The sequence below is a fragment of the Salmo trutta genome, chromosome 32, assembly GCF_901001165.1.
Source record: "Salmo trutta chromosome 32, fSalTru1.1, whole genome shotgun sequence".
NCBI lineage: Eukaryota > Metazoa > Chordata > Actinopteri > Salmoniformes > Salmonidae > Salmo > Salmo trutta.
This window is the reverse complement of record NC_042988.1, coordinates 9,802,377-9,862,092: the sequence shown is the minus strand read 5'-3', so window position 1 is coordinate 9,862,092 and position 59,716 is coordinate 9,802,377. Positions and strand designations below refer to the sequence as shown.

The following is a 59,716-nucleotide window of genomic DNA, read 5'->3' as shown; positions in this document are numbered from 1 at the left end:
CCCTCAGAATAGCCAACATTTCAACATTGCTCCAGTAGTCCCTTATCTCACATGATGGGAATGCTCTTATTTTAGTCAAGTCACATGTAGCATAGATGAATGTAATTCCTGTGTATTGATATACACAGTGAAGTTAAAGAGAGGCACAACTTTGGTTTTAGAAGTTATTTTATCCAGTCGGATAAACACTCCGAACAGCATACCCGACCGCTTTTCTATCTCATTCCAATTATAACACTGGGGGGACAAAATTATTGGCACCCTTAATAAAGATTAACAAACAAGACTGCATAAAATAAATAATACAAATACTGAGCTACTGTATTTTGTAAGCCCAAATTGTTATTTTATTTTATACTAATACAATTGCTCAGATAAAGAGATGTTTAACAAGTAATACTTTTTTTCTGTCAAAAAGATAGGATCAAAAAGATTGGCACCCATGTTTTCAGTACCTTTCAATACCTCACCTTGCAAGGATAACGGCACTGAACCTTTAAAAAAAATGGAGAACACATTAGGAGGGACCTTAGACCATTCTTCCATACAGAATCTGTCCAGGTCATCGAATATCTGCTTACGGACTGCCCTGTTCAGCTAAAACCACAAGTTTTCAATGGTGTTCAAGTCCTGAGACTAAGATGGCCATTGCACAATTAAGATTTTGTTATCAATTAACAATTTCTTTGTGGATTTTGTTGTGTCCTTGGGGTTATTGTGTTGCTGGAAGATCCATGTGCGGCCAAGTGTCAGCCTTCTGGTAGAGGCAACCAGGTTTTTAGCTAAAATGTCCTGGTACTGGGTAAAGTTCATGATGCCGTTGACTAAACAAGGGCCCCAGGACCAGTGGAGACAAAATAGCCTCAAAATATGAAAGATTCATCACCATATTTTACAGTAGGTATAGGGTTATTTTCTGCTAATGCATCCTTATTGACGCCAAACTCACCACTGGTGTGCGTGCAGAGTGCGAACTATACCGTGACATTCGGGGATCTCAATTTTTTTCACAGTACTACCTCCTACATTTGACCCAATCCCTCTGAATCAGAGAGGTGTGGGGGGGGGGGGATTCCTTAATCGACATCCACGTCATCGGCGCCTGGGTAGCATTTGTTGTTGGGGGTTAACTGCCTTGGTCAAGGGCAGAACGGCAGAATCTTCCACCTTGCCGGCTCGGGGATTTGAACCAGAAACCTTTTTATTTGGAATGAACACAACCAATCTTACTGTCAAACAAAAAGTGTAATGACATTCAGCAATTGTCATTGGGTCTTCACTCTTGCAGCCTGAATTAATTGATTTGTCATGCTGACAGAAGGACCTTTTTTGTAAAAGGAAAAGTTGGGACACCTGAAAAGGGGCAGAGACCTCCCCAAAGTTTGACCGTTGCATTTAGGGGGACTCATGTCTCATTCAGTGGGTCTGATAGTTTGCTAAATGGCATTGGCACTTGGATTGGAACCGGTCAGATGACATGAGAAAGAAGCTCTTTGGCCACCGACACCAGTGGTGGGTTTGGTGTCGAAATGCATAAGCAGAAAAGAACCACATACCTACTGTAAAATATGGTGGTGGATCTTTGATGTTATGGGGCTATTTTGCTTTCACTGATCCTGGTGCTCTTGTTATGGTCAACTGCATGGTGAACTTTACCCAGTATCAGGACATTTTAGCCAAAAACCTGGTTGCTTCTTGCTTGACGACTCAAAGTGAATTCTTCCGCTGCTCAATGATCGCGAAACGTTTGTGGGCGTGGCTAGGTGTTTGCCCAGAGCAATGTGGTTGGGTAGCCAGGCAAGGTTGCTGAAACTTGGCCTCAAGTGGATCTTCCAGCAAAGACAATAACCCCAAGCACACATCGAAATCCACAAAGAAATTGTTAATTGACCACAAAAAAAAAATCAACATTTGCAATGGCTTTCTCAATATCTGGAGGGCAGTGCATAAGCGCAGATGAAAGATTCTGTATAAGATCCCTCCAATCTCATAAAACATTTTAGAAAAAGGCTCAATGACGTTATCCTCGCAAGGTGAGTTATTGAAAAGTATTGAAAACAATGTTTTTGATATTACTTGTTCAACAAAATCTCTTCATCTGAAAATTTGTATCAATATAAAATATAATTTCACTTAAAAAAAGAAGATATAAATCAGTATTGGTATTATGTATTTTATACAGTCTTTTTGCTATTCTTTATCAAGGGTGCCAATAATTTCGGAACTGACTACATATGGGGCTTATGGGACTTGTAGTCCTCCTTGGCATTACCGACACAATAGTGGCTGGGCTGAAGCCCTCAACTGAATGCCTGTAAAATTGTCATTATTAAAAATATAACACTTGCACTGAAACAGAATGCCACAGATCAAAATAGCCATTCGTATATTTTATTAGTCTTTTTTTTTTTACATATACAATATAATGAAAACAGAAATTAAATCAGATGTAAAGTCTTGCATAAACTTGGCAGTCAAAGTTTTGGGACTAATGCCTTGGCCTGGAACGTTGAGTCAAGGCCTAAAATGGGTCCCACATCTTGTCAACTCAAAAATGTAAACCATTCACTTACCATTGACTGAGACAGAATGAATGGCCATTAGAGTGTTGAACGCCCCTGTGGGAATGTACTGTAGAGCAGGATTTCCCAGACTCGGTCCTGGGGGCCACCCCCTGGGGGCCACCCCCTGGGGGCCACCCCCTGGGTGCACGTTTAGTTTTTTGCCATAGCAATACACAGCTGATTCAAATAATCAAAGCTTGATGATGAGTTGGTTATTTGAATCAGCTGTGTAGTGCTGGGGCAATAACAAAAATGTGCACCACGAGGGGGGGGCTAGACCGAGTTCGGGAAACCCTGTCGTAGAGCAGCAGCTCTGTGGCAGCTAGTTTTAGCAGCCCTGTACATTGCTGGTAGCCATCTAAGAAGCAATGTGGTCTACTCTACACCATCCCAAGTCCTAAATTCAGTCTTGGGGAAAAGGTGCAGTATATTATAGTGTCACACTCATCTCATAAGAAATTACATAGATTGAAGGTCAGGACATACTATGAGACAACTAACGCAATGGGACTCAATACAAATGTTACTTATCTCATTGAGATGGCTGACAGATAAGGTCTCCCCATTTGTAATTATTCTATTTTTTTACTATGTCATGGCCAACATTTATTCTAGAAGTTTCTACGCTTTACATACATCACTTCCTGAAAACACCTACATGGAAATCCATATCATTATGGATTGAAGATGCCTTAATAAAAGCGATTCAGTTTGATTCTCTGGGTTTGGGGCACAAACCCAGAATAAAGCATCAGATAAGCGACACACTAGACGGGTCACATCAGAATGCTACAGGAATATACACACCAAACCATAATAAGGCTTCAAACTGACTGGTCGCTACATTGAGCATCTCAAACCTAATCCTCTGCAGTGGAGCTGGCCAGTACTATCTTCGCTTTAATAGTTTCATTTGAAGTAGAATCAGACATTTTAAACATTTTTTTTCCAAACTTTGCAAACAAAGTTAGCAGTACTATCTCAAACATGAGATCTATTAAATCCAACAAAAATGTTCCTGTGAGAGGAAGTCCCAGTCCCTGTCGACTGAGAGAAGTGAGCAGAAATGCACCCAGATGGGAGGGAATAGAAAAACATGTCCATGAGAAGGAAAAGAAGGGTGTGGTCCGGTCCTGTTTGGGTGCCAATCTGCATTGGAGCTGGCCTCCTTAATTAGACAGATTGTGGTCCAGACAGGCAATTACAAAGCAAGAGGTTTTGTTGTATCCTGAGTGGGTAGTTTCAAACTGCAATAAAGACTGAAGACAGTATAATTCTTTGTTGCATCTTGCTAGACAGGACTACAAACCAAGTGACACGGTAGAGGTGTTTAGCCCCCTATCCGCTGAACAGTCGCTGAGGCCTCACTAGAGGTTATTGGTGAGCTGCCCAGGCTGATAGGCAATGTTTTGTGACACTTTGAAGGGGGACAACTCAAGAGACTCAAAACAATTGTGGCTCGGGCAGAAGTCTCGATAAGGCTTAATGTCTTTCAAAGCGAGAATAACAACTCCACATCAATATGAAAAAATAAGATCGACCCCTTACAGCAGACAAGACCACTGGTTAGAACGGGTCATACGGTTTCTCATACTTTTTTTTTTAATCCTCCTTGATCACTTGAAGTCCGTGTTGTCAGTGTTACTGCCAGGTTAGGTTTATATTGAACTTGTACCTTAAGACCGTCAACCTGTGGAACGCACCGCTGACACCAGATATGTAAGCCAATGTAGAACATTTAGCGCTTAAATACAGCCAAACCAACAAAAAATCATTCTACAAACCAATCTACAGAAATCCATCGCAGGCGAAAACTCTCAATGAAAGAAAGTTGTCACGGCATCGAAGCAGGTGTCAGGTATTTATGTTACCATCATAAAACATTTCCCGTGGCTCGTTTGAAAATCCTGGTGGTGGCTTTCAGATGACTGAAAAGGTGACACCATGGAGATCTAACACGTCTGTGCCTGTTTGGTACCGGCTGACTCCGCTATATAGAGCTGAAGAGGCACCAGTCCACTGCCTTCCAATAAAAAATGCAATGGAAAACGTGGCATTGGTTTAATGGGACAGGTCAAATGACAAATCCGGCTTTCTAAACGTTTTGTAGTGTCCCCAAACCTAATGTCCATAGACTCCACCATTTAGCTTGAATGGAGATATTAGGATCCCTATTAGACTCTACCAGCATTTTTGCATCAGAGAAGAAAAACATCTCTTGACGGTGAAATCCACAACACTACAGTTCAATGATAATCATGAACATCAAACATTGAGATTTGTTTTCATGCCGAAAGAGAGAAAAAATAAAAAAAGTAAAAACTTTCCATGCAGGCTTTAGCAGTCAGTCAATGGAAAATTATTTGAAGACACTGCCCATAGACCACAATAAAATCTCTCGCTGTGCATATATACATTATATATATTGGCACCCTTGAACGATTCACTATTTCTTCTCAAATAAGTAGAAAAAAAAATTCACACGTAATTGTATCTGCAAAGGACCGAGAAATGTTATGAAAACTGAAATTTAGATTTTTTTAAAGTCAAAATATGGCCTGGACTGCATTATTGAAATGTTAATACATTTGGTTAGAGGCAAGTGATTGTGTAATTCTTCCTCACTTGTCATAAGTTGCAAGTGCCTACAGGGTAAAAATAGCTATCCAACCAGTTTTGAAAATAATATTACAAACTGTTCCACTGTAAAAGTGCAAAGGTGCCAATATATTTGGGCACAACTGTACATATGTTGTACTAGGCATTAATGGAGGTGTTTGTTTTATTTTTACTAATGCAATTCATTATGAATTCATAATGTAATTATGACTCGGTTCATAATTTTATTAAGTACTGTTCAGATTAAGGAAAGAACATGAGAGACAATGGGACGTGGATAGTGGATAGTCTGAGGTGTGTGTACCAATGTATGAATGAATAGACGTTTGGTGATCTGATTAAGATGACTGATGTGGTTGTACTGACTGTGAATATTGAGAATGGTCAATCTCAGATTTCACCGCTTCTTCCTAATCCAATCGTGCATGGGAAAACAAAGACAAAAGGCAGAATCTATGACAAATTGCTTTCAAAGAAACAGTGTCCATTTCTACAAGCCAAACTCCCAACACCATCTAAGTGTAGACGGGCATTGTTTACTTCCAACAGTTGGGGAAAAAAATAAAAAGGCAGTCATTGGGGGGGATGGATATGGAAAAAGAACCAATCAAAACAGACATTAAGCTATCCCCTGCCTTTGTATCATAAGTGCTCCCTGAAATCAGGCCTTTCCCTTCAACATCTTGCTTGTGCCAAAACCATCTTGCAAAAACAGAAAGGGGGAGACAGAAAAATAAAGGTAGTGTGGCGCCATCTGGTGGCTAAGGCTGGGAGCTGCCCTGGCTATCTGGGTCCGTGCCTGAGGAGCTGGTGTCAGAGTCCGAGTGGTCATCGTTGTCCTCCGGTGGGCACTTCTCCCGTATGCGCCTCTGGGTGGCGCTCAGGCGTGCCAGTAGGCCCTGGTAGTCGAAGCGACCCCTCTTCTCCCCAAAAGGGTCCTGGAGGTGTGTAGGGAGAGAAAGAGTGTGTGGGATGTACATCTCATATTTCAAATGTGAAATGTTCCACTGTTGTGGTGCAGGTTTAAAGCATGTGGGAGCAGTGTATACTGTGTCTTTTATTTATCTACAAATCATTTATTTAAACATGTATAGAGAGCATTTCTTTATATGTGTATAGAGAACCTTCTGTATATAAAACAGCAACAAATTATTTTGGCAGTGAAGAGTCAGATGAACGTGGACAGTGGCATGTATTTATGGATGCCAAGGGAAGTCAGGCTTCCCAAAATAATTCACCAAGAAAAAAAATACATATTTTGTCTCTGTGTTCCATAAAATTTCTTTCAAATCTAATTTTATTTGTTATATGCACCAAATACAACAGGTGTAGACCTTACAGTGAAATGCTTACTTACAAGCCCTTAACCAACAATGCAGTTAAAAATAGAATTAAGAACATATTTACTAAATAAACTAAAGTAAAAAAATAAAAATAAAAAGTTACAAGAATGAGGCTATATACAGGAACCACCGGTAGCGAGTCAATGTGCGGAGAGGTACAGGATAGTTGAGATAAATTTCTACATTTAGGTAGGTGGGGTGGGGGTGTCAATGCAAATAGTCCGTGTGGCCATTTGATTAATTGTTCAGCAGTCTTATGGCTTGGGGGCAGAAACTTTTAAGGAGCCTTTTGGACCTAGACTTGGCACTCCAGTACTGTTTGCCGTGCGGAAGCAGAGAGAACAGTCTATGACTTGGGTGACTGGGATCTGACAATTTTTTGGGCCTTCCTTTGACACCGCATAGTATATACAGTTGAAGTCGGAAGTTGGAGTCATTAAAACTCATTTTTCAAGTACTTCACAAATTTCTTGTTAAACTATAGTTTTGTCAAGTCGGTAAGGACATTTACTTTACACATGACACAAGAAATTTTTCCAACAATTTTGTAGACAGATTATTTCACTTATAATTCACTGTATCACAATTCCAGTGGGTCAGAAGTTTACATACACTAAGTTGACTGTGCCTTTAAACAGCTTGGAAAATTCCAGAAAATGATGTCAATTAGCCTATCAGAAGCTTCTAAAGCCATGACATCATTTGAGTCAATTGGAGGTGTACCTGTGGATCGATTTCAAGGCCTACCTTGACATCATGGGAAAATCAAAAGAAATCAGCCAAGACCTCAGAAAAAAATTCAAAGTATTGGAGTGGCCATCACAAAGCACTGACCTCAATCCTATAGAAAATTTGTGGGCAGAACTGAAAAAGCTTGTGCGATCAAGGAGGCCTACAAATCTGACTCAGTTACACCAGCTCTGTCAGGAGGAATGGGCCAAAATTCACCCAACTTATTGTGGGAAACTTGTGGAAGGCTACCCAAAACGTTTGATTCATGATAAACAATTTAAAGGCAATGCTACCAAATACTAATTGAGTGTATGTAAACTTCTGAACCCACTGGGAATGTGATGTAATAAATAAAAGCTGAAATAAATAATTCTACTATTATTCTGACATTTCACATTCTTAAAATAAAGTGGTGATCCTAACTGACCTAAGACAGGGAATTGTTACTCTGATTAAATGTCAGGAATTGTGAAAAACTGAGTTTAAATGTATTTGGCTAAGGTGTATGTAAACTTCCGACTTCAACTGTAGGTCCTGGATGGCAGGAAGCTTGGCCCCAGTGATGTACTGGGCCGTACGCACTACCCTCTGTAGCAACTTACGGTCGGATGCCAAGCAGTTGCCATACCAGGCAGTGATGCAACAGGTCAGGATGCTCTCAATGGTGCAGCTGAAGAAATTTGAGGATCTGGGGACCGATGCCAAATCTTTTCAGTCTCCTGAGGGGGAAAATGTGTTGTCGTTCCCTCTTCACAACTGTCTTGGTGTGCTTGGACCATGATAGTTTGTTGGTGATGTGGACACCAAGGAACTTGAAGCTCTCAACTTGCTCCACTACAGCCCCGTCGATGTGAATGGGGTCGTGTTCGGCCCTCCTTATTCTGTAGTCCACGATCATCTCTTTTGTCTTACTCACGTTGACCTCCTCCCTATAGGCTGTCTCATCGTTGGTGATCAGGCTTACCACCGTTATGTCGTCAGCAAACTTGGTGTTGGCGTCGTGGGTGAACAGGGAGTACAGGTGGGAACTAAGCACGCACCCCGTCAGGAAGTCCAGGATCCAGTTGCAGAGGGAGGTGTTTAGTCCCAGGGTTCTTAGCTTAATGATGAGCTTCGTGAGCACTATTGTGTTGAACGTGAGCTGTAGTTAACGAATAGCATTCTCACCTAGGTGTTCCTTTTGTCCAGGTAGGAAAGGGCAGTGTGGAGTGCGATTGCGTCATCAGCAAAATTTGCAAGAGACTGAATGTACCTCACCGGAGAAGCATCTGAGAGAGCAAAACCGCACCCCTCTGTCTCCATGTGTAAGTCCTACCTGATGCCGCCTGGTCCAAAATATTATGACATTGTTGCCGCCCAAAGCATGGAATGCAAGGGAAGCCAGTGAGCATTTGGCCTCCCTTGATAAAAAAAAGTATAAAATAATAGCCAATCAGCGTTGAGCTAAACTGAGTTTGCTCAACTGTGACAGGTCCTGGCACAGTTGGCAAAAAGTTATGGCAAAAAGTGTCATGTTTGAAGTTGGCGTCACTTCTATCAAATCGCATGAAAAGCATACATCATTGACAGAAACAACTTGAATTGTTGCATTTGGTTGTGTTCCTCCGCAAGCTAGCTAAAATTGTGTTTTTCCTAAATTAGTCATGGATGGAGATAGGGATTTACTTGTGGTTTTACTTCATTCTCCTTACTGGCCAATGATTATGACAGCGATGATAATCCAACAATACATTTTTTATTTGACCTTTATTTAACTCAGCAAGTCAGTTAAGAACAAATTCTTATTTTCAATGACGGCCTAGGAACAGTTGGTTATCTGACTTGTTCAGGGGCAGAACGACATTTTTACCTTGTCAGCTCGGGGATTTGATCTTGCAACCTTTCGGTTACTAGTCCAACGCTCTAACCACTAGGCTACCTGCCGCCCCAATTAACCATACATTGCTGTGCCCCTGGCCTGAGTATTCAATACGTAGAAGGCTAATGTTAACTAGCTAAAGTTGCCCACAAAAGAAAGTTAGGCTAGCAAGCAAGCATTTTAGCCAGGTAGCCTAGGACAACAAAAAATAAAAGCGTGTACTGTATGACAGAGTGATAGACCGTTTCGTCAACATGAAAGAGGATGGCATTGGCGTTTCTCTACAAGTTGGGTGAGTCAACATGCTTATTTTTTGAAACATTTTTTAACTTGCACGAACACACACACACACCAGAACCATGGACAGCCACATAATTTTTCGACTCATTTGTTTTTGCTAGCTTTTAGTTGTCACTGTATTAGACTAAGCATGGGTGATTTGATGATGTTGAAATGGTGCTAGAATAGTGGAGGCAGCTCCTGTTTTCTTTGCGACTTGTGGTAACTCTGTGATTCTAAATCAGTTGTTTTAGCAGTCTGAAAATGTTGGAAACATTAACTTGCATGACCATGCTGTAGGTCATGTAACTGTCTGTTACATGCAATATGCTTTGTGGACTCCACCGGACAGAGGTTGTTCTCCAGTTTTGTGATGAAACAAAAGGTGTGGTTAAATTTATTCTGCCACCCTTCTTATTGTCTCAGCCTTAGGCCTATCTATCACTGTCGCAAGGCATATGAACTAACAGGTTATACAGCAAACAACGCAATTATCACAACACATAATATGGCTTTCCCCCCTGGCTTCCCCAGTGATTTTACCCACACACTGCTACTGCTTGTGGATGTCATTATGTTTCTGTGTACAGTTTGAAGGAAGTTGCTAACCAGCATTAGCACAATGACAAAGCGTCTATGGTAATCGCTAGCATGCTAGCTGTTACCACAGACGCCCAGTCATTGCTAGCTGTTACCACAGACGCCCAGTCATTGTGCTAATGTTAGTCAGCATTGGCTCGCGAAACTACCTCCAACTTCCTTCATAATGAACGCAGAAACATAGAAATGGTATCCACAAGTTCATCTGAGTCCAGGGAAGTAGATACAAGGTTTAATTGCCAAATCCTGAAGTACCCCTTTAACGGTTTGGGCATGTACATCCCTCAGTCGTCCTCTAACCCAGAGTTTCACAAACTCGGTCCTCGAAACCCCACTGGGTGCACGTTTTGTTTTTTGCCCTAACACTACACAGCTGATAATTAAAGCTTGATGATTATTTGAATCAGCTGTATAGTGCTTGGGCAAAAACCAAAACGTGCACCCCTTGAGGTCCCAAGAACCCAGTTTGGGAAACCCTGCTAGAACCCCAGGGAAGGTGCAGTGTGTTAGTTATCAGGATGTGTGATGCATTATAACCTGTGTGTTCTGCTTCTCCAAGGTGCATAAAGAAACATGTGTACACACACACAGTGAATGAGGGGGAGAATGAGGTCTCTGGCAATACCTGCATGTTCTGTCCCTGTTGGTGTAGTCTCTCTTTGCAGACCCCCTCGTAGAAGTCATAGTACTCCAGGAATGATTTCTCCATCACACTCCTGCAACACAGGAACAGGTTAACTACCCACAAAAACAAATGCTAAACAGCTACAAATGAAATGACTCACCATTGAAAGCTGTGTGTTCTAAATGTATTGTGGGTCAGTGGCTTTGAACATGTCTCTTGCAATCCGTGAAGGTTCAACTATATGCCTCATATACAATAAGGACATTAGACGTGGCCTGTAGCCTTAATTTGGAGTTCAGGCATATACAGTCCCTTCAGAAAGTTCACACACCCCTTGACTTTTTCCACATTGTGTTACAAAAAAGTGGGATTAAAATGGATTACATTTATTTTTGACAACGATCTACACAAAATACTAACTTTTATTATTAATGGAAAATAAAACACTATATTTTGATTAGATAAGTATTCAATCCCCTGAGTCAACACGTTAGTCACCTTTGGGAGCGATTACAGCTGTGGGTCTTTCTGGGTAAGTCTAAGAGCTTGGAAAACCTGGATTGTACAATATTTCCCATTACTTTTTTAAAATTCTTCAAGCTCTGTCAAGTTGGTTGTTGATCATTGCTAGACAGCCATTTTCAAGTCTTGCCATAGATTTTCAAGAAGATTTAAGTCAAAACTGCAACTAGGCCACTCAGGAACATGCAGTATCGTCTTGGTAAGTAACTCCAGTGTACATTTGGCCTGGGATTTTAGGTTATTATCCTGCAGAAAGGTCTATTTGTCTCCCAGTGTCTATTGGAAAGCAGAATTAACCAGGTTTTCCCTCTAGGATTTTGCCTGCGTTTAGCTTTAGTCCTTTTCTTTTTATCCTAAAAAACTCCAGTCCCTGCAGATGGCAAGCATACCCATATCATGATGCAGCCACCACCATGCTTGAAAATATGGTGAGTAGTACTCAATGATGTGTTGGATTTGCCCCAAGCATAACGCTTTGTATTCAGGACAAAAAGTACATTTTTGTTGCTGCATTTTGTTTTGCAGTATTACTTTAGTGCCTTATTGCAAACAGGATGCATGTTTGGGAATAATTTTATTCTGTACAGGCTTCCTTGTTTTCACTTTGTCATTTATGTTAGTAACTACAATGTTGTTGATCTATCTTCAGTTTTTTAATCTCACAGCCATTTAACTCCAACTGCTTTAAAATCACTATTGGCCTCATGGTGAACTCCCAAAGCGGTTTCTTTCCTCTCAGTCAAGAGAGTTAGGAAGGACGCCTGTATCATTGTAGTGCCTGGTGTATCGATACACCATCCAAAGTGTAATTAATAACTACACCATTCTCAAAGGGATATTCAATGTCTTTGCGAGGCATTGGAAAACATCCCTGGTGTTTGTCGTTGAATCTATGCTTGAAATACACTGCACGACTGAGGGACCTTACAGATAATTGTATAGGGTACAGACATGAGGTAGTCATTCAAAACTCATCTAAAAATTATAAAAAAATTATTTGTCACATGCGCCAAATACAACAGGTGCAGACCTCACAGTGAAATGCTTACTTACAAGCCCTTAACTCTTATTTTCTTAACTACATTGTTGGATAAGAAAGTATTAAATACATTTTATTTAAAAAAATTAAAAAAACATTAAAATAGAAAAACAAAATAACAGTAGAGGCGATATACAGGGGGTACCGGTAAAGAGTCAATGTGCGGGGACACAGGTTAGTTGAGGTAATATGTAGGTAGAGGTAAAGTGGCTATGCATGGATAATAAATAGAGTAGCAGTAGCGTAAAAATGATGGTATGGGACAACACAAATAGTCCAGGTAGCCATTTGATAAGCTGTTCAGGAGTTATGGCTTGGGGGTAGTAGCTGTTAAGAAGCCTTTTGGACCTAGACTTGGCACTCTGGTACCGCTTTCCGAGAGAGAACAGTCTGACTAGGGTGACTGGAATCTAACATTTTTTTGGCCTTCCTCTGAAACTGCCTGGTATAGAGGTCCTGGGTGGCAGGATGCTTGGCGCCAGTGATGTACGTACGCACGACCCTCTGTAGTGCCCTGTGGTCGGAGGCCAAGCAGTTGCCATATCAGGCAGTGATGCAACCAGTCCGGATGCTCTCGATGGTCCAGCTGTAGAACCTTTTGAGGATCTGAGGACCCATGCCAAATATTTTCAGTCTCCTGAGGGGGAATAGGTTTTGTTGTGCCCTCTTCACAACTGTCTTGGTGTGCTTGGACCATATTAGTTTGTTGGTGATGTGGACACCAAGGAACGAAGCTCTTAACCTGCTCCACTAGAGCCCCTTCGATGAGAATGGGGGCATGCTCAGTCCTCCTTTTCCTGTAGTCCACAATCATCTCCTTTGTCTTGATCACGTTGAGGGAGAGGTTGTTATCCTGGCACCACACTGCCAGGTCTTTGACCTCCTCCCTATAGGCTGGCTCATTGTCGGTGATCAGACCTACCACGGTTGTGTCGTCTGCAAACTTGATGGTGTTGGAGTCGTGCTTGGCCATGCAGTCATGGATGAATAGGGAGTACAGGAGGGGACTGAGCATGCACTCATGAGGGGCCCCCGTATTGAGGATCAGCATGGCCGATGTGTTGTTACCTACCCTTACCACCTGGGGGCGGCCCACAAGGAAGTCCAGGATCCAGTTGCAGAGGGAGGTGTATAGTCCCAGGGTCCTTAGCTAAGTGATGTTTTGAGGGCACTATGGTGTTGAACGCTGAGCTGTAGTCAATGAATAGCATTCTCACATAGGTGTTCCTTTTGTCCAGGTGGGAAAGGGCAGTGTGGAGTGCAACAGAGATCGCATCATCTGTTGATCTGTTGGGGTGGTATGCAAATTGGAGTGGGTCTAGGGTTTCTGGGATAATGGTGTTGATGTGAGCCATGACCAGCCTTTCAAAGCACTTCATGGCTACAGTCGTGAGTGCTACGGGTCGGTAGTTATTTAGGCAGGTCACCTTGGTGTTCTTGAGCATAGGGTCAATGGTGGTCTGCTTGAAACATGTTGGTATTACAGACTGTCAGGGACAGGTTGAAAATATCAGTGAAGACATTTGCCAGTTGGTCAGCGCATGCTCGGAGTACATGTCCTGGTAATCCGTCTGGCCCAGTGGCCATGTGAATGTTGACCTGTTTAAAGGTCTTACTCACATCGGCTACGGAGAGCGTGATCACACAGTCGTCCGGAACATGCATGTGTCAGTGTTGCTTGCCTCGAAGTGAGCATTGAAGTTATTTAGCTCGTCTGGTAGGCTAGTGTCACTGGGCAGCTCGCGGCTGTGCTTCCCTTTGTAGTCCGTAATAGTTTACAAGCCCTGCCACATCCAACGAGCCGGTGTAGTACGATTCAATCTTAGTCCTGTATTGGCGCTTTGCCTGTTTGATGGTTTGTCAAAGGATTTCTTCTAAGCGTCCGGGTTAGAGTCCCCGCTCCTTGAAAGCGGCAGCTCTACCCTTTAGCTCAGTGCGGATGTTGCCTGTAATCCATGGCTTCTGGTTGGGGTACGTACTTACGGTCACTGTGGGGACGACGTTGTCGATGCACTTATTGATGAAGCCAGTGATGTGGTGTACTCCTCAATGCCATCGGAAGAATCCCGGAACATATTCCAGTCTGTGCTAGCAAAACAGTCCTGTAGCTTAGCATCTGCATCATCAATCATGCCAAACACAATTATTACACACAGAGTAAGTCCATTCAACTTATTATCCAACTTGTTAAACAAATTATTACTCCTGAAGTTTAGGCTTGCCATAACAATGGGGTTGAATACTTATTGACGCAAGACATTACATTTCAGCTTTTCATTTGTTATTAATTTCTAAAAACATAATTCCACTGACATTACGTGTGTAGATCAGTGACACAAAATCAAAATGTAATCCATTTTAAAAACTCTGTAACAACAGAGTAACAACAAAATGTGGAAAGCGTCAAGGTGTGTGAATACTTTCTGGAGGAATTGTAGCTGGATCTAGACAATAGATGCCGTGGAACATTGACTCATCTCGACATAAGTCCACTTTTGAGGTTTCAAGTCTCAAACTTTTATTTTGGAGTCAACAATCCAAGACTAACTCACCACAGGGCTTCTGGACAGGGCACCTTCCCATCCAACATGTCACATACAGCCACGCGCATGGTCTCATGGCGGATGCACTCGTTGTAGTTCTTGCTGTCCCCCGGGTGTCTCTCCTGGCAAAGGGAGTGTCAGAGGGAGCAGGTGTAAGGGGGACATTCAAGACACAAAAAGTGACACATCCCACACTGATATGGTCAGTCTGTAGCTTTTCACACACACGTTTGCACAAACGTCTACGGAATGGGGAAGAAACGGCAAACAACGAACTAAATAGAAACATAGAACAACAGCTGAAGACTTCTGTAAGTCAGACAACACAATCAGGCATATTACATCACAATAGCATATGCCAAAAACAGTAGCTTTGTTGATCAAAATGGCAGCATTTCTTCAGGGAACCACATTCCCCATAAGGCAGTGGGATTTAACTGCATTCTGGGGATTATGGCTTGGCAGCCAAATTAGATGCTAACTTGCCAGTGGGCTATAGGCTTACCTGTTCAAAGCCTGGCTCGTTGTGGTAGGGGTTCTCAGTCATCAGGGACTGGATGGAGATCAGAACGGAGGAGATGCTTTGGGCCGGGCTCCAAGCTGGCCCTGTCCAAGTCCTAGACAACAACCCAGAACAAAGAGGTTAAAGCACAAAAGATTCAGGTCAGGAGCCCTCGTACCAAGCAAAATAAAAAAATGTAAGTTGTATATGAGCTACGGTGCTTCACCCCAAAAAAGTATGGTAGACTGAATAGTAGATCAATTTTGCACTCCCTGTAGGTTCCCAAGACTGACCAACACTACTATAAAGGGAAAGAGAGGAAGTACTTCAAATCTGTTTCAAGGAGCCATAGGTGCAAAATAGCATTACGATACATGGGCACGTTATTCCAATATATATCTTTTTTTGTGTACTATTGAAAGCAGGAGAATGATGGCATCGCATCTTCTGGGCCAAAGTCACCCACACATCGACAGTGAGGGGGAGCTCTGGGAGGAAGTGCTGAAATGCAAGAAATGATCTGCGTCTCTATATAGAGAGTTGCCATAAATAGCCATGTTCCGCCAAATAATGACCCCTTACAGTTGTGGTCAGACCAGGTAGGCTTGAGTAATACAGACGGACTTGCAACTATTGAGCAGTACAGTCTGCTGTTTTTCATTCTGTGTGTTTATTAGGTGGAATCCTGATATTGATTGCTGGTCACATTTTTTTTTTTTAATCTATTTTAACTAGGCAAGTCAGTTAAAAACAAATTTTTATTTACAATGACGGCCTAGGAACAGTGGGTTAACTGCCTTGTTCAGGGACAGAACAGATTTGTACCTTGTCAGCTCGAGGATTCGATCTAGCAACCCTTTGGTTACTGGCCCAATGCTCTAACCACTAGGCTACCTGCCGCCCCACATCCCACTGTGTCCCATGTAGATCATTTGTAAGAGCTACTATTCTATGGGCCTGGGTTTAAAAGGTAGACTGATGAATGCCTTGTCCCATTTCGACCCCTAGTCACCCCCTCCCCTAGTTAGAAAGGGAACTGGGCATAGATGTATGGGTTGCTCAGGTGCAGCAGGTTTCCCCTGAGCTGCAGGACCCTGGCTTACCCGAGGATGCTGAGGCATACTTTGCCGTTACGGTAAAAGTTGGGGTTGAAGCGCACAGTGTTTTGGCCGGTGGTGATGAGCTTGACCCGTGGGGGGTGGATGGGGTAGTCCGGGGGGCAGCGGAACAGAAAGAGGAAGAAGCCTCCCTCGTAGGGCGTGTCGAAGGGTCCTGTGATGAGGGCATGGATCTGAGGGAAGGAAGACTAGAGTCAGGACTAATATTTAGTGAGGGTGTTGATGCATTGAATTTCTCCATAATTCTCATGGTTGCCATAATCCTTATAATAGTAGTGCAGAAGACTAATTCCAAGATGGCTGCTGTTCCTCTTGCCACAGCAAATGTTCTTCAATGGCTGTATTGTTTGTTTAGTATGTCCAATTTCATGCATTTTTTTGTTGTTGACTTAGTACAAACATTGAGTCTGTGGGTTAAAGTAAATTGGGGCCTGACAAAAGAAAGTTAGCATAATTGATTTAAAGAAGGATCCCCCCCTCAACTTGAGCCTGGGATAAGAGTTGCTTTAACTAACTCTGCATCAACATTTGAAGGACAGCCCCTGTCTTTCAAGTCCCATTTTGGATTGTTTCATACACCAGTCAAATACTTTACAGTCTGGCTAGCTAAATGTACCACAGTAAGGTCTAAGGCTCATATTTCAACATCATAGCCAAATGACAATGGCCATTGATGAAACTCACAATGCTGTCTGACTTGGTACAGTTGTGCCAGAACAGACCCTGTGGACCTAGGGAGTGGTGGTGGAAGTCTGAGCTTTACCTTAGTCATGTCGTGAGGGTCAGGAACCACAAACATACCCGGGGGAGGCTCCTTATAGATGGACATTATATCCCTGAGGAGAGAGTAAGAAGACAAACTTAAGAAAATATGCTAATACACAATGATAGTAGCCTGATCCCAGATCTGTTTGTGCTCTTGCCTACTTGGCATGATAGCACAAGCAGACTGGCACTAGGGGCAAAACATTTTAAGAGACAAGTGGCACCTTTTATGTCAACAATGTAATGTTGACAATGTTGTGTTTATACATTTCATAATATAAGGTCAATATATTAATTACAGAGTCACATGATAGTAAGCAAATGGATTGACACGTTATGACATCAGTAACTCTGACCAATTAATACTAACTATTGGCCTAACTACTAGCGTAAGTAACCATTTTCTTACAGGATTTACCCCAGTGTTTCACCCAAAAGGCTTAGACTTTTCTGTTCCCATTTATACGGGCCAGTACCAGTGTCTCACTGGGTCATACTCTAATGGACCTGCGCTCACTTGGGACCAAAGGCAGGCCTCTGGTACTTTTCAGCTGGAATTTACATAATTAACACCTTCCCACAAAGCAACTGTTTTGATTTTGGAGAGGTTGTTGATTCTGCTCTTCACAAATCCTCACTGTCAGTCCTAGCGCTCGAAAACTAAGCGGCATTCTGCCTTCTCCCTAGTTTTCAGCCGTTAGAGTCGCCCAAAATGACCTCTTTGGAACTTCAATCTTGACTCTGTTTTAAAGTTAAGCGTCGTTAATCATTGCTTGCGACAGAGCTTTCGAAACATTTCCCTTATCTTTCATCAGTGGGAAAGAATCCTTTAAATAAATAAAAAAAATACACTTACTGTAGAGGTATTCTACAGATCCACACAGCCATCCAACGAAACTAAACTTCGAGTTATGCTTAGACACAAGTGTTCAGAGCATGCTAGATAGCTAATTAAACAAGCGCTGTAACATGGAGATATGGCTGTGTGGGAACACTAACCCTATGAACATGTGTATCAATTTAACCTATTGTTTTAAAATGTATTTCCTCAAATGTTGTATTTTTACCTATATTTTAATAGGCAAGTCAGTTAAGAACCAATTCTTATTTAAAATGACGGCCTACCTCGGACAAACCCTCCTCTAACCCGGACGACGCTGGGCCAATTGTGCCCAGCCCGATCGGTTGTGACACAGCCCGGGATCGAACCAGGGTCTGTAGTGACGCCTCTAGCACTGAGATGCAGTGCCTTAGACCGCTGCGCCACTCCAGAGCCCCTGATATGAAAGGTGCCAAAACCGTACTGCAAGCAACACGTGTCAGGGCTCTTATCAAAACTCCCCAATACAGAAGACGCCTTCTTCCAATGACTCATGTTTAATGTCATGGAACGGAGTCATGATCATAGACATAAAAAAAATAAACCAGGCAAGTCAGTTAGGAACAAATTATTATTTACAATGACCCCTACCGGGGAACAGTGGGTTAACTGCCTTGTTCAGGGGCAGAACTACAGATTTTTAACTTGTCAGATCAGGTATTCGATCCAGCAACCTTTCAGTTACTTACCCAACGCTCTACCACTAGACTACCTGCCGTATGTAACACTGGTGTTCGAAAAAAGTAACATTTATTGTCACAACAATACACATGTGGTGTGGTTCTTTCGTTTTCAGACAGCATGGAAACACATTCCATATGTTGTAACAGGCAAGCCCACCAGTGTATATCTGGATACTCAAATGTTTACCTTTTGATTCGGAGAATGCATTGCTGGGACGTCTTCTCGTTGTCCCAGTCGGTACTTAGTGTTGGGTCCCAGGACGTTGCATGAATTTGGGACAAGAGGCCTGCTCCGGCCACCCCCAAACCGATACCGCCTGGCAGAGCATTGGTGGCCGAGTAAGGGGGTATTGGAATGGCAGAGCCCACTACAGTGCTAAGAACACCTGCACCTCCAAACCCGCTCCCAGTCCCCACGGTTGAGGTGGTCGTGGCTCCAGGGGACATGACGGCTAGGCCAGTCTCTGCGGCCGCTGCAGGAGGTGGTGAGGCCAGGTTAGCTCCACTCGTCGAGTGGCCCGGCAGAGAATTAACCAAACTCGGTAACAACGGAGCTCCATTTCCCTGACTACCAACACCTAACCCAATTTCACCATTAGCAACCTCTCCTACGCCATCCGCCATTGTAAATTAGCACTTGTTCAGGTTATAGCTAGCTAGCTTGCTAGCTACAGTTATTGACAGTTGTCGATACAGCAGTTTCTTGTTTGAGTCCGTCCTCACGCAGTCGGTAAATGAGGAAGACCAGCAAGGAGAGGCGAAGATGAGAAAAAGCGCTCCCACGGCATTGTATGCCTTTCCTCTCGCCTCCAAAAGTAGCTAATCGTGTTTAGCAATGTCTTATAAAAGTACAAACAGTCAGTCGAAAAGTTAACGCTATAATATATTACCCGTCACAAATTCTCAGTTTGCCAGTCATCAACGCAGTTTGCGGTTTCAGCCTGTTTATCGGTTAGCTTTTTCTTCTGTTTTCCATAACCACTTCCTCCCCACAGCACAGAATACCTATACTGCCACCTGGCGGCGATCATCGGAATTGTAGTTGGCCTCTGCGACCATGTTATGAGGCTGTCAGGGACAGTAGCAACATACAGCAGTAGGCCTACACCAGTGGAGGCTGCTGAGGGGAGAACAGCTCATAATAATGGCTGGAATGGAGTCAATGGAATGGTAACACAAACAAAGAAACCACATCTTTGATGTGTTCAATGCCATTTCATGGACTCCATTCCAGCCCTTACTATGAGCTGTCCTCCCCTCAGCAGCCTCCACTGGCCTACACAGTCAGTATTTTACAGTTTCTTTACAACACCATACAGTTGAAGTCGGAAATTTACATACACTTAGGTTGGAGTCATTAAAACTTGTTTTACAACCACCACAAATTTCTTGTTAACAAACTATAGTTTTGGCAAGTCGGTTAGGACATCTACATTGTGCATGACACAAGTCATTTTTCCAACAATTATTTAGACAGATTATTTCACTTATAATTCACTGTATCACAATTACAGTGGGTCAGAAGTTTACATACACTAAGATGACTGTGTCTTTAAACAGCTTGGACAATCCCAGAAAATGATGTCATGGCTTTTGAAGCATCTGATAGGCTAATTGACTTAATTTGAGTCAATTGGAAGTGTCCCTGTGGATGTATTTCAAGGCCTACCTTCAAACTCAGTGCCTCTTTGCTTGACATCATGGGAAAATCTAAATAAATCAGCCAAGACCTCTGAAAAAAAAATAAAAAATTGTAGACCTCCACAAGTCTGGTTCATACTTGGGAGCAATTTCCAAACACCTGAAGGTACCACATTCATCTATACAAACAATAGTACGCAAGAATAAACACCATGGGACCACGCAGCCGTCATAACGCTCAGGAAGGAGACGCGTTCTGTCTCCTAGAGATGAACGTACTTTGGTGCAAAAAGTGCAAATCAATCCCAGAACAACAGCAAAGGACCTTGTGAAGATGCTGGAGGAAACAGGTACAAAAGTATCTATATCCACAGTAAAACGAGACCTATCGACATAACCTGAAAGGCCTCTCAGCAAGGAAGAAGCCACTGCTCCAAAACCGGCATAAAAAAGCCAGACTATGGTTTGCAACTGCACATGGAGACAAAGATCGTACTTTTTGGAGAATATAGAACAGTTTGGCCATAATGACCATTATGTTTGGAGGAAAAGGGGGATGCTTTTAAGCCGAAGAACACCATCCCAACCGTGAAGCATGGGGGTGGCAGCATCATGTTGTGGGGGTGCTTTGCTGCAGCAGGGACTGGTGCAATTCACAAAATAGATGGCATCATAAGGGAGGAAAATTATGTGGATATATTGAAGCAATGTCTCAAGACAGAAGTTAAAGCTTGGTCGCAATTGGGTCTTCCAAATGGACAATGACCCCAAGCATACTTCCGAAGTTGTGGCAAAATGGCTTAAGGACAACAAAGTCAAGGTATTGGAGTGGCCATCACCAAGCCCTGACCTCAATCCTATGGGCAGAACTGAAAAAGCGTGTGCGAGCAAGGAGGCCTCCAAACCTGACTCAGTTACACCAGCTCTATCAGGAGGAATGGGACAAAATTCACCTAACTTATAGTGGGAAGCTTGTAGAAGGCTACATGAAACGTTTGACCCAAGTTGAACAATTTAAAGGCAATGCTACCAAATACTAATTGAGTGTATGTAAACTTCTGACCCACTAAGAATGTGATGAAATAAATAAAAGCTGAAAGAAATCATTATCTACTATTATTCTGACATTTCACATTCTTAAAATAAAGTGGTGATCCTAACTGACCTAAGACAGGGAATTTTTACTAGGCTTAAATGTCAGGAATTGTGAAAAACTGAGTTTAAATGTATTTGGCTAAAGTGTATGTAAACTTCTGACTTCAACTGTACCTTGACATGGATTATAACCTAAATGAGTTGGCAGTAAAATAAATAAAAAAATTGACTTGTAACTTAAAGACTGCTTTAGTTTAACTCAGGGTTATAGAACATCCTGGGTGACCTCTTAACTGTCTCCTACCAGAAAATATTTAAGTTAAATTCTTCCATTCAGTCAGTCACTTTTTCCATTAGTGATTGAAGTTGTAATATCACCAGTACATGGAATGCACATAGCATTTTGACTTGGGAGCACTAGTGCAGTTCAGATAATACATTAAATGGCACATGGTTACATATGTATCGTTGTTACATTCTGTATTTGAGGTGCGGACACCACGAGCAAAGACATTTGTATAATTTTAAATCGGCAAGTCTGATCAGGTTTAGTCAGAGAAATATTTCTTAATATACGACTGGGCTAAGCTATAGAACAGCGTCTGTCATAGAAACAAACGGAGCATTGCTTTGTGTCGGTGGTTGTGCCTTTAAAATACAGAAAACCGCTCCTCTGTAGCCCAAACCGTTCAAAACTAAAGACCTACTTCACCTGAGCTAAATAATTTAATTGATCTGGCCCAGATTGGCAGGATACACTTGAAGGGACACACAAATCAACCATAATGAGTAAGGAACTATCAGAACTATGACAATATTCATAATATACCCTATTTAATATATATATATATATATATATATATAAACATTTGTCACAAAAGAGATACTTTGCAGTTTCGTTCAGATGAAATGGAGGTCATTACCACTAAATACATTTATAGGGACCTTAAGTGTGTCACAGAATTATATATTTTTTGAGTTGGGAACTACTGCCCTAGAGAATAAAACCACACTCTGCTTCATATTTATATAGACGGTGACGCTACAACTTTTAACTTGGCCCTATACTCCAGCATTCTGGATTTGAGCTCAAATGTTTTATATAAACAGTAGAGAGCATCACCTTTCATTTGAGGGTATCTTCATGCATGTGTTTTACCGTTAAGAAATGAAAGCACTTTATGCATCCATTTCCCCCAATCAAAAGGTGACAAATACCAAATACCCTGAAATTAAAAGGTGACATTCAGGATTGTTGCGGCATATGAAACATTTGATCTTAAATCCAAAATAGAGCCAAATGAAACATTTCAGCTTCACCGTCTAAATTAATGAGGAAAGTGTACAGTATAGCCAATTTAAACATGTACTTCATTTCAAGAGCTCAAATATGTGGTTATCCTCTTGTAACACTGGCCCACCCACCCAAATAACTGTAAAATTGTTGTCCAGAAACACCTAGGCACTCATGTCTGTGCAGAAGTCATATTCCCCCCCCAAAGTGTGCCCATTGGCTCCCCCGCTTGCATTCAAAAGCAATGGACAGGGCAGGTGTAGGAAATGCAGACAGTACCTAGACCCTGTGGCTACACCAAGGGTGAATCAGAGGTCCTTCTCCAACTCAAAATGTCAGAGGAAAGCATGGTTTACTGCTAGACTGCGTAAAGTTAAACTCCACTTAGGAAAACAGATCATTTCCCAATTCAGCTTTTGAATCAAGTCAACAGTAAATTGCAGCAAGCAAGCCTGTATATCAACATTTTGTGCAGACCAAAAATTGTATTACATATACAAAACGTACCAAGCATGCTCTTTCTATGACAGACTGACCAGATGATGGCTATGATCCCTTGTTGTCCTGTTAAATCCACTTCAGTGTAGACAAAGGGGAGGAGACTGGTTAAATAGATTTAAGCCTCAAGACATTGTGTGTGCCATTGAGGGTGAATGAACAGGACAACATTTTTAAGTGCCTTTGAACAGGGTATGGTAGGTGACAGGTGCACCGGTTTGAGTGCATCTGCAACGCTACTAATTTTTTTTTTTTTTTTTTCACACTGTTTCCCGTGTATCAATTAGGGTCCACCACCCAAAGATCATCCAGCCAACATGGGCCAGCATCCCTGTGGAACGCATGACACCTAGTCGATGCACTGACAAATTGAGGCCGTTCGAGGGCAAACCTCAATATCAGGAAGGTGTTCCTAATGTTTCGTACACTGTATAAACTAGTAGAGGGATGGAAACTAATTGGGGTAGGGGAGACAAAGAAAATAAAAAATACAAATGCCCACCACAAGGGGCAGCAGTGGCTCTGCGTACCCACATCCATACCCACCCCGCGAGCAAAACATTATCAGCCCCCCTCGTGACAGCGAAGACCCCAAAAATAGTGTTTCAAAGTTTCCTGAAATTATACACATTGCCATAGGGGAGGCAAATGCTTGCCGTTTTTAATATAACTGATGATCAAATGGGCCCCACCCCAGTTGGTAATTCAACCGTACTTACTACAAGTTTACATAGCTGGTTGCTAGCTGGTTGCTACACTAATTTACCAATCTAAAAATGCCTTGCTTGACATGGGCTAATTGAGTGACTGCTGATGCACAACTACATTTTATTGAAATTGCACCTTATGTATTCTATTATTCTAACACCATGAAGTTGAGACCACATCCCTGTACTAGTACATTTAGCTTATATTGTATTCAATGTGATAATTTAACTAGTACTTTTATGTGTCTTTAAGTCCAGCACCCAAACACCACTGAAAATAAGGACTGACAAGTTTATAGTTATCCCAACCATTTATTCAGACAGACAGTCTAAATCAAATTGAGCTCTTACGTAAAACTTTGAAAAAGAGGGGAACATAAAAAGGCAGGATTTGTAATCGTAGATTTTGATTGGAATGGCGGTGCCACAGCCTCATGAGCGTCACATCAAGAGTTCCAATTCCCTGGGAGAAGGGAGGTGACAGGGATGGGAGAGACTAAATTACATCGCGAACAGGATGAGGAACGCCACCATGAGACAGAAGAGCCCCATTGCCTCAGACAGGGCAAAGCCCAGGATGGCGTAGGAGAAGAGCTGCTGCTTCAGGGAGGGGTTCCTGTCAGAGAGACAGAGGAGAGGACCGGAAGTTATGATTTAGGCTGGACGACAGCACCAGCAGCAATTTGGTCATTAATGATATGAACCCAAATTAATAGGCTTCATCAATACTCTTGTGCCAAAATGTTAGCATTTCCCTGCCACTCACATAATCAATGATCACAACTATTCTTCTGCCTCAGATTTTGCGTTTAAATCTGCCCAATTCCACAAACAGAGGCTTGATGAACGAGAAGGATTCAGTTACCTGGCATAGCCGATGATCAAGCTGCCGAACACGGTTCCAATTCCAGCCCCTGATCCCGCCACACCCACTGTGGCGGCTCCAGCACCGATGAACTTGGCGGCAGTGTCGATGTCCCTGGAGATAGCGCTGGTCTGGAACCCCCGGGTTAGAAGAGAGGCCTCACCGACAGGCAACAGGGCCTGGGGAAGATGCAGGGTGCAGCACAGTCAAAATCAGAACATAGTTCCATTTCAGTCTCTAGCTCCTCTGAGGCCACCTGACAGGTGTAGATCTCATAATAGCCCACCACTCCAAAACAATGGAAGCTCTTAGCTCCCTTTTGCTTTCACCTTGACCCTTCTGGTAGTCTGAACTAACAAGAAATAACAGATAAGGGCTAGGAGGGACACATCTGGAACTGGGGTTTGTTTAGGAGTGGAATGTTATGGAACAGAAGGAAATGTATGGCGTAATACATTTCTGTACTATTACAGTGTAGGAGTACATTGACCCCACAGAATAAAGGCCCAGAACAGAACCTATCAAGAAGAACAGAGAATAGTGCAGAGGTTGAAAGTACTGCTCAAGATAACAGTCAAGAATGGGCAATACAAGTGCAGGGTGCGCCAGTGCCTTGTTTAATTCATCTTATTTTTACAACGAGCATGTGTGCACCTACATTTAAAAAAATAAATAAAATTAAGGCACAAAATTTAGGAGCACTATGAAAAATATTTAATATACTAAAGCTAAAATCCTTAATTTCTCTAAGCACACTGGTGCTCTTAAATTTAAATTCCAGGTTGGACAGCAAAATATTAAGGCGGATATGCGAGTAAAAAGGTCGCACTGAGAGTCCTGAAGGGATCTGTGGAAAAGGGCACAAGGATGCAGCCAGGATACCAGTCTTATTTAAGCACTGGTTATGTTAGTATTTCACCATAAAGGGATTTAAAGTAGTCTGGTGTTCAGGATAAATACAACTGAAGAGGCAATAAGGGTCACTGATGAGTTAAAAATAAACTTTAGGAATATAAAAATGGCCTAATTAATGGTTTCAGGTTATCACAAAAAGGGGCAATTGGCAAAAGGTTTACACACACACCTAAGCACAGAATTGTGAGCAGCGCTACTGTCACAGGGTTTACTTTTGGTTTGCAGAGAGGCTTACCTGCTGCTCACTTCTGGCTTCAGGTCTGTTGAAGACTGAGACCGAGACCGGCCGGGCGAGGACTCTGGACCCCCCACGCAGCTGCAAGACAACTACACATCAGACTCCCAGACAGACTTAGAAGCTTGTAACAAGCTCTACTTACAATCATTACTAAGACTGCCAAATGTAGATTACCCTGAGGTGAGTTCTGGAGCCAGCCAAGATTATGACCCTACAGAGGTGCATCTAATAGTCTAACGTCTAGGAGGATTAGACGCATGAAGACCGGTAGAACGGCAATGTCAAACCAAGTTTTATTTGTCACATGAGCCGAATACAACAGGTGTAGACCTTACAGTGAAATGCTTACTCGCAAGCCCTTAACCAACAATGCAGTTAAGAAAATACCTAAAAAAAGTAAGAGCTAAGAATAACAAATAATTAAAGAGCAGCAGTAAATAACAATAGCGGGGCTATATACAGGGGGTGCTGGTACAGAGTCGGAGGCACCGGTGTCACGTCATGATCAATCCAAATCGTGTCCTTAGTAAAGACTGAGTACTATTGAGTACTATAGGGTTAGATTAGCCTACAAGGTGATGTTTTCCCAATTTAATCCCCAGCTGACCACTGGTCACGCATATAGGTAACACTGCCATAGACTTTTTTTTTTTTATTATTTTTTAAAGGTTGATTGAAAGAATAAAGGTTCTCATCTCATGTGCTGGTCATAGTTCACAGCAAACACCATTATCCCAGAAACCCTAGACCTACACCAATTTGTATACCACCCCAACAGATCCACAGACGATGCAATCTCTATTGCACTCCGCTGCCCTTTCCCACCTGGAAAAAAGGAGCACCTATGTGAGAATGCTATTAATTGACGACAGTTCATCAGTCAACACCATAGTGCTCTCAAAGAGCATCACTAAGCTAAGGACCCTGGGACTAAACACCTCCCTCTGCAACTGGATCCTGGAATTCCTGACGGGCCGCCCCCAGGTGGTAAGGGTAGGTAACACATCTGCCATGCTGATCCTCAATACGGGGGCCCCTCAGGGGTGCGTACTCAGTCCTCCTGTACTCCCTATTCACCCATGACTGCACGACTTCAACACCATCATTAAGTTTGTAAACGGAACAGTGGTAGGCCTGATCACTGACACCGATGAGACAGCCTATAGGGAGGAGGTCAGAGACCTGGCAGTGTGGTGCCAGGATAACAACCTCTCCATCAACGTGATCAAGACAAAGGAGATGATTGTGGACTACAGGAAAAGGAGGACCGAGCACGCCCCCATTCTCATTGATGGGGCTGTAGTGGAGCAGGTTGAGATCGTCAAGTTCCTTGGTGTCCACATCACCAGCAAAAGATCACCAGGGATGCAAGCTGGTGAGGGCCCAAAAAGGAAACACTTTTTTTTTTTTACACTGAAACATGCAAAAAATATATAATGTGTTCCTTTCACCTCTATAGAGGCATCCAGCTTAAGCCAGGCCCAGCTCCTGCTACACTTGATCCCTGAATCCACTTGTTTAACAAGCAACACCTCTTTGTCACCCAATTCTCTCATTCTGAAAATTAACCACATACTGTAGAGGGAAAACATTAGTTAACAGATAGTGGTTAGCATGTTAGCTAGTTAACATTTCAAAAACAGATTACCAGGGTCCAGTAAGCAACGTTAGCACATTTTAACTTGAGGAACGGCAAGGAGTCGTGAACCAGTTAAGACTATAGCGAATTGGTTAGGTTACTAACATAAGCTAGCAAATTTTTACACCATGAACTCAATTATTTGATCAGTTAAGTTGGCCAAGTTGGCCAATGTTGCTCAACATTTCTCTGGCCTTGGATCTCAACTGGTCGTCCAAAGCCAACACCTACTTTGGCCGCCTTTCCTTCCAGTTCTCTGCTGCCAATGACTGGAACGAATTGCAAAATTAAAAAAAAAAAAAGATTAAAATATATATAAAACCGCTGAAGTTGGAGACATATATCCCTCACTAACTTTAAGCATCAGCTACCTGAGCAGCTAACTGATCGCTGCAGCTGTACACAGCCCATCCAATCTACCTACCTCATCCCCATAGTTTTTATTTACTTTTTTGCACACCAGTATTTCTGCTTGCACATCTATCACTCCAGTGTTGATTTGCTAAATTGTAATTACTTCGCTACTATGGCCTATGTATTGCCTTACTCCATTTGCACACTGTATATAGACTATTTTTCTATTGTACATTTGTTTATTCCATGTGTAACTGTCACACTGCTTTGCTTTATCTTGGCCAGGTTGCAGTTGTAAATGAGAACTTGTTCTCAACTGGCCTACCTGGTTAAATAAAAAATAAAAAACTTTTGCAGAATTCGATCCAGCTAGCAACATACTCAACAATGCGAACAATACTTGTTCCACCCCACTTTCTCCCTCACCTCAAACTTTCCAAATGCCAGTTGTTCAGTTACAGCTCATGAAGTACGCTTCATCACCTTCTCACCCCCGTCTCTATGGTCAGACTTCTCACCTACCTCTTCGTTATCGTTCAGGGGACACGCTGCTGTAACTGGCAAGCTGCCTTTCCACTCTCTGCTGTCTTTCCAGAGAGCGCGCTGATGATGTAATTAGCAAATTGGTTGTCTCCCTCTTCAGTCGCGTGCTGCATTCTGTTGTGTGAACGATTGGCTGAGCCTTGGATACGGCCAATGTTAATGCTTCAAACGCGTGTCAGTCGTTCACTTACAGCTCATCGGACCAACACGGATCACATAGGTTACCAATTTTGGATTCAAAACGGCGAATTTAGCCGAAAAGGTGACTAGTTTGCATCCCTGTATCATGGTCCAAACACATCAAGACAGTCGTGAAGAGGGCACGACAAAACCTATTCCCCCTCAGGAGACTGAAAAGACTTGGCATGGGTCCTCGGATCCTCAGAAGGTTCTACAGCTGCACCATCGAGAGCATCCTGACACCTGTTGTATTCGTTGCATGTTACATAAAATGTGATATTCCTTACCAAGGACACTCATTTGCTGCGCATCTTATAGCTAAGCAGGATTGCGTGTACATGCTAGATCTAGACTGATAAGGTACGACTGGTAGAGGATCAAACAGTGACATTGTAGTTTCAACAAATACATACCACAGCAGGTGAGGTGACAAACTTAGCGCAGGCGTACATGGCTGGTGCCTGTGGAGAGAGATGAGAATTACATTTAACTGCTCATTTGCGCCACCATGAAATGTCCTACCAATTCAACAGGCATCTTTAAGCACAGTCGTTTGGACCCACCAAAAAAAAGTTAAAGGCATGCACAACTCTTAACTACAGCCCTACACCAGCTCTACACTGCTAAAGGTACAGTAAAGGTGACCTGAGCTGTAGGTGTAACCAGTCAAGCATTTGACCATGTGCATCTGGGAAGAGGATGCACAAAAGGCAGACTAAGGTTCTGTAGTAAAATCTGAATGTAGAATCTCTAGAGGTTACAACTCGGTGCAAATAAGGATCAAGTTACAATCTTTATGCCCATGTCATAAGATCAGTTAAGTGAAAATAGCAAGGCGTGATTGAATGTGGCAAGAGCCCAAAGCAAATGACAGTGAAGCATTAAACAAGATCCTTTCAAAACACTAAGTGGGGAGTTAAACTATGATCAACTTCGACTCCAGAGATGTCTAGTGCTAATTAATCCAATTGTGTTAATTACTAATACACTACCTAATTGTGTAGCGAGGTAGTGTATTAGTACCAGTGCATATATGGCCCAGACAGGCAAGCTAGCCTTTAGCTCTGCTTGAATGAGTGTAAAAAAAATAAAAAATTAACTAGCTAAATTCATTGTAAAAAAAAAAAAATTAAAAACGCCACATTCTTTAGTACAGTAGACCCCCCCCCCCCTCCTTCCCTGTCGCCATTCCGCCCCTGGGCAGGTAACGTTAACATTAGCACGAATGACAACCGAAGGAATCATCACGGGGGAAACTTAAACTAAAATGTCCATGCTTGAATGTGGCTTATTAAACCCATTTCACATGCAATGAGGGTAGCATCGATTTGCAAAAAGATGACAGCATGAAACGTTAGTTGGATTACCCGGGAAGCTTGTTAGCCATAGCTAGCTAAATGTAATATACTTCAGACGGACACTGCTAACGTTATTAGATAGGTGGGAGGATTTGGCTAGCCAGCTCGAGACGTGAAGGTCAAAAATGACCCACAACACCAATACAGGATTTAAATACAAGGACGCTGCATTTGGTACAGGACTAGAAATTGATAAAAATTGTTAAACGTCCTTCTCAATCCTCAGGGACATGAATCCATAATGACCGAAAACATGCACTGGTTCACTAGGCCCAGATATGGACGAGCAAGTCAGACATTTTGCATAAGCTTCACCGCAGCTTAGAATCGGTTGTACACCAAAATGCATGGTTTAACAAGTTAACATTTGCATGTTTATTTCCCAACAGTATTCGCGGCTGCCCATGTAGACACTTCTCTGGTAAGAATTCTACAGTACGAATACATTCCCTGTAAAATGTCATTCTTGGGAAGAAATCATTGAATGGCCGTCAACTTCACCTACATTGCATGGCTAGCTAGCATGCTAACAATTTATATTCGCCCCCGCAATGCTGACAGAACATTTCAAAATATTCACAATGCGATTATAACCATACCGAAATCACAAAATAATGCGTCACACTGAAACCCTAAATTATTAACTCACCTTAATGTTACAGTACACACGGGGTCCTAGATTACTAATTCTCGCTCACAGCAGCAGTCAATGTGCACTCTGACAGCTGTCACCTTGTCATTTATAATCTTAGTTACTACGTCCTAAACGTCCATTGGACAAAAGGAAACCTCCTTCGACTGTGATTTCCTGTTTAGCTTGTCACTACTTTTAACCTAGCCTATAATGGAGCTTTCAATGTACTACAATGCTTGCAATTGGTTGACAGTATTTAGGGCGGCTGGGTGACTCAAACGCTGACGAATGGTAAGAATGGACTCGAATCCTATTTCCTTTCCCCATTGGACCATATTCCCGTTAACCTTTCAAACTACATCCAGTGTCCTTGATTTCTATTGGACAGTGTATAGGACGTCCCGCCTACTTCCAACATTTTAGGAGTAAAGGAATTGGTATGCTTTAAATGACGTGCAGTTTATAAAGGCTTCATACAAATAATCTATAACCGTATGTCATGCTTTATAAAGGGTTCATAAATGTGGCATTAATGTGTGACATAACCCACTATGTCAAATATGACATAAACCGCTTAATAATGGCCTTATAAATAATTAAATTGAGGCTTCACAACATATACATTTTTTACATCTTAGTCATTTAGCAGACGCTCTTATCCAGAGCGACTTACAGAAGTGAACGCATACATTTTTTTCTTTTTTCGTACTGGTCTCCCGTGGGAATCGAACCCACAACCCTGGCATTGCAAATACCATGCGCTACCAACTGAGCCACACAGGACCGTGCACAAAGCATTTATCTTGGATATTGGGTTCAATTCCTGATCCATAAAACTTTCCCAAACTTTCCCGATCATAAAACAATTCCCGATCCATAAAACTTCAAAACCCATCCATAAAACTTTATTCATGCATGACTGAAAGAAGCTTTTGAAAAAAGTGTTCGCTAAACTTGATATATTATATTATATTTCACTAAAACATTTCTAGGATGGCCGAACCTCTTTCCCTCTTGGGTGTGTAGTCAATATCGGACCTAACCTCAACTTCCCCAAAAATGCTGTGCTGCAGGATGACACACACTTTAAGGTGCAGTCATGCAAAGCCAAAAATGTCGGTCGGGCATTCTAAAAACCATAAAAATGTTTTACCTACTTATGTTTTTCCCAAATTCTGTTTTCTTGGTTTTGTTTTTCCAGTTTTCAGATTTCGCTTTTTTTTCCTGATTCCCCCCAGTTTTCCACATTTTTTAAAATAGAAAAACAACATTTTTTGATTTTCTGTGTTCACAACAATGCTTAAACTACATCAGGGGATGACTTTTGACTTCTGGGAAAAATTGAAGAAACTTAGATTTTTTAGTGTAGTTGCCATTTAATTCAGTGAGCATGACCTGCACTGTTGTTTGGTTAGTGATTTTCTTTAATGCAGTAAGCGCACATGTAATGTGATTCGGCCGTCAACGGAATGGGTGGAGTAAAAAGGCCAGCAACACTCCACATTATTCAGAGCCCCAAATGACACCATATACAGTGCCTTCAGAAAGTATTCAGAACCCTTGACTTTTACACATTTTGTTACGTTACAGCCTTATTCTAAAATTGATTAAATAAAAACAATTCCTAAGCAATCTACACACAATACCCCATAATGAAAAAGCTGAAACAGGGTTTAAGAAATTTGTGCAAATTTTTATAAAAAATAAATAAATTAAATACCTAATTTACATAAGCATTCAGACCCGAAATTGAGACTCGAAATTGAGCTCAGGTGCATCCTGTTTCCATTGATTATCCTTGACGTTTCTACAACTTGAGTCCACCAGTGGTAAATTCAATTGATTGGACATGATTTGGAAAGGCACACACCTGCCTATAAAAGGTCCCACAGTTGACAGTGCATGTCAGAGCAAAAACCAAGCCATGAGGTCAAAAGAATTGTCCGTAGCGCGCCGAGACAGGATTGTGTTGAGGCACAGATCTGGGGAAGGGGACCAAAAAATGTCAGCAGCATTGAAGATCCCCAAGAACACAGTGGATTCCATCATTCTTAAATGGAAGAAGTTTAGAACCACCAAGACTCTTCCTAGAGCTGGCCGCCTGGCCAAACTGAGCAATCGGGGGAGAAGGGCCTTGGTCAGGGAGGTGACCAAGAACCCGATGGTCAGTCTGACAGATCTCTAGAGTTCCTCTGTAGAGATGGGAGAACCTTCCAGAAGGACAACAATCTCTGCAGCATTCCAGACGAAAGCCACATGACAGTCTGCTTGCAGTTTGCCAAAAGGCACCTAAAGACTCTCAGACCACGAGAAACAAGATTCTCAGGTCTGATGAAACCAAGATTGAACTACTTGGCCTGACTGCCAAGTGTCACATCTGGAGGAAACCTGGCACCATCCCTACTGTGAAGCATGGTGGTGTCAGCATGATGCTGTGGGGATGTTTTTCAGCGGCAGGGACTTGGAGACTAGTCAGGATCGAGGCAAAGATGAACAGAGCAAAGTACATTGATCCTTCATGAAAACTTGCTCCAAAGTGCTCAGGACCTCAGACTGGGGTCAAAGTTCACCTTCCAACAGGACAACGACGCTAAGCACACAGCCAAGACAACACAGGAGAGGCTTTGCGAAAAAATTCTAAAAACCTATTTTCGCTTTGTCATTATGAAGTGCTGTATGTAGATTGATGAGGAAAACTATTTAAGAAATTTTAGAATAAGGCTGTAACGTAACATAATGTATAAAAAGGGAAGGGGTCTGAATACTTTCCGAATGCACTGTATAAGCCTGGGATATCACATTTTATTGGTCACATACACATGGTTAGCAGATGTTAATGCGAGTGTAGCGAAATACTTGTGCTTCTAGTTCCAACTATGCAGTAAAATTGAACAAGTAATATAACAAATTCACAACTACCTTCTACACACAAATGTAAAGGGATGAATATGTACATATAAATATATGGATGAGCGATGGCGTGTAGCATAGACAAGATGCAGTAGATGGTGTAGAATACAGTATATACATATGAGATGAGTAATGTAGGATATGAAAACATTCTGGCATTATTTAAAGTGACTAGTGATACCTTTAAGTCTGTTTATTAAAGTCTATGTTGGCAGCAGCCTCTCTATGTTAGTGATGGCTGTTTAACAGTCTGATGGCCTTGAGATAGAAGCAGTTTTTCAGTTTCTCGGTCCCAGCTTTGATGCACCTGTACTGACCTCGCCTTCTGGATTATAGCGGGGTGAACAGGCAGTGGCTCGGGTGGTTGTTGTCCTTGATGATCTTTTTGGCCTTCCTGTTACATCGGGTGCTGTAGGTGTCCTGGAGGGCAGGTAGTTTGCCCCCGATGATGCGTTGTGCAGACCGCACTACCCTCTGGAGAGCCTTGCGGTTGAGGGCGGTGCAATTGCCGTACCAGGCGGTGATACAGCCTGACAGGATGCTCTTTAGATGACAAGCCAAATTTCTCTAGCCTCCTGAGGTTGAAGAGGCTCTGTTGCGCCTCCTTCACCACGCTGTCTGTGTGGGTGGACCATTTCAGTTTGTCCGTGATGTGTACGCCGAGGAACTTAACTTTCCACCTTCTCCACTACTGTCCCGTCGATGTGGGTGGGTACTCCCTCTGCTGTTTCCTGAAGTCCACGATCATCTCCTTTGCTTTGCTGACGTTAAGTGAGAGGTCATTTTCCTGACACCACACTCCGAGGGCCCTCACCTCCTCCCTGTAGGCTGTCTCGCCATTGTTGTTAATCAGACCTACCACTGTTGTGTCATCTGCAAACTTGATGTTTGAGTTGGAAGCGTGCATGGTCACACAGTAATGGGTGAACAGGGAGCATAGGAGAGGGCTGAGAACGCACCCTTGTGGGGCCCCAGTGTTGAGGATCAGCGGGGTGGAGATGTTGTTTCCTACCTTCACCACCTGGGGGCGGCCCATCAGAAAGTCCAGGACCCAGTTGCACAGGGCGGGGTCGAGACACATGGTCTCAAGCTTAATGACGAGTTTGGAGGGTACTATGGCATTAAATGCTGAGCTGTAGGTACAGCATTCCTACATAGGTATTCCTCTTGTTCAGATGTGATAGGGCTGTGTGCAGTGTGATGGCGATTGCATCGTCATTAGACCTATTGGGGCGGTAAGCAAATTGGAGTGGGTTTAGGGTATCAGGTAGGGTGGAGGTGATATGATCCTTGACTAGTCTCTCAAAGCACTTCATGATGACAGAAGTGAGTGCAATGGGGCGATAGTCATTTAGTTCAGTTACCTTAGATTTCTTGGTAACAGGAACCATGGTGGCCATCTTGAAGCATGAGGGGACAACAGACTGTGATAGGGATATGATCCGTAAACACACCAGCCAGCTGGTCTGCGCATGCTCTGACTGAGGATGTGGCTAGGGATGCCGCCTGGGCCGGCAGCCTTGCGAGGGTTAACACGTTTAAATGTTTTACTCACGTTGGCCACGGAGAAGGAGAGCCCACAGGCTTTGGTAGCGGGCCATGTCAGTGGCACTGTATTGTCCTCAAAGCGTGCAAGAAGTTGTTTAATTTGTCTGGGAGCAAGACGTCAGTGTCCGTGACGGCCTGGTATTCTTTTTGTAATCCGTGATTGACTGTAGACCCTGCCACATACGTCTCGTGTTTGAGCCATTGAATTGCGACTCTACTTTGTCTCTATACTGACCCTTTGCTTGTTTGATTGTCTTGCGGAGGGAATAGCTGCACTGTTTGTATTCAGTCATGTTTGCGGTCCCCTTGCCATGATTAACAGTGGTGGTTCGCGCTTTCAGTTTCGCGCGAATGCTGCCATCAATCCACGGTTTCTGGTTAGGGAAGGTTTTAATGGTCACAGAGGGAACGACATCTCCGATGCACTTGCTAATAAACTCGCTCACCAAGTCAGCGTATACGTCAATGTTATTGTCTTAGTCTGTACGGAACATATCTCAGTCCACGTGATCGAAGCAATCTTGAAGCATTGAATCCGATTGGCCAGACCAGTGTTGTATTGACCTGAGCATGAGCATTTCCTGTTTTAGTTTCTTTCTATAGGCTGGGATCAACAAAATGGAGTCATGGTGAGATTTGGCGGGGGAGGGCTTTGTATGCATCGCAGAAGATCGAGTAGCAATGATCCAGAAAGCTACCAGCTCTTGTCGCGGATTCGGTATGCTCATGGAATTTAAGAAGTATTGTTCTTAGGTTAGCTTTGTTAAAATCCCCAGCTACAATTAATGCTGCCTCAGGATGTATGGTTTTGTCAAGTGTCAGTTGTGTGGAGGTAAGGATGGAGTCAGGCACAGGACACAGAACTGAGTAAAATAACGTACTTTACTCTGAAAAAATAATTATCCAAAAATCCATGCAGGGATAACAACCCTAACACAAAAGACTAACACAAAAACCATGAAACAATCATGCACAAAACATAATGAGAACCAGAGGGTTAAATAGGGAAATAATAATAACGTAATGGGAACCAGGTGTGAACAATCAAGACATAACAAATGGAAAAAGAAACGTGGATCGGTGGCAGCTAGAAAGCCGGTGACGACGACCGCCGAACGCCGCCCGAACAAGGAGAGGCAGCAACTTCGACGGAAGTCGTGACAGGTTTCCAGTTTTCATAGAGTCCAGTGAAGTTCTTTCAGGGCCGACAAGGGATCTGCTTGGGGATATACACGGCTGTGACTCTAATCGAAGAGAATTCTCTTGGAAGATAATGCGGTCGGCATCTGATTGTAAGGAATTCTAGGTCGGGTGAACAAAAGGACTTGAGTTCCTGTACGTTGTTTTGATTACACCATGAGTCGTTAATCATAAGGTATACACTCCCGCCCTTCTTCTTACTAGAGAGATGTTTGTTTTTGTCAGTGCGATGCGTGAAGAAACCGGGTGGCTGTACCGACTCTGACAACATATCCCGAGTGACCCATGTTTCCGAGAAACAGAGAATGTTACAATCTCTGATGTCTTTCTGGAAGGCAACTCATGCCCTAATTTCGTCCACCTTGTCATCTAGAGATTGGACACCGGCAAGTAATGTGCTTGGAAGCAGTGGATGGTGTGCTGGCCTTCTGAGTCTAACCAGTAGGCCGCTCCATCTGCCTCTTCTGCGGCGACCGCATTGTTTTGGATCGGCCTCTGGAATAAGATCACATGTCCAGGGTGGAGGTGTGAACAAAGGATCCGCTTCAGGAAAGACATTCTCCTGGTCGTAATGATGGTAAGTTGACAGCGCTTTTATATCCAATAGTTCTTCCCGGGTGTATGTAATAACATTTGAGATTTTCTGGGTTAACAATGTAAGAAATAATACATTAAAAAAACTAATAACTGCATAGTTTACTAAGGTCCTAAAGCGAGGCGACCATCTATCGGCGCCATCTTATAAGCCAGCCAATCAAAGTTAGTCTTAGTGGAAAGTTTGCTTATATTATACTAAGCAAAAATATGAATGCAACATGGAAAGTGTTGGTCCCATGTTTTATGAGCTGAAATAAAATCTTTTTTTTTTCTCCATATGAACAAAATGCTTATTTCTCCCATATTTTGTGCACAAATTTGTTTACATCCCTGTAAGTGAGCATTTCTCCTTTGCCAAGATAATCCATCCACCTGACAGGTGTGGCATACCAAGAAGTTGATTAAGCAGCATGATCATTACACAGGTGCACCTTGTGCTGGGGACAATAAAAGGCCACTCTAAAATGTGCAGTTTTGTCACACAACACAATGCCACAGATGTCTCAAGTATTGAGGGAGCGTGCAATTGGCATGCTGACTGCAGGATTGTCCACCAGAGCTGTTGCCAGATAATTTAATGTACATTTTTCTACCATAGGCCACCTCCAATGTCGTTTTATAGAGTCTGGCAGTATGTCCAACAGGCCTCACAACCGCAGACCACGTGTAACCACGCCAGCCCAGGACCTCCACATCCGGCTTCTTCACCTGTGGGATCGTCTGAGACCAGCCAGCCGGACAGCTGATGAAACTGAGGAGTATTTCTGTCTGTAATAAAGGCCCTTTTGTGGGGGAAAACGTATTCTGATTGGCTGGACCTGGTTACCAAGTGGGTGAGCCTAGGCCCTTCCAGACCCACCAATGGCTGTACACCTGCTCAGTCATGTGAAATCCATAGATTAGGGCCTAATTTATTTATTTAAATTAACTGATTTCCTTATATGAGCTGTAACTCAGTAAAATCGTTGCATGTTGCATGTTGCGTTTACATTTTCATTCTGTATATATCCATATTTTACAATGTGACTTGCATCTCTTCCCTTTAGATCAACTAATGACAACTTACCTCGTAACACATTCGTCCCTTTCGAAATCTCTGTGATTGGTGATCATTTTATAGTTTGCAGGAGAGTTCAGCCTTTGAAAACATAAATTAAGTAGCCCGAATGTTAGCTAGCAACTCCAATTTGACCAGAATCAGGCGGGTTTGTGACTTTGGTAAATAGTAACGACCCTCTACATTTTTATAGCTAGCCTAATAGACAGGTTAGCTGAAAACGTCCCGAAAATTATTGGTGCCCACCGATGGGGGCTGAAGCCGTGCTTTGTTATGATTCTGAATGGTCAGAATGCTAGCAGCAATGGGTGAGTACGTTTTGAATGACCCGGTGCCCCGGGTGGGTGGAGATTTCACTTAAGTATCAATGGAAGGTTTTAAAATTTGCAAAAACCACTCAACCGGGGTGCCGGGCCATGCAAAACAAACTTTCCCAATGATAAGAAGCAGCCATGTGGGGAATCATAGGTGGCTCATTTCAGCAAGTTTTATCTTGTTCTTGATATCATGTCTTGTTAGGGATTCAGCAGCTAAGCTGGTCAAACCCTAATGTATTTGTTGGCGTTCCTTACTAGTGGTTCAAGTAGCGAACCCCTAATTATTATTACTATTCTTCTTCCATAAGGCAAAATTAAAATGCAAATTCCTGTGAGATGGGAAAGCCTAGGAGGGTGCAAAACCTTGCATGATGATAAAGGGCCAAGGGCCAAGGGCCACACCCTCTCATGCAATGCCCAGCCAATTGGCCACATGCTGGCAATATATCAAGTGACTGAAAATGTAAAGTTTGAATGGTAACGTCCCTCACCCAGTGTGATCTAGAGTCATGAAATTCGGTACATGGGTCCCTCTCCTCCCAACAAACAAATTTGCATCAAGGACTAATAAGTCCCGCCATGGTGGATTTTCCACCATTTTGAATTTTGTGAAAAACACTTAAAATGCTACTCCTCTGGCACAGAATGACCGATCTGTACAAAACTTGATATGTAGCATCTATGGACAAAGTTCCCCCCCAACATAACTTTTTCTACACTAGTGCCTAAAACAACGTGACCTGTATTGACCAATTATAATTTACCTGGGCGTGCTCCGGGACATAAATGCATATAAATCAGTCACGAAAATTCATATTGTAACAACACTTGGTACACATGTTACAAACACTGTGAATACTTTTGCCAAGCGTGGTACACAGTATAGAAGTAGCTCATGCTAAGGCAATGTGTCCAATTTGTCCTGATGGTGGCACAGTGAGCACACAGCTGAACCCTGGCAAAAGTTGAACTTTAATTTTGTCTTGCTCTTGTTCATTCTAATATGGCTTAAATTCGCTAGCTAGCTAACCAACAACTGTAACAATGTATTTGATAGTGCTCATTGTGCAAATGTATTTGTTTTCAATATCAATATCAAAATCAAATCAAATGTATTTATATAGCCCTTCTTACATCAGCTGATATATCAAAGTGCTGTACAGAAACCCAGCCTAAAACCCCAAACAGCAAGCAATGCAGGTGTAGAAGCATGGTGGCTAAGAAAAACGCCCTAGAAAGGTCAAAACCTAGTAAGAAACCTAGAGAGGAACCAGGCTATGAGGGGTGGCCAGTCCTCTTCTGGCTGTGCCGGGTGGAGATTATAACAGAACATGGCCAAGATGTTCAAATGTTCATAAATGACCAGCATGGTCAAATAATAGTAATCACAGTGAACAGGTCAGGGTTCCATAGCCGCAGGCAGAACAGTTGAAACTGGAGCAGCAGCACGGCCAGGTGGACTGGGGACAACAAGGAGTCATCATGCCAGGTAGACCTGAGGCATGGTCCTAGGGCTCAGGTCCTCCGAGAGAGAGAAAGAAAGACTGAGAGAATTAGAGAGAGCATACTTATATTCACACAGGACACCAGATAAGACAGGAGAAATACTCCAGATTTAACAGACTGACCCTAGCCCCTGACACATAAACTACTGCAGCATAAATACCGGAGGCTGAGACAGGAGGGGTCAGGAGACACTGTGGCCCCATCCGATGATACCCCCGGACAGGGCCAAACAGGCAGGATATAACCCCACCCACTTTGCCAAAGCACAGCCCCCACACCACTAGAGGGATATCTAGAGGGATATCAATAAACGTTTGGAGATGAAATACTGTATATATTGAACAAGGTATCTATAGGGCTCATGAGTAATGCAGTGGTCTAAGGAACTGCATCTGTTTCCGGTCACAACTTGCAGACTTGTTTACGCTGTTGTGCGTTTTTGTTGCCGTTTTTACTTTGCTACCTGACGGTTTTTACTTTTTCATTACCGTATATTTTTACTTTTTCCCTCACTCAACTTTTTTTTCATTCAACTTTCCTACCCCGGAGGTTTTATCTGGACATGGTTCGTCAGGACTTCAAACAGCCGAAGCTAAGTAACATTAACATGATGCCTTCTAATTGCAGTCGTTGTACTCATAATATACAGGAGAACGATCGCCTTACGGCAAGGATAGCTGTGCTGCAAGCCCAGCTTCAGACGCAATCGTTAGGCAAGGGTCATTTCAGTGTAGGAAAGGATGAAACAGCGTCTGTGCCACCAGTAAGTACAGATAGTAACGTTAGTATAAACCCCCTCGCACGGTCCCCGCAGCCGGACATCTTTCTCATGGCTTCTGGAGGGAAACGCTGTAGGAATGCTCAACCGGTGTCGCTTATTCAGCCGACAGAAACTTTCAACCGGTTCTCCCCGTTAAGCGAGTCGGAGTCGGAGGCCGAGACTTCTCTGGTCTCTGCTCCTCCCGTTGTGGGGTCTGAGACGCCGACGGCTCCCACCATTAGCTCTGACAAATTGAAAACCCTAGTCATTGGCGACTCCATTACCCGCAGTATTAGACTTAAAACTAATCATCCAGCGATCATACACTGTTTACCAGGGGGCAGGGCTACCGACGTTAAGGCTAATCTAAAGACGGTGCTGGCTAAAGCTAAAACTGGCGAGTGTAGAGAGTACAGAGATATTGTTATCCACGTCGGCACCAACGATGTTAGGATGAAACAGTCAGAGGTCACCAAGCGCAATATAGCTTCAGCGTGTAAATCAGCTAGAAAGATGTGTCGGCATCGAGTAATTGTCTCTGGCCCCCTCCCAGTTAGGGGGAGTGATGAGCTCTACAGCAGAGTCTCACAACTCAATCGCTGGATGAAAACTGTTTTCTGCCCCTCCCAAAAGATAGAATTTGTAGATAACTGGCCCTCTTTCTGGGATTCACCCACAAACAGGACCAAGCCTGGCCTGCTGAGGAGTGACGGACTCCATCCTAGCTGGAGGGGTGCTCTCATCTTATCTACGAACATAGACAGGGCTCTAACTCCTCTAGCTCCACAATGAAATAGGGTGCAGGCCAGGCAACAGGCTGTTAGCCAGCCTGCCAGCTTAGTGGAGTCTGCCACTAGCACAGTTAGCGTAGTCAGCTCAGCTTTCCCCATTGAGTCCGTGTCTGTGCCTCGATCTTGGTTGGGCAAAATTAAAAATGGCGGTGTTCGCTTCAGTAATCTTACTAGTATAAAGACCTCCTCCATTCCTGCCATTATTGAAAGAGATTGTGATACTTCACATCTCAAAATTGGGTTACTTAATGTTAGATCCCTCACTTCCAAGGCAGTTATAGTCAATGAACTAATCACTGATCATAATCTTGATGTGATTGGCCTGACTGAAACATGGCTTAAGCCTGATGAATTTACTGTGTTAAATGAGGCCTCACCCCCTGGTTACACTAGTGACCAAACCCCCCGTGCATCCGGCAAAGGCGGAGGTGTTGCTAACATTTACGATAGCAAATTTCAATTTACAAAAAAAAAAACAATGACGTTTTCGTCTTTTGAGCTTCTAGTCATGAAATCTATGCAGCCTACTCAATCACTTTTTATAGCTACTGTTTACAGGCCTCCTGGGCCATATGCAGTGTTCCTTACTGAGTTCCCTGAATTCCTATCGGATCTTGTAGTCATAGCAGATAATATTCTAATTTTTGGTGACTTTAACATTCACATGGAAAAGTCCACAGACCCACTCCAAAAGGCTTTCGGAGCCATCATCGACTCAGTGGGTTTTGTCCAACATGTCTCTGGACCTACTCACTGCCACAGTCATACTCTGGACCTAGTTTTGTCCCATGGAATAAATGTTGTGGATCTTAATGTTTTTCCTCATAATCCTGGATTATCGGACCACCATTTTATTGCGTTTACAATTGCAACAAATAATCTGCTCAGACCCCAACCGAGGAAGATTAAAAGTCGTGCTATAAATTCTCAGACAACCCAAAGATTCCTTGATGCCCTTCCAGACTCCCTCTGCCTACCCAAGGACGTCAGAGGACAAGAATCAGTTAACCACCTAACCGAGGAACTCAATTCAACCTTGCGCAATACCCTAGATGCAGTTGCACCCCTAAAAATTAGAAACATCTGTCATAAGAAACTAGCTCCCTGGTATACAGAAAATACACGAGCTCTGAAGCAAGCTTCCAGAAAATTGGAACGGAAATGGCGCCACACTAAACTGGAAGTCTTCCGACTAGCTTGGAAAGACAGTACCGTGCAGTATCGAAGAGCCCTCACTGCTGCACGATCATCCTATTTTTCCAACTTAATTGAGGAAAATAAGAACAATCCGAAATTTCTTTTTGACACTGTCGCAAAGCTAACTAAAAAGCAGCATTCGCAAATGGAGGATGGCTTTCACTTCAGCAGTAATAAATTTATGAACTTTTTTGAGGAAAAGATCATGATCATTAGAAAGCAAATTACGGACTCCTCTTTAAATCTGGGTATTCCTCCAGGGCTTCATTGTCCAGAGTCTGCACAACTCTGCCAGGACCTTGGCTCAAGGGAGATACTAAAGTGTTTTAGTACTATATCTCTTGACACAATGATGAAAATAATCATGGCCTCCAAACCCTCAAGCTGCATACTGTACCCTATTCCAACTAAACTACTGAAAGAGCTGCTTCCTGTGCTTGGCCCTCCTATGTTGAACATAATAAACGGCTCTCTATCCACCGGATGTGTACCAAGCTCACTAAAAGTGGCAGTAATAAAGCCTCTCTTGAAAAAGCCGAATCTTGACCCAGAAATTATAAAAAACTATCGGCCTATATCGAATCTTCCATTCCTCTCAAAAATTTTAGAAAAAGTTGTTGCGCAGCAACTCACTGCCTTCCTGAAGACAAACAATGTATACGAAACGCTTCAGTCTGGTTTTAGACCCCATCATAGCACTGAGACTGCACTTGTGAAGGTGGTAAATGACCTTTTAATGACGTCAGACCGAGGCTCTGCATCTGTCCTCATGCTCCTAGATCTTAGTGCCGCTTTTGATACCATCGATCACCACATTCTTTTGGAGAGATTGGAAACCCAAATTGGTCTACATGGACAAGTTCTGGCCTGGTTTAGATCTTATCTGTCGGAAAGATATCAGTTTGTCTCTGTGAATGGTTCGTCCTCTGACAAATCAATTGTAAATTTCGGTGTTCCTCAAGGTTCCGTTCTAGGACCACTATTGTTTTCACTATATATTTTACCTCTTGGGGATGTCATTCGAAAACATAATGTTAAATTTCACTGCTATGCGGACGACACACAGCTGTACATTTCAATGAAACATGGTGAAGCCCCAAAATTGCCCTCGCTAGAAGCCTGTGTTTCAGACATAAGGAAGTGGATGGCTGCAAATTTTCTACTTTTAAACTCGGACAAAACAGAGATGCTTGTCCTAGGTCCCAAGAAACAAAGAGATCTTCTGTTGAATCTGACAATTAATCTGGATGGTTGTACAGTCGTCTCAAATAAAACTGTGAAGGACCTCGGCGTTACTCTGGACCCTGATCTCTCTTTTGAAGAACATATCAAGACTGCTTCAAGGACAGCTTTTTTCCATCTACGTAACATTGCAAAAATCAGGAACTTTCTGTCCAAAAATGACGCAGAAAAATTAATCCATGCTTTTGTTACTTCTAGGCTCGACTACTGCAATGCTCTACTTTCCGGCTACCCGGATAAAGCACTAAACAAACTTCAGTTAGTGCTAAATACGGCTGCTAGAATCCTGACTAGAACCAAAAAATTTGATCATATTACTCCAGTGCTAGCTTCCCTACACTGGCTTCCTGTTAAGGCAAGGGCTGATTTCAAGGTTTTACTGCTAACCTACAAAGCATTACATGGGCTTGCTCCTACCTATCTTTCCGATTTGGTCCTGCCGTACATACCTACACGTACGCTACGGTCACAAGACGCAGGCCTCCTAATTGTCCCTAGAATTTCTAAGCAAACGGCTGGAGGTAGGGCTTTCTCCTATAGAGCTCCATTTTTATGGAATGGTCTGCCTACCCATGTGAGAGACGCAGACTCAGTCTCAACCTTTAAGTCTTTACTGAAGACTTATCTCTTCAGTAGGTCCTATGATTAAGTATAGTCTGGCCCAGGAGTGTGAAGGTGAACGGAAAGGCTGGAGCAACGAACCGCCCTTGCTGTCTCTGCCTTGTCGGTTCCCCTCTTCCCACTGGGATTCTCTGCCTCTAACCCTTTTACAGGGGCTGAGTCACTGACTTACTGGTGTTCTTCCATGCCGTCCATGGGAGGGGTGCGTCACTTGAGTAGGTTGAGCCACTGATGTGGTCTTCCTGTCTGGGTTGGCGCCCCCCCCTTGGGTTGTGCCGTGGCGGACATCTTTGTGGGCTATACTCGGCCTTGTCTTCGGGCGGTAAGTTGGTGGTTGTAGATATCCCTCTAGTGGTGTGGGGGCTGTGCTTTGGCAAAGTGGGTGGGGTTATATCCTGCCTGTTTTGGCCCTGTCCGGGGGTATCATCGGATGGGGCCACAGTGTCTTCTGATCCCTCCTGTCTCAGCCTCCAGTATTTATGCTGCAGTAGTTTATGTGTCGGGGGGCTAGGGTCAGTCTGTTACATCTGGAGTATTCTCTTGTCTTATCCGGTGTCCTGTGTGAATGTAAATATGCTCTCTAATTCTCTCTTTCTTTCTTTCTTTCTTTCTCTCGGAGGACCTGAGCCCTAGGACTACCTGGCATGATGACTCCTTGCTGTCCCCAGTCCACCTGGCCATGCTGCTGCTCCAGTTTCAACTGTTCTGCCTGCGGCTACGGAACCCTGACCTGTTCACCGGACGTGCTTGTTGCACCCTCGACAATTACTATGATTATTATTATTTGACCATGCTGGTCATTTACGAACATTTTAACATCTTGACCATGTTCTGTTATAATATCCACCCGGCACAGCCAGAAGAGGACTGGCCACCCCTCATAGCCTGGTTCCTCTCTAGGTTTCTTCCTAGGTTTTTGGCCTTTCTCAGGAGTTTTTCCTAGGGAGTTTTTCCCAGCCACCGTGCTTCTTTCACATGCATTGCTTGCTGTTTGGGGTTTTAGGCTGGGTTTCTGTACAGCACTTTGAGATTTCAGCTGATGTACGAAGGGCTATATAAATAAATTTGATTTGATTTGATTTGATCTCAGTGCTAGAGGCGTCACTACAGACCCTGGATCGATCCTGGGCTGTATCACAACAGGGCGTGATTGGGAGTCCCATATGGCAGCGCAAAATTGTCCCAGCGTCGTCCAGGTTAGGGTTTGGCCGGAGTAGACAATCATTGTAAAGAAGAATTTGTTCTTTATTGCCCACAGGGGGTTCTACATGAAACCCAATAGGTTCTACTTGGAACCAAAAAGGATTTTAACTGAAACCAAAAAGAGTTCTCCTATGGGGACAGCCGAAGAGCCCTTTTAGAACCCTTTTTTCTACGTGTGTAGGAAATAGGGTGCCATTTGAGACGCAGTAAAGTTGTGTCTAAAGTGTTCTTTATTTTCGGTGTCAACTGTAAACTCAAACCTGCTGTGGGCCATTCTCCTTTTCCCAGAGTAGCTGGACTGATTTATATGTGGCTGTATTGACCGTACTGCTGTCGTATGGACCTCTTAGGAACAGGCATTATGCTTATGGCCTGTGCCTGATCATGTGGCCAGTGTTTGGGAGTAGTGAACTAGACCTGCATGTAGACTACCGGTCAAAAGTTTTAGAACACCTACTCATTCAAGGGTTTTTCTTTATTTTTACTATTTTCTACATTCTAGAATAATAGTGAAGACATCAAAACTATGAAATAACACATATGGAATCATGTAGTAACCAAGAAAGTGTTAAATAAATCTAAATATATTTTATATTTGAGATTCTTCAAATAGCCACCCTTTGCCTTGGTGACAGCTTTGCACACACTTGGCATTCTCTCAACCAGCTTCACCTGGAATGCTTTCTCAACAATCTTGAAGGAGATCCCACATATGCTGAGCACTTGTTGCCTGCTTTTCCTTCACTCTGCAATCCGACTCATCCCAAACCATCTAAATTTTACTGACGTTATTGTCCCCATGGGGAAATGTTGTTGCAGTGTCATGTCCACGTTTAAAGTGGCGTTTAAATAACAAAACAAATAGACAATACAACTTTCATAACAGTTCCATACCAATAAAAAGAGACTAGCCTGCTGGCCTTACTGGGTCGATAGGAACATTAACCCGAGCTATTTAGGAGGGATATCACACCTGGCACAAATTATTGTCTTGTTCTGTTTTTCCTGCTGAGGGGTGCCCTATACCTGCGCCCAGAGGGGAGTAGTTCAAAGTCCGGATACAGAGGGGGGCTTGGGTCTAAAATGACTTTGTGAGCCTTGCGGAGGGCCCTGACCTTAAAGATCTCATCCAAGCCTGTCTGTTTGACTCCAAGTACCTTGCTTGCTGTGGTGATAATCCTTCCCAGCATATTTCTCTGTCTGACAGTGGCATTGCCAAACCAACAAACAATACAAAAAGTTAAAATACTCCCAGTGAAAGGTTTGTAAAACAGAGTCAGTATAGTACAATTAACATTAAAAGATCCCAGCTTTTTGAGAAAGTACAGTCTCTGTTGACTCTTTTTGTAGATCAGGTCTGTACATTTACTCCAGTGAAGCTTATTGTCCAAGAGGACACCCAGGTATTTGTATTCCTCTACAATCTCTATATTCTGACCTCTGATAGATGTTGCAGAGGTAGGTGTTGTACGCTTCCTGAAGTCTATGCACATCTCTTTGGCCTTATTGGTATTGAGGACCGAGTGTGATTCGTCACACCACTCTACAAAGTCATTTAGGACCGGGCCATGGTGTTCCTCGTCATCATGCAACAGGCTGATCAAGGCAGTGTCATCAGCGAACTTAACGAGGTGTCTGTCAAGATGGGAACTAGTACAACTATTAGTGTACAAGATGTACAGGAGGGGGGACACAACACATCCCTGAGGAGAGCCTGTGTTGGTGTTGCGCATGTCAACGACTCTTCTGCTGGGCTGATAGGCAAACTGAAATGGGTCGAGGAGCTTCTGGGTGATGCGGAGAATATGACTTTTCACACTTTTCTCAAGGCATTTCATTACTAAGGATGTCAAGGCAACAGGGCAGTAGTCATTCAGCACAGAGGGATTACATGCTTTAGGAATTGCTATAATTATTGAGTTTTTCCACAATACTGGTATGTGTTGCTGGTCAAGCGAGGATTGGAAAATGTCAGTAAAAACACCAGCCAATTGTTCAGCACAGTGCTTTAACACACATCCACTTATTTTGTCTGGGCCTTTATGTGCGTTACATCCCCTGAACAACTTCAAAACATCAGCCTGTTTAACAACAACCTTCTCAAACATTTGTAATGATGCTTCCATTTGTTTTACCTCTGACACAAGGTTGTCTGATTCAAGTTTTGAGAAGAAAACATTCAGTTCATTAGCCATGTTCTGGCCCTCATGTTCACAAGGTCAGCATTGGTTTTTCCCCTGCCTATGTGGGGGGCACTAGCCATGGATTTAATCCCTTGCCAGGCCACCCTTGCGTTTCCTGAGGAGGGGGTCCTCTCCACCCTTTGCTTGTATGCCTCCTTGTCCACCAGTATCTGTCTTTTGATCTCACGTTGTACATCTCTTAAAGCCTGTCTATCACCCTCAGCATAAACTGCCTTCTTCCTATTAAGTAGTGATTTTTGATTTTTTTGATACCCTAGTGCCTGGGCTTATTGTTAGAGAAGATTTTACAGATTTTAGCAGGCACAACTGACTCAACACAGAAGTTTACATAGTCTGAAATAACATCTGTGAGTTCATCAAGATCAGAGCTGCTGTCCTCAAATACCTCCCACATAGTTCAGTCAAAACACCCCTGGAGACAAGTGATACCGTTGTCGTTCCAGATCTGGACAGTTTTAACTGTGGGTTTCTCCCTCTCCAGGAGTCGACAGTAGGTTGGCCTGAGGTAGACAACATTGTGGTCTGATATCGCCAGGGGAGGTCTGGTGGTGGCAGAGAAAGCATTTTGGTATTGTCCCATAGAACAAATCAAGAGTCTTATTTTTCCTAGTGTGACATTTCACATACTGGTGGTATGTGCGCAGGACTTTGTGCAAAGTACAGTTGTTAAAATCCCCTAAAATAAATTTGGGTGCGCCGTGGGAGATGGATTCCAGTTTCTGTGACAGATTAGAAGTAATCTCTGATGCCTTTGTTATATTAGCTTTCGGTTGAATGTACACAACGGTAACAAACAACTGTGGGAACTTACAGGGCAGATAGTAGGGTCGCAGTGACACAGAAAGCAGTTCAGTGTCGGGGGTACAGAGTCTCTTTCTTACCAGGATCGATTTACACTACTGGTCCCTGACAAGCAGGCAGATGCCCCTGCCGTGATGTTTCCCTGTGACTGTCAGATCACGGTCCGCTCTGACCAGAGTGAAGCCGGCCGGCTCCATTTCCCTGTCCTGGACTCTGTCATCCAGCCAAGCCTCAGTAAACGCCAGCAAACAGGCCTCCCGGTATTCGTGTAGGAAGCGCAGATTCGCTTACAGCTCATCCGCTTTTCCCCTCTGTGACTGGGCATTGATCAGCAAGGTGGTGGGTAAGGGAAGTTTGTTCTTTCATTTTTTAAGTCTTTGTCTGATTCTCCCGCGTTTTCCACGTTTTCATTTAGGTTTGTAATCCACTCGCAGACAATCGGGGATTCGATGGGCCATTGGGATATCCAGCGCGTTCGTGTTTGAGTTGCATTGAAGTAGGAACTCTCTGCTGTATTGGATTCCGCTGCCAGCAGCGTTTTCATAATTTAGTCCGTTGGTAGCGGGTATGTACACGATCAACAAGATCAGTCCAACACCCCACCCATGTAAATTCATCGTTGACAGATGACAGATTGTTTGTAAACTAAGTGCAAAAATTCTAAACATAAAATAATGCCACACCAAACGTCACACACACTGCGGGATGCAACAGAGTTGAGGTCGGGGGATTGTGGAGGCCAGGTCATCTGATGCAGCACTCTATCACTTTCCTTCTTGGTAAAATAGCCTTTACACAGCCTAGAGGTGTGTTAGGTCATTGTCCTGTCAAAAAACAAATGACAGTCTCACTAAGCCCAAACCAGATGGGATGGCATGTTGCTGCAGAATGCTGTGGTAGCCATGCTGGTGAAGTGTGCCTTGAATTCTAAATAAATCACAGACATTGTCACCCCCACACCATAACACCTCCTCCTCCATGCTTTACGGTGGGAAATACTCATGCGGAGATCATCCGTTCACCCACACCGCGTCTCACAAAGACACGGCAGTTGGAACCAAAAATCTCCAATTTGGACTCCAGACCTAATGTCCATTGCTCGTGTTTCTTGGCCAAGCAAATATTTTCTTCTTATTGGTGTCCTTTAGTAGTGGTTTCTTTGCAGCAATTCGACTATGAAATTCTGATTCAGACAGTCTCCTCTGAACAGTTGATGTTGAGATGTGTTTGTTACTTGAACTCTGTGAAGCATTTATTTGGGCTGCAATTTATGAAGCTAGTAACTCTAATGAACTTATCCTCTACAGCAGAGGTAACTCTGGGTCTTCCATTCCTGTGGCGATCCTCATGAGAGCCAGTTTCATCATAGTGCTTGATGGTTTTTGAGACTGCAAAAATGTCTTGATATTTTCTGTATTGACTGACCTTCATATCTTAAAGTAATGATGGACTGTCATTTCTCTTTGCTTATTTGAGCTGTTCTTGCCATAATGCGGACTTCGTCTTTTACCAAATAGGGCTATCTTCTGTATACCCCCTACCTTGTCACAACACAACTGATTGGCTCAAATGCATTAAGAAGGAAAGAAATTCCACCAATTAACTTTAAAGAAGGAACACCTGTTAATTGAAATGCATTCCAGGTGACTACCTCATGAAGCTGGTTGAGAGAATGCCAAGAGTGTGCAAAGCTTTCATCAAGGCAAAGGGTGGCTATTTGAAGAATCTCAAAATATAACATATATTTTGATTTGTTTAACACTTCTTTGGTTACTACATAATTCCATATGTGTTATTTCATAGTTTTGATGTCTTCACTATTATTCTACAATAAAGAAAAACCCTTAAATAAGTAGAAGTTCTAAAACTTTTGACCGCTAGTGTAGTTAATTACATTTTACAGTAGCTTGGTGGTAGTTTAACTATATTCAAGTCTAGGTAGTGTTTTCAGTAGTTATTACTTTGTTGCCATATAGCGGTGTAGCTAACTACTGGAACTACACACTACTTTTTTTGCAAAAACCAAAAAGAAAATATGAGTGAAGTAGGCAATACGCACTGAACAACACGTTTCCCCAAAACGTTTTTCAATGTTCTTACACAGACTTTGAGGTACGTTTGCTCCATTTGGTGGGTGTGGTGGGGTGTGGCTTGAAGCAATGAGTGACATATTTAAAGGACAGTGGTCATGCTGACAGCGTTCCACAACCCACAACCCAACCCCAACCTGTTTTTCAACTGGTCGTTTAATTGAAAGTTGCATTACATTCTTTCGTACTAAAGGCAGCCCAGTGTGACACACAGTGTGGGGAATCCATATTTGGTTAAGGCAACCCTCACTTGGCCTAAAATAAGCCCATTGGTACGATGTAGGCCCAATGCAGGCTAAAATAATGCCCCATGTAGGCTGCCCCCATTGGGCCGATGAGCCTTTGCTGTTTAATAGGAATTGATTTATTCATCACAATTTCATTCAATGCATAGATTGCATAATTTTCAAGCCTTAAAGGTATTTAAGAAACGTGATACACTACATCAGAAAGACAACCAAGTTGTTACTTTCATACATATATTTTTTTACAAGAGAAAGTGTTAAGTTTCTCATAAGTCACATGCATTTATTTAAGTATTTTTAAAGACTATCATTGGCAGTGTACAAAATCCAAAAAGATTGGGCATCACACAACAGAACACTTAAACTGGAACCCCACTCTCAGTGACGGTTGTACAAAAATAACTGTGTTCAAACCACAACCTCTCTAATGATACGCCGTCTCTAGCTGGGCTTGGTGGGGCTAACCCGGGTAGCTACTGTTGAGCTGGTATGGGCTAGCCTGTGTTGGGTCGGTGTGGGCTGGTGTGGGCTGGTCCATGTTGGGCTTGGGGTGGGCCGGTGTAGACTAGCCCATGTTGGGCTTGGTGTGGGTTGGCCCGTGTTGGGCTGGGGTAGGCTAGTCCGTGTTGGGCTGGTTAAAGATAGTCCATGTTGAGCTGATGTGAGATTGGTGTGGGCTAGCCCGTGTCAGGCTGGAGTGGGCTAGCCCGTGTCAGGCTGATGTGGGCTAGCCCGTGTCAGGCTGCTGTGGGCTAGCCCGTGTCAGGCTGGTGTGGGCTAGCCCGTGTCAGGCTGGTGTGGGCTAGCCCGTGTAAGGCTGCTGTGGGCTAGCCCGTGTCAGGCTGCTGTGGGCTAGCCCGTGTCAGGCTGCTGTGGGCTAGCCCGTGTCAGGCTGCTGTGGGCTAGCCCGTGTCAGGCTGCTGTGGGCTAGCCCGTGTCAGGCTGCTGTGGGCTAGCCCGTGCCGACCTTGCCCACCAAAATCCCACATGGGGCCAATGGGGCAAGGTTTGCTGGGTAACTACTGGAACTACCCACTAGGCCTACTCTTTTTGAAAAAATAAAATATGGGTGAAGTAGGCAATCATTTCCTTTATTTTTTTGCATCAGACCTGCTTAATTCTCACTTGAAACATTGTTTATGTGTTTAATAGGTTTAATTACACAGTCTGTTAACATATGCAATGTATAGTCTATGACATTTCAGATTGACATCCAGTGTGATGTTTTCTTTTACTCCTAATGTAAGCCTGTATTCAGTAGTGAATAGTCATCAACATTGGTCCTGGTTGGGTATACAAACAATGTAATTACCAAGTCATGCTAGTCATCTTGTTACCTTTTCAAAGTAGCTTTAGTTGAGTGAACTATATTTTTCTTAAGGGTAGCTTTAGTGTAGCTTAACTTCTTCCAGTGTGAATTAGTCCCGTGTGGCTCAGTTGGTAGAGCATGGTGTTTTCAACACCAGGGTCGTGGGTTTGATTCCCATGGGGGACCAGTACAGTGAAGGGAAAAAAATGCATGCATGTATGAAATGTATGCATTCACTACTGTAAGTTGCTCTGGATAAGAGTGTCTGCTAAATGACTAAAATGTAAATGTAAGTAATTGGTGGCTGGGTAAACTAGATTTTCAGTGTAGCTCCCCCAACACTGTCAGTAAACATTATGCAACCCTTAGATTTCATGGCTTTTGCCAATAAGTCACTTCACTCTTGTCATTCGTGTCCATATATTATTTCATCAACAACTAGTTCCAGGTAGAAACTAAATTATCCCAGAAATGTTAACTCCATCCACTCAATTGATAAGAGCTTTGTCTCCACCTGTTGGTGACAATCTGCCTGTACACTACCATGAATGTGAGCCACTGGTGGTGAGAGTCCATGTGTATGTGTCCTCATAATTCACCCTTCCTATGCTGAACTGGAGCCTGTTCGAGTGAAAGGTTATTATGAGTGGGAATGCAATATACCTGCATACTTTCAGCCCTGATGGTGAACTCTGAGTCTCTTCTCCCCGATGACCGGAGCTGTCAGACCTTTTCTTCTCTCCGTGTCAAGATGTCTATATCATTTTAACTGCCGCTCTGAACATGGGCCTCGCTGGATTATAGTGAGAGTATAAATCAGCCCTAAAATCTCTCTCCTTCTCCTTCCTACCCCACTTCACCACCACCACCCTTCTGCACCCTCCACCTTCACTTTAACCCATATGCCTCCTCTTTCAACCGCTATATTGCTTTCATCTACAGTATCCTGGTGTTTCAGATCAGTGCAGATGAAGAAGAGGAGACGAAGGGAGAACACTTAAGTCTATTGAGATGCGTGTGTCCAATCATCTGTCACTCATTGACGCCATGTTGATAGACCACAAGTGAGGGTCTTGTAATTAATCGACCTCTCTGCTGCTCCTCTGTGGTTGGTCGTGCTCTAATAACCCTAACTGCCATTGGACAATAACCAAAGAATGTGTAACAACTGTACCACTGCTGTAGCCAAAAGTGGCATTGACAGCCGTGAATATCAAATCTGAAGCTTCTAAGAGAAAGGATTTGGTCAAATGCCAACTTCATCTCTATAAAGTTACTCCATTACTATTTACAGATGTCAGGAATCTGGATGTATCTTGAAACTGTTAGATACAGTTCACCATGCAGCAAGATGTAGTGCAGAAAGATGTAGTGTAGCAAGATGCAGTGCAGCAAGATGTAGTGCAGCAAGATGCAATGCAGAAAGATGTAGTGCAGCAAGATGTAGTGCAGCAAGATGTAATGCAGCAAGATGTAGTGCAGCAAGATGTAATGCAGCAAGATGTAGTGCAGCAAGATGTAGTGCAGCAAGATGTAGTGCAGCAAGATGTAGTGCAGCAAGATGTAATGCAGAAAGATGTAGTGCAGCAAGATGCAGTGCAGAAAGATGTAGTGCAGAAAGATGTAGTGCAGCAAAATGCAGTGCAGCAAGATGTAGTGCAGCAAGATGTAATGCAGAAAAATGTAGTGCAGCAAAATGCAGTGCAGCAAGATGTAGTGCAGCAAGATGTAATGCAGCAAGATGTAGTGCAGCAAGATGTAGTGCAGCAAGATGTAGTGCAGCAAGATGTAGTACAGCAAGCTGCAGTGCAGCAAGATGTAATGCAGAAAGATGTAGTGCAGCAAGATGTAGTGCAGCAAGATGTAATGCAGCAAGATGTAGTGCAGCAAGATGTAATGCAGCAAGATGTAGTGCAGCAAGATGTAGTGCAGCAAGATGTAGTACAGCAAGATGTAGTGCAGCAAGATGTAATGCAGAAAGATGTAGTGCAGCAAGATGCAGTGCAGAAAGATGTAGTGCAGCAAGATGTAGTGCAGCAAGAAGTAGTACAGCAAGATGTAGTGCAGCAAGATGTAGTGCAGCAAGATGTAATGCAGAAAGATGTAGTGCAGCAAGATGTAGTGCAGCAAGATGTAGTGCAGCAAGATGTAGTGCAGCAAGATGTAGTGCAGAAAGATGCAGTGCAGCAAGATGCAGTGCAGCAAGATGCAGTGCAGCAAGATGCAGTGCAGAAAGATGTAGTGCAGCAAGATGTAGTGCAGCAAGATATAATGCAGCAAGATGTAGTGCAGCAAGATGTAATGCAGCAAGATGTAGTGCAGCAAGATGCAGTGCAGAAAGATGTAGTGCAGCAAGATGTAGTGCAGCAAGAAGTAGTACAGCAAGATGTAGTGCAGCAAGATGTAGTGCAGCAAGATGTAATGCAGCAAGATGTAGTGCAGCAAGATGTAGTGCGGCAAGATGTAGTACGGCAAGATGTAGTGCAGCAAGATGTAGTGCGGCAAGATGTAGTACAGCAAGATGTAGTGCAGCAAGATGTAGTGCAGCAAGATGTAGTGCAGCAAGAAGTAGTACAGCAAGATGTAGTGCAGCAAGATGTAGTGCAGCAAGATGTAATGCAGAAAGATGTAGTGCAGCAAGATTTAGTGCAGCAAGATGTAGTACAGCAAGATGTAGTGCAGCAAGATGTAGTGCAGCAACATGTAATGCAGAAAGATGTAGTGCAGCAAGATGCAGTGCAGCAAGATGTAGTGCAGCAAGATGTAGTACAGCAAGATGCAGTGCAGAAAGATGTAGTGCAGCAAGATGTAATGCAGCAAGATGTAGTGCAGCAAGATGTAATGCAGCAAGATGTAGTGCAGCAAGATGCAGTGCAGAAAGATGTAGTGCAGCAAGATGTAGTGCAGCAAGAAGTAGTACAGCAAGATGTAGTGCAGCAAGATGTAGTGCAGCAAGATGTAGTGCAGCAAGATGTAGTGCAGCAAGATGTAGTACAGCAAGATGTAGTGCAGCAAGATGTAGTGCAGCAAGAAGTAGTACAGCAAGATGTAGTACAGCAAGATGTAGTGCAGCAAGAAGTAGTACAGCAAGATGTAGTGCAGCAAGATGTAGTGCAGCAAGATGTAATGCAGAAAGATGTAGTGCAGCAAGATTTAGTGCAGCAAGATGTAGTACAGCAAGATGTAGTGCAGCAAGATGTAGTGCAGCAACATGTAATGCAGAAAGATGTAGTGCAGCAAGATGCAGTGCAGCAAGATGCAGTGCAGCAAGATGTAGTACAGCAAGATGCAGTGCAGAAAGATGTAGTGCAGCAAGATGTAGTGCAGCAAGATGTAATGCAGCAAGATGTAGTGCAGCAAGATGTAATGCAGCAAGATGTAGTGCAGCAAGATTAAGTGCAGCAAGATGTAGTACAGCAAGATGTAGTGCAGCAAGATGTAGTGCAGCAAGATGTAATGCAGAAAGATGTAGTGCAGCAAGATGTAGTGCAGAAAGATGTAGTGCAGCAAGATGTAATGCAGAAAGATGTAGTGCAGCAAGATGTAATGCAGCAAGATGTAGAACTAATTAATGCAAACTCTCATTTGGTAGGAATACTTTCAACAAGCTCAAGCTGACACATAAAAAACAGATTCAGAGCCATCTAAATGTGATGATATTGAAATCTGATTTCCCCCCCTTTTTGTTAAAGGATTGGTATGAAATCATTCACTATTTGCAAGACAGGTTGAGCTCCCGAGTGGAGCAGCGGTCTAAGCCACAGCATCTCAGTGCAAGATGCGTCACTACAGTCCCTGGTTCGAATCCAGGCTGAATCACATCTCACCGTGATTAGGAGTGCAAGATGGCAGCGCCCAAGGTAGGCCGTCATTGTAAATAATAATTTGTTCTTAACGGACTGCCTAGTTAGATAAAGGTTGCAAATATGTGCTACCGCTTGTATTTTCAAATGATTGAGGACTAATTGTTGAATTTTTGTGATTTATTATGCATTATTTCCTCTCATGCCAATTTAGTGAGACAGGCAACATTTACGGCAGATAAGAACAAAGGAACGGACCTTTTCAACATTCACCGTGAACTACGAACATTCATAGCATCTAGATATGGACATGGCCAGCTTCTCATTCAATGCAGTCATAACTCTTGTAAGAGGATGCAAGAGTAGATCATCCATAATATATTCCTAATTATACAGAATATCATGAAAACGTAGGCATATATTGAGGCCGACACAATTTCTGTCTTCCCTTGTTTTTTGGGTTGTTTTCATCATTTGCGGGGTATGACGGGGGAGTGGGGGTATGGGTTCGTCCTGCCCTGATACAGCGAGACAAATCCTATTCTTATGCGAAGCTGCTTCACTTCAGAAGGAGGTAGATTTGATATGTTTTACAGATGACAAGAGCAATAAATTATGGCGCCTTTACAAGCTGCAGGAGAGAGAAGCACAGAGTCCGTCTGCATGCTGTTGGGGGGAAGAGGAGCGACATACAAAGGGCGGGGGGATTGCATTTATATGATAGAGATGTGGAAATAATCCTTGAAAATCCCTAATAATTCACTAGAAGTCAGACTGCCGTAATATCCCATCTAATCCACATTTCATCTCACGTTTATACTATTCTGGTAGTTATTGAGATTGGCTCCATTGCATTTCAAGCGTTGTGATTCTGAAGGGGTTTATGTGCTAATTCAGACCATCAGGTGGCACCATCTTCTCAGTGGTCAGGTCTGGTCCTGAAAAATGAATTCTACACTGCTTTTTTTCACTTTCACTTTCATTCTACTTAGTTGTATGAAACCCCTCGCTTATAACTGAATCGGAATAAAAATGCTCAGCCTCAATCTATTTCTAAATACAAGCTATAAACTATGCGTTAACGGGAAAAGCCAGGTGTCAGTACATCCGGTCATAGCTCATCATTTGGATGTTTCATCTTCATTGCTCATCAATAATCCAACATATTCATCCAGACATTCTCACACAGAGTGGGTTACCAGGTATTCTACAGCACTGACAATAGCTGTATATCCATGTGTAATGTATGATTCAATCATACAGATAATGTACTGGACGCAGAGAATTGAGCAGTCATGTCATGATCGTCCAGATTTTAGATCTTTAAAACAATTTCAAGTAGATTTATATGAATATTGCAAATTCTCCTGGTCACATGGGGTTGTGAGGGAAGTGGGTTTTAAATATACTTTCCTGTAGCTTGTGAATGACGGACCTGCTCACTAGAGTGGAAAATGATACTCTCTCAAGGTGCCAATGACAACTTCAACTTTTGAAAAACACACCTTGATTACTGAAGAATATGACTACGTGAAATACCTGAATTGTGGCTTGATCGGACACACTATATTCAAGCAACTTTACAGCTTCAAATTGCAATCCATTACCACTACAGATATATCATGGCCACTAAAGGCTACTTGCACGAGGAGATGTTTATGGAATCCGACTTCAACTATTTCTTGCCATCCAAATCCTCCAGAGCTCATCCTTTCCTTTTCTGATGGCTCAAGGTGGAGCTCTTAATTTAGTGGCTGCAGTCAGATCAGCATGGGGCTGAACCAGTGTCAAAACTTCAATCCAGCAGCTTTGGCTTCTGTAGGTATTGTAGGCTCTCTCACAGCTCTCCACAGTGCCAGCTGACATCAAAGGGTGAGAACATCACACTAAAGTCAAAGTTAACGCACCACACAACAATCACTGCACAGTGTCGCTACTCACTACGCAGCTTCATGCGAGTCATTGTAAATTAGAGACATAATTCAATGAATGTATAAAAACCATAGAAAAGCCACGCCAATCATGTTGTCACAACAGTGGGCACTATTGGTCGTTGGGCAGCCATTTTGGGGGTTGTGAGACTCCCCTCTTCCTCAAAACCACCGGCATAGACGTGATAAAAAGTCTAATAGGTCTCCATTGTGGGGCAGTTGGAGGCTCTGAGACGGTTTTACGGGCTGACGGCTGTTGTCCACACGGATGCCGATAAACCCACACTCAGACGTGTAGAGTTTCCTAACCAGCTTAGTGTGTGTGTTTGTGTTTTTGTGTTTGTGTGTGTGTGTCTGTGGACGTGCGTGCATGCGTGTGTGTGAAAGAGAGAGAGAGAGTTGGAGTGGTTGATGGTCCTGATTCTGTTCTTCGTGATGGCTGGGAAGTAGTAAAGAGGTGGTTTTGTTGTTTGAGTTTTGGTGTCTTTATATGGTCATGTGGTGAGGTGCAGTGTTGTGCTGTGGACTATGGGTGTGTGTGTGTGCATGTGTTGGAGGTGGGGGGCTGAGACAGCTGCAGCTAGGGGGACTTTTCCTATAATCGGAAAGGGGGAGATGAGTCTCACATGTGGCCAGGGTGTCAAGTTTCCATCAGGCCCACCCTGGTCACCACACACATGGGCAGGACGGACTGAGACCAGAGGCTGGGAGGCCTGGAAACATGGGCTAAAACCCCTGTGTTTCCTACTGGACCTATACACACACACAAATGCTAAGCCAAGCTGCAAGAGTGAAATACCAGACAGCTGACATCCGTGTGTGTGTGTGTGATTAAAAAAAGAGGAGAGAAAAATAGTGATTACCCGTCAGCCAATATAGGCGCAACCTTCAATTATGAGACGGCACGTGACAGAACCATACATATTTTAATTATTAGCCTATTGGGTTGGAATGGAAGCCTTCATTGGTTCTGGTTGAAACTGAAGCCTCCATTGGTTAAAATGGAAGCCTTCACTGGTCCTTCCATGATGCCCACTATGGCTGTTTTAATTACCAATACATTACAGCCCATCCCTCATGAGCCCACATGACGGCTGTACATTAAGCAGAAATCATACGGCAATACGGTTGTGAGCTGGGTCCAATTTTTGCCAGACAATTTAAGGCTTGTTCACTGTGATCACGCTGCTGCTGCGACCATGTAGACATGATTTCCATGACAATGCAGTGAACGGAGGATGAAAAACGACATAACACTGACCCTCCTAAGCAAAACAGTTGGGTAGTGAGGTAATCCGTCGATGAGGTCAAAGGGCAGCTGTGTTTGAAGCCTGGCACCTGAGCCCACAGCGCAGATGGAGACAACAGAGGATGTTGATAGGCGGAGCATAGGGTATTGGTTGCGATTATGTTGTAACCAATGGCAGTGGGCATCAACTTATGAAGCCATCTAGTTTTTTTTTTATCCTCTGAAGTAAAAATATAAAACAGTTTTCATATATCACAGAAAATAATGATTACACTTATCCATATCATAATTTATAGAAGTAGTGCCAGGCAATTTGACAATATGTACATTAATCCTTTTTATTCCCTCACAACAGAATAACCATCTCAACGTGTCATAAGCAATGTAAAACTACGGTTGGGATTTTGTCGGTGATGGAACTATACTGAGCAAAAATATAAATGCAACATGTAAAGTGTTGGTCCCATGATTCATGAGCTGAAAAAAAAGATCCCAGAAATGT

The 59,716-nt window shown here is 43.1% G+C and overlaps 3 protein-coding genes across 3 annotated transcripts; all 3 read right to left on the bottom strand.

Annotated features, from left to right (window-relative positions):
- Window positions 1–2,375: 2,375 nt before the first annotated feature.
- LOC115171020 (ubiquitin-conjugating enzyme E2 Z) lies at window positions 2,376–19,648 on the bottom strand. The gene is made up of 7 exons (XM_029727468.1): window positions 18,860–19,648; window positions 17,108–17,180; window positions 16,330–16,517; window positions 15,230–15,341; window positions 14,734–14,846; window positions 10,621–10,711; window positions 2,376–6,121 (listed from the first exon to the last, which is right to left on the bottom strand). The coding sequence occupies exons 1-7, from the start codon at window positions 19,294–19,296 to the stop codon at window positions 5,945–5,947; spliced, it is 1,191 nt and encodes a 396-aa protein (XP_029583328.1). The 5' UTR covers window positions 19,297–19,648; the 3' UTR covers window positions 2,376–5,944.
- A 4,555-nt stretch (window positions 19,649–24,203) lies between these two features.
- Window positions 24,204–30,799, bottom strand: LOC115171019 (ATP synthase F(0) complex subunit C3, mitochondrial). The gene is made up of 5 exons (XM_029727466.1): window positions 30,649–30,799; window positions 29,055–29,102; window positions 25,923–26,003; window positions 24,773–24,951; window positions 24,204–24,523 (listed from the first exon to the last, which is right to left on the bottom strand). Exons 2-5 carry the CDS (start codon window positions 29,091–29,093, stop codon window positions 24,409–24,411), a joined length of 414 nt encoding a protein of 137 aa, XP_029583326.1. The 5' UTR covers window positions 29,094–29,102; window positions 30,649–30,799; the 3' UTR covers window positions 24,204–24,408.
- Window positions 30,800–51,416: 20,617 nt separating this feature from the next.
- Window positions 51,417–54,348, bottom strand: LOC115170665 (keratin-associated protein 4-3-like; the record flags this gene model as incomplete). The annotated part of the gene is made up of 2 exons (XM_029726910.1): window positions 51,417–51,553; window positions 53,937–54,348. Coding segments are annotated over 2 exons (549 nt in total), but the record flags the coding sequence as incomplete, so codon positions are not given.
- Window positions 54,349–59,716: the final 5,368 nt, after the last annotated feature.

What these genes read in the sequence shown, in the direction of transcription:
- LOC115171020 (XM_029727468.1), bottom strand. Translation starts at nt 19,296, where the DNA reads ATGGCGGATGGCGTAGGAGAGGTTGCTAATGGTGAAATTGGGTTAGGT. An exon ending in CCCTGTCCAGAAGCCCTGTG is followed by an intron (nt 10,712 to 14,733) that starts GTGAGTTAGTCT and finishes CCTGTGTTGCAG; the next exon opens with GAGTGTGATGGAGAAATCAT. An exon ending in AACAGGGACAGAACATGCAG is followed by an intron (nt 6,122 to 10,620) that starts GTATTGCCAGAG and finishes ACACACCTCCAG; the next exon opens with GACCCTTTTGGGGAGAAGAG.
- LOC115171019 (XM_029727466.1), bottom strand. Translation starts at nt 29,093, where the DNA reads ATGTACGCCTGCGCTAAGTTTGTCACCTCACCTGCTGTG. An exon ending in TTGTCACCTCACCTGCTGTG is followed by an intron (nt 26,004 to 29,054) that starts GTATGTATTTGT and finishes GTTGTCTTGCAG; the next exon opens with CTGCGTGGGGGGTCCAGAGT. An exon ending in TTGATCATCGGCTATGCCAG is followed by an intron (nt 24,524 to 24,772) that starts GTAACTGAATCC and finishes TCTCTCTGACAG; the next exon opens with GAACCCCTCCCTGAAGCAGC.